This window comes from Canis lupus, unplaced genomic scaffold (genome assembly GCF_011100685.1).
Source record: "Canis lupus familiaris isolate Mischka breed German Shepherd unplaced genomic scaffold, alternate assembly UU_Cfam_GSD_1.0 chrUn_S2040H2239, whole genome shotgun sequence".
Lineage (NCBI taxonomy): Eukaryota > Metazoa > Chordata > Mammalia > Carnivora > Canidae > Canis > Canis lupus.
In genome coordinates, this window is record NW_023330917.1 from 1 (window position 1) to 56165 (window position 56165).

Here is a 56165-nt window from a genome sequence, read left to right on the forward strand (position 1 = left end):
ATGTGGAAAGCATCAAAGCTTAAAATCTGTAGAGGAAACTCCAGATTCAGAGCTGCAACATGTGAAATCTGTGAAATTGACCCCACGGGTAAAGAAGCAGGAAGTAAAATCTGGGAATGTGACCAGACGAGCAAAGTTTCAAGGAGTAAACTCTGTAGACTTAGCCCCAAGCCAACAGTTTCAAGGGATGGCACTCATGAATCTCACTTCTGGGCCAGAACAGGATGGCAAGATATCTGTAATCTCATCAAAGCAGCAATGGAAGAATTCAGAGCAACTGAAGAGAAGGCTTAAGGCAGAAGATGGGATGTCTCTGGAGTTAATTCCAGAACTAAAATTTAAAGGCAGAAAATTAGAAGACCTCAATTTTGAGTTAGGATTTGAAGATATAAAATCACTTGATTGGACTCCTGAATCAAATATTCAAGGTTTAAAACCTAAGGAATTCAACCTTGAACCACAGTTGCAAAGCCTAAAATCTCCTAAGTTGACCCCAGGGCCCCAGTTGCACCAAGTAAAACCCTCAGAGTCAGCTTCAGAGCCACAGCTTTGTGTAAAAACTCTTGAGTTACAACAAGAGCCGCTGCTTGAAAGTATGAGATGTATTCAGTGGATACCGGGACCTAAGTTCCAAGCCGTGAAATCTGTAGACTTAAATCTTGGGTCACATTCTCCAGGTGTTAAATCTGCAGGGTTGAAATCTTCGACACAGTTAAGAGATGTAAAGTCATCTGAATTGACTCTAGGGCCAAAACCTCAAAGTGCAACATATACAGAGTTCAACCTTGGGCCACAGCTGCAGAATGTGAAAACCCCTGAGGTGCTACCAGGACCACAGCTGCAAAAAGGGAAGGCTTTGGCATCCACCTCAGAGCCACAGCTTCAAGATGTAAAAACTACTGAGTTCAAAAAAGAGCCACAGCTTGAAACTGTGAGACGTATTCAGTGGATACCAGGACCTGATTTCCAAGCCGTGAAATCTGTAGACTTAAATCTCGGGTCACATTCTCCAGGTGTTAAATCTGCAGGGTTGAAATCCTCGATACAGTTAAGAGATGTGAAGTCATCTGAATTGACTCCAGGGCCAAAACCTCAAAGTGCAACATATACAGAGTTCAACTTTGGGCCACAGCTGCAGAATGTGAAAACCCCTGAGGTGCTACCAGGACCACAGCTGCAAAAAGGGAAGGCTTTGGCATCCACCTCGGAGCCACAGCTTCAAGATGTAAAAACTATTGGGTTCAAAGAGAGCCACAGCTTGAAACTGTGAGACGTATTCAGTGGATACCAGGACCTGATTTCCAAGCTGTGAAATCTGTAGAGTTAAATCTTGGGTTACAATCTCAAGGTGTCAAGTCTGCAGAGTTGAAAGCTTTGAAACAGTTAAGAGATAGAAGGTCATCTGCGTTGACTCCAAGGCCAAAGCTCCAAGATATACAATCTTCGTCATCACTCCAGGAACATCAGCCTCAAGGTTTCGATTTGAAACCTTGTCTACAGGTTAGAAGTGTGAAATCATGTGACCTGACTTCAAAGTCAAAGTTTTGTGATATAAAATCTATGACATTCAAATCTAGGCTTTGCTTGCATGATAGGAAATCTACTAAATTGACTGCAGGACCAAAGCTTCAAGAAGTGAAATCCTTACAGTCATCCCCAAGAGCACAGCTTCAAGGTGGGAGGTCTCTAGTGCTTGCGGAAGGGCCACAGCTTCCTGACACAAAATCTGGGGTATTAAGCCAAGTGTCACAATTACAAAGTGGTACAACTATAGAGCTGAACTCCCCACGACACTTGAAAAGGATGAAGTCATCTGAGTTGACTCTTCGGACAAAGCTTCAAGGTGTGAAATCTGAGAATTTCAACTCTGGGTCACAGTGGCAAGATCTAAAATCTTCTAAGTTATCACCTGAGATAAAGTCCCAAGATATGACATTTATTGAGTTAAATCCAAGTTCCCAGATGGAAGGCATAACCTTTTCTAAACCGACTGCAGGGACAAAGATTCAAGGTGCCAAATTTACAGATTTGTTTGGGTCATCGTTACAAGGTGTGAATGCTGCTGAGGGGACCTCACAGTCAAAGCTTCAAAGTGTAAAACATAAAGAAAGCGACCCCAGTCCCCAGACGCAAGTTGTGAAATCCTCGGACCTGAACCTTGGATCAGAGCTTCCAAATATGAAACTGGCGTCCAGCCCTGAGCCACAGTTTCAAGGAGAGAAATGTTCTAAGTTAATCTCAGAAACAGAGTGTCAAGATGTGGAATCTGTGAAGTTCAAACCTGGGCCACAGTTGAGGGGTATGAAATCTTCCGAACTGATATCAGGGACAAAGCTTCAAAAGGTGCAATCAGTGGATTTCAAGTCAGCCCCACAGTTACAAGATATGAAACCTTCTAGGTTGATCATGGGTATAAAGCTTCAAGACATTAAATCTACGAATTTCAAGTCTGGACCACACTTGCAGGATGTGAAGTCTTCTCAAGTGATCCCAAGGGAAAAGCTTCAAGGTATGAAATCTGTAGAACTGAAACCTAATCCAAAGTTACAAGGTGAGAAATCTTCTGATTTGACCCTGGGGAGGAAGTTTCCAGCTGTGAAATCAGGCCCACAGTTACAAGATGTGAAATGCTCTGAGTTGATCATGGGTATAAAGCTTCAAGATACAAAATCTACGGGGTTCAGTTCTAGATCACACTTTCAAGGTATGAAGTCTTCTAAAGTGATCCCAGGGTCAAAGCTTCAAGAAGTGAAATCCTCTGAGTTCAACCATGGTCCAAAGCTACAAGGTGGGAAATCTAATTTAACCCAGAAGAGGAAGTTTCAAGGTATGAAACCGGTGGAGTTCAACCCTGGACCACAGAGACAAGGTGAGAAATCTGATTGGATACCTGAGTGCAGGCTTCGAGATTTGAAATCAGTTGAGTTAAAACCTGTTCCACAGTTACAAGGTGTAACCTCTTCTGAGTTGGCACCAGAAACAAAGCTTCAAAGTGGAGAATCTGTGGAGTTCCTTGCCAGACCCATGAAGCAAGATATGAAATCTCTTGAATGGACTCTAGGTGCAAAGGTCAAAGATGTGAAATCTTTGGGGTTTGGGTCAGCACCACAGTTACCAAAACAGGAAACTGCATATGTGGACACCAGGGGCACACCTTCAAGGTGTGAAATCTATGAAATTCAACCCCGGGGCAAAAGTTGCAAGGTGCAAAATCTCCTGAGTCCATAAACCTTCGAATAATGAAAACGACAGAAGTCAAACAGGACCCAGAATTTCAGGTTGCAAACCCCTCTGAGTTAGCCTTGAAATCAAAGACTTGCAGTGTGATATCTTTCTGAGTTCAAAGCTGGGAAACAGTGGCAAGAAGAGAAATCTTTGTAAGTTGAACCCATGGCCAGAGCTTCAAAGTATGAAATTTATGGTATACAATCCTGGACCACATCCTGCAACATATAAAATCTTCAGAATTATGCAAAGAGACAAAGCTTCACGATGTGAAAAGCTATGGAATTCAATCCGAGCAGCAGTTGCAAGATGTGAAATCTCCCGAGTTATGCAAGGGAACAGGTATGCTTCAAGGTATGCAGTCTTTTGAGCCAATCCTGGGCCACAGCTACAGAGATAAAATCTGAGTTGTGCACAGATGTGAAGCTTCCATATGAGCAATTTCTGGAATTCAAGCATGAGCCTAAATTACAAGGTGGGAAATCCTCTGAATTGAATCCAGGGCCACAGCTTCAGTGTACAAATCTTGTGGCATTCAGCACTGGGCCACAATTGAAAGGTGTAAAATCTGAGTTGAATCCTCAGCCGGGGCTTCAAGGTATAAAATCTCAGGTGTTCTGCCTTGGGCCACATGTGCAAGGTGTGAATTCTTCTGCATTTATTTCAAACCCAAAACTGCAGTGCGTAAATTCTTTTGGATGCAACCCTGAGCCACCTTTGCAAGGTATAAACCCTTCTGAATTAACTTTAGTTTCAAAACTTCAAGGTATGAAGTCTTCTGAAGTGAGTTCAGGGACAGAGATTGCAAGTGAGATACCTATGGTGTTCAACCCTGACCGGCATTTGCAAGATATGAAATCTGAATTGATTCCAGGGTCGAAGTTTCTAGGTGTTGCACCTATGGAATGCAACCCTGGGCCACAGATGAAGTGTGTAAATTCTTCTGAGTTGAATGCAGAGCCAAAATTACAATGTGTAAATTCTATGGGGTGCAAACGTGGGCCACTTTTGGAAGGCGTACAGTCTTTTGGGTTGACTTCAGGGACAAAATGTCACAGGTATGGGATCTGAGGTGGAATCCAGGGACTAAGAAGCAAAGTGAGGACATCTGTGGTGTTCAACTTGGAATCACATTTGCAATGTTTGAAATCTGAATTGATTCCAGGGTCAAAGTTTCTAGGTGTAGCACCTATGGAATGCAACCCTGGGCCACAGGTGAAGTGTGTAAATTCTTCTGAGTTGAATCCAGAGTCAAAATTACCATGTGTAAATTCTACGGGGTGCATACTTGGGCCGCCTTTGCAAGGTATACAATCTTTTGAGTTGACTTCAGGGATTAAATGTCAAGGTATGGGACCTTTTGATTTGAATCTGGGAACGGAAGTTCTAGGTGTAAAATCTGTTATGTTCAACCCTATGCAACATTTACAAAATGTGAAATGTGAATTGACTCCAGGGACACAGTTTCAAGGTATAACATCACGGGAGTTCAACTGGGGCCCACAGCTGCAAAGCATGAATTCTTCTGATTTGAAACCAGGGTTAGAACTTCAATGCATAAATTCCATAAAGTTTAATCCAGGGCCACAGATGCACGGCACAAAGCCCTCTGAAACTAACCCTACATCAGAATATCAAGGTACAAAATCTATTCTGTTCAACGCTGGAGCATATTGGCAAGGTGTAAAATCTTCTGAGTTAATTCCAGGGACAAAGTTTCCAGAAATCCAGTTGTTGGAGAATCACTGTGGGTCACGCCACAAGTTGTACAGTCGGTGTTCACTTTAGGCTCTCCGTTAAATGGTATGAAATCTGTGTTATTTTTACCAGAGCCACTGCTTAACGATGTAAAGTCGGTGGAGATGAACAAGAGCCACTGCTTTGTGGTGCAAATTCTGTGAAACTGATTTCAGGCTCCGAGCTGCAAGACTTGAAATGTGAGACGTTTGCACTAGAGCCATGTTTTAAAAAAATGAAATATGTGGAGTTAAATCCAGGGCCACATCCTCAAGGTATGAATTCTGAGGAGTTGCCCTCACACCTTAGACGAACATAGTGTGAGATCTGTGGTGTTTGCACCAAAGCTGTGTTTTCAAGATGTGAAATCTCTGGAGTTGAAACCAGGACCGCAACCTCAAAATGTGAATTCTAAGGATTTGAATTCTTGCCTCCGGCAGAAATCTGTGGTGTTTGAATCAGAGCCACGTTCTCAAGATGTGAAATCTTTGAAATCAAACCTATTGCCACATTGTCAAAGTGCTAATTCTTTAGGGTTGTCAACATGCCTCAAGTCACCACATGCTAACTCTGAGGACCTTTGCACCAGAGCCATGTTTTCAAGATATGAACTCGGTAGAATTGACACCAGGGTTCCAACAGCAAGGTACGAATTGTCGAGAGCTGACTTCAGGATGGCAGGTATGAAATCGGTGGTGTTGGCACCAGAGGCAACTAAAAGTTTGCACCAGGACCATTGTTGACTAGCGTTAAATTTTCAGATTGGTCTCCGGAATCACAGCAACGAGATGAGAAATCTTTGGAGTTTACTCCAGATCCAAAGTTGCAAAGTATAAAACATGTGAAATTGTCCTCAGCCTCTCTACAGCAAGATACAAAATCTGTAGAGTTAGCACCGGGGGCACTGCTTCAAGGAACAAAAGCTGAGATGCTAAATCGGAAAAGAAGCTATCAAATCACAGACTCTGAGATAATCCCTAGGCCAGGGCATCAGTTTGTAAGAATGTGCAGAGATGATCCGACACCAAAGCATCAAGTCCCTAAATCTATGAATTTGATTTCAATACCAGTTTATCACATCACAGAAAGGTTGGCACATCAAGGCAACGAAACCACAGAAAAATCTGTGGAGTTGACCCCAAAGCCAACAAGTAAGCCATGGATTCTTCAAGAGTGCCTCTAAGGCTAGATCTTCAAGTACCAGAATCTGTTGATCGGACTCCAGTGCTAAGGAATCAAGGTTCTAATCCTCGAAATTAACCCTAAAGAAAGCTACCAAATCCCAGAAACTCTAGAGTTGCTCTCTGAGTCACGGCCTCAACTTAGAGATTTGAGAGAGTTACATACAAGGGCCACTGCAGCAAGCTGTAGGATTTGAAGAGATTACACTAGAGCCCAGGCATCACACTACAGAAACTGTGGGATTGACCTCCAAGGCAAGGCAAAAAGGGAAGGAATTCCTCGGAGTGACCCCAAAGCCAGTAAGCGAAACCACTGGATATTCAGAGAGATGTCCTAGGCCCTATCCTCAAGCACTAGAATTTGTGGAGGTGATCTCTGAGAAAAGACTGCAAAGAGGAGAATCTGACGCACTGATTACAAAGCCATTGCATCATGTTCCAGAATCTCCAGAAATGACATCAGGGCTAGGATATCAAGTTCCTGAATCTGTGGGTTTAACCTCTAGGCAATGGCTTCAAAGGAGACAATCTTTAGAGTTGCTCCAAAAGCAAACAGGTCAAGCTGTAGGACACACAGAGTCTGTAGAGCTCACATCTGAGACATGGCAGCCAGAGAATGGATCAGTGGGGCTACCACAGTCAGAGAATCAAAGTATAAAATATTCACAGAGAGCTCCAGGAGTACGGGCTCAAATTACAGAAGTTATGAGGATTAGTCCAAAGCCACTAGATCAAGTCCCAGGATCCACAAAGACACAGCTTCAAGCTGCGCTCTCAATAGGAATAACCCCGGAGCCCCCCAAAAAGTTACTGAGTATGTGAAAGTGACTCCTGGGCCACCACTTCAGGTTGTGAAGTCTGTAGCATTAACCCCAGGGCCAAGCCTTTCAAATGATAGACTATGTTCAGCTGACCCCAAAACTGCAAGATGTGAGACCCTCTGAGTTTACCTCAGAGCTGTGGTTGCAAAGTGTAAATCTAAAGAATTAACCACAGAGCCAACACACCAAATTTTGGACATAATGAAGTCGACAGGCTTTCAGATTGTAAAGACTGTGTTAATCCCATGGCCACCACTTCAAATTGTAAAATCTGAGGAGTTAGCACCAGGGCCAATTGCTCAGGTTGTAGAACCAATAGGAGTAGCATTAGGATCAGCGATAGAAGTAATAGATTGTTTCAATCTTCAAGAAATGGTAGAACCCGTGGAATTAACTCCAAGGCCAAATACCCATGTGAAATCTGCAGAATTACTCTCACAGCCAGCATGTCCCTTTGAGGAGCCTGCAGTGTTCACTCATGAACAAGGGCTTCAGGCTGTGAAAGCAATAGGGATAAAAAATAAGCCTCCTCAAATGATGGAATCTGAGGATTTGAATCTACGACAGGTATATCAGAATAGGGAATGTGAGGATTTTACATCAAGAGAGGAGTTACAAATAGAGAACTATCTCTCTAGATTTCTCCATAACTCTTCCAACTCCCTCATCACAAGTTCTGATGAAACAGAATTCGGAAAGCCTTTGTGATTTTGAGGTGCCAGAAGTATCAAGGGCCTTGGATATAAGAAACATTGGGACAGATATTTTTCAGCCTGAAGAGTCCTTTATAGACCCTACTATGATACAATCTTCAACTCTTCCCTTTTCCCTTCACAATCAACTCTCTGATAAGATAGCTAACATTGTAGAAACTCCACATTTTGAGAGCTCAGGAGTGGGTGTCCTATCTAAGACGACTGACAAGAAGCAGGTGGAAGAGCTAGGGAACTCACTCCAGGGCCTATCCCAACATCCACCACAAAGCTGGAGATCACCACCTAGGACATTCCACTCAGGCTCAAGAATTCAAAGAGGCCTTACCAGCTCTGTCCTGGGCAGACAACAGAACGTCTGGGAGAGTCACTCCTGGAGACAGCGACTACCTCGAAAATATCTCTCCAATATGCTAATGTTGGGGGATGTCTTGGGAACCACGATGGAAAGGAAGCTTTGTTCTCCAACATCTTTAATGGAAAGAGCCACTAGAGATATCCGTCAATCTATCCAGAATTTATTTGGGGTTCCAGCTGAACTGATGAAGCCTTCCCAGAGTCTGCTAGAGAAAGGTCGAGGTGTTATTCCTCAGCCTTCAGTGGCCAGAAACTACATTCAGAGGCACACTTCATGTCGTGGTCACGAGCAAAGAACAGCCTTAAGAATATGGACACGTAGCTCCATGTCCTCCATAATACAGCAATATTCTGGGACTAGAGTGAGATTAAAGAGAAGTTCAAAGCTCACTGATATATCCCAGGACATCTTTCAGCACATACCATTCAGCACATCAGAGGGCCAGCCTCCTGCCCCAGTACAGCTAGAGTCTTCCTTCAATATAGTTTTCACCAGGAAAGATTCTGTTCCAGTGGAAGAGAGTGAGAACTCTTTGAGTTTTGAGTCCCAACACAGTCTCAAGCCAAGTTATCTTCCCCACCAGGCCAAGACTGACTTCTCAGAACAGTTCCAGTTGCTACAAGATCTGCAGCTAAAAATAGCAGCAAAACTGTTAAGGAGTCAAATACCCCCAAATGTACCTCCACCTCTAACTTCAGGTCTGGTTTTAAAATACCCTATCTGCTTACAGTGTGGCCGATGTGCAGGATTTAATTGCTGTCATAAATTACAGGGCACTTTCGGACCTTACCTTCTTATCTATCCACAGCTCCACCTTGTACGCACTCCTGAGGGCCACGGAGAGATTAGGTTGCAACTTGGCTTTAGGTTGCAAACTGGGAAAAGACCCCAAGTCCCAAAGTACCACAGAAGAGACAGACCCATCACACCACGAAGTCCTATATCACCATCGCTAAGGACAGCGAAAGTCTATACTCGAGCTTCCAAGAGTCCTACTTCTACGATATATTTCCAGTCTGGATCTTCCCAGTCTCCTTCTCCTGTACGAGTCCACATCAGGCGAAGGCAGTATAGAGGCCCTGACCTAGTAGGAAAGACAGAAATTAGAAAGCCGGGGCTCTATGAATTTAGTCAGGTTCACTCTCTACCAGAGAGTGTCTCTGAAAGCAATCAGAATGTAAAATGGGCTAAAAGGAAAACCAAAAGACCCATAATCCAAATACCCATACCCAATGAAAAGAATCACCAAGGGAAGCAGAACACAAAACACAAAACTCTACACAAATGGTAGAAGCATAATACAGAGTCCTTCTAGGGAATTACCAGCCCAGGTAAGAAGCAAGAGGACTGGAACATCTCAAACTACCTCTGCGTCTTTAAGAAGACAATCTAAGAAATCCTCCCAACCCAAATTCATTCAACTGCTTTTGCAAGGCCTAAAGCAAGCATTGCAGACAGCACACAGAATTATGACTTCTGCCGGGCAGAAGCCCGTGGACAGGCCACGGCCAGACCATTCGTGGTCAAGCAAAAACCAGCATCTAAAACAAAAGAGCCAGAAATGATTACCTATCAAGAGATATCAAAAGAGACAGGATGTCAGTTGTTAAGGTAAAGCCAGTAGACATAACCACTAAGCAGAACATGTTATGGGAAGAAAGAGAGCAATTCAGATCAGCTCAACCACCAGAAAGAGATAGCTCTTTCCAACTCAGACGTACCCAACTGCCTAAGCCCATAGTTTTCCCAAGGAAGTGCCGCTTTCAAAACCAGTTCACTTGGACAGCCTATGGGTATTGTTCAAAATGACTCTAGCAGCAAAGGTAAGAAAAAGCTCTACAGAAGTGAAATCTCTAGCCAGGAGTCCAAGAACTCCAAAACAGGAACCGGAGTTCAAGTCGGGGGGAGAAATCTACATGGTTCACCTCACAGAACCTCACACAGCCACCTTAAAGAGAAACTCGCACCCAAGAAGCAAAACCACAGCTTCTTAAGGGAGAGAACCCCATATAATTCCTCTGTAAGGAGCCATCGCAGTCCCTCTGAGAGGAGATGTCGCAGTCCCTCTGAGAGGAGCCATCGAAGTACTTCTCAGAAGAGCCATCACATTCCCTCTGAGAGGAGCCATCACAGTCTGTCTGAAAAAAGCCATCACAGTCTCTCTGAGAGGAGCCATCAAAGTGCCTCTGAGAGGAGTCATCGCAGTCTTCCTCAAAAGAGTCATCACAGTCCCTGTGAGAGGAGCCATCACAGTCTTTCTGAAAAAGCCATCACAGTCCCTCTGATAGGAGCCTTCGTAGTCTCTCTGGAAGGAGCTATCACGGTGCCTCTGAGAGGAGCCATCGTGGTCCTTCTCAAAAGAGCCATCACAGTGCCTCTGAGAGGAGGCATCACGGTCCTTCTCAAAAGAGTCATCACAGTCCCTCTGAGAGGAGCCTTCGAAGTCCTCAAAAGAGTCATCACAGTCCCTCTGAGAGGAGCCATCACAGTCTTTCTGAAAAAAGCCATCACAGTCCCTCTGATAGGAGCCCTCGTAGTCTCTCTGGAAGGAGCTATCACGGTGCCTCTGAGAGGAGCCATCGTGGTCCTTCTCAAAGGGCCATCACAGTGCCTCTGAGAGGAGGCATCACGGTCCCTTCTCAAAAGAGTCATCACAGTCCCCCTGAGAGGAGCCATCGAAGTCCTCAAAAGAGTCATCACAGTCCCTCTAAGAGGAGCCTTCGGAGTCCTCAAAAGAGTCATCACAGTCCCTCTGAGAGGAGCCATCACAGTTTCTCTGAAAAAAGACATCACAGTCCTTCTGAGAGGAGCCCTCACAGTCCATCTCAGAAGAGCCATCACCGTCCCTCTCAGTGGAGCCATCGCAGTCCTTATCAGAAAGGCCATCACAGTCCCTCTGAGAGGAGCTATCGCAGTCTCTCTGTAAAGAGCCATCGGAGCCCTTCTGAGAGGAGATGTCGCAGTCCCTCTGAGAGGAGATGTCGCAGTCCCTCTGAGAGGAGCCATCGAAGTTTAGGATTAATCTGAGATTTTGTAAGCAATCAAGTACCCTCATTTGACAAGTATTGTAAAACAATCGTTATTGTTGAAATCTTTGAAAAATAAAAGAGACCTAGGGGGAGTGGTTTCTTAACCATGTTGATTAATTCCCAAGATGTTAATCATGCTGATCATATGAAGTATTGTTTTTTTTGGTTGTTGTTATTATTGTTTTTAATGTGCTTATGCTTATTCATGAGAAGGGATATGGGTATATTTGAGTCTTACACTGACAGTGATGAAATTCCTATGGTGACAGTTTACTAAGAGGAGTCAGAGGGGACTTGACTCTTATTGGCCTCCTGATACTAGCAAGTCTTCCAAGTAGAGATTTCTCCCATTGTTTTGGATGGTGGGTTTTGGTCCTAGAGTACTGCTAATTCCTGTTAAATTTTTTATACTTTTACTGAGGTACCATTGAAGTACAATAGAATGCATCTTTACAGTATACATACTTAAAGCATACAGTATGATCAGCTCTTTTTTTTTACATTTTTAAAATTTAAATCAAATTTTTCAATATAGATTATAACATCCAGTGCTCATCCTATCAAGTGCCCTCCTCATTGCCCGTCCCCCAGTTACCCTATCCCGCTCCCACCAACCTCCCCTTCCCAAATCCTTGGTTTATTTCCCAGTTAGGAGTCTCATGGTTTGTCTTCCTAATTTTTCTCACTCAATTCCCCTCCCCTTTCCCTTATAATCCTTTTCACTATTTCTTATATTCCATGTATGAGTGAAACCATACTGATTAGCTTTGACATGTGTAAATAACCATAACAGTGTCACTACAGTCACTATCCCTCCCCCAAGATTTTTTGGGTTCCTTTGTCATCCATTCTTTTCCCTACTCCTGTTCCCAGACAGCACTGCCCTTTCTTTCTGTCACCATACAGTGGTTTGCATGTTCTAGGATTTTATATAATGAAATCAGGTAGTATGTCCTATTTTTGCATGATTTTTTTCATTCAAAATAGTGGTTTTGAATGAGAACTAATTTTATTGCTGAATAGAATTTCATTATACAAATACCATAATTTGTTTAGCCATCTTCCTTGAGACATTTGGGTTCTTTGCCTTCTGGGAGTATTAAAATAAAGCTGTTCCGAACATCCATGTGCACTTCTTTGTGGGAATTTTTTTGTTTAAGATTTTATTTATTTATCACGAGAGACACAGAGAGATGCAGAGAGAGAGGCAGAGACACAAGCAGAGGGAGAAGCAGGCTCCAGGCAGGGAGCCCGATGTGGGTCTTGATCCCGGGTCTCCAGATCACGCCCTGGGCTGAAGGCGGCGCTAAACTGCTGAGCCACCCGGGCTGGCCTTTTTTTTCTTTTTCTCTTGATAAATACCTGAGATGGTATTGTTCTACCAAGATATGCCATCTTAGGTTGATTGGTCATATGTCTGGAGTGTGTTAAACTTTTTAAAAAATTTGCCTGTTTTCCAAATTGGTGGTATAATTTTATATTCCTATCAGCAGTGTATAGGAATAAGTCTTTAATTTTAGCCAATTTTAAGGGTGTATAGTGGTGTTTCATTGTCATTTAACATTTTCCTGATGAATAATGATATAGAACATCTGTCATGTGCTTATTAGCCATTCATATATCTTCTGGGAAGCACCTGTTCATATCTTTTGCCCAATTAAAGATTTTGTTTTTGGGGTTCCTGGGTGGCTCAGCAGTTGAGCGTCTACCTTTGGCTCAGGGTGTAATCCCTGAGTCCCAGGATCCTGGGATCAAGTCCTGCATTGGGCTTCCTGTTTGGAGCCTGCTTCTCCCTCTGCCTGTGTCTCTGCCTCTCTCTGTGTCTCTCATGAATACATAAATAAAATCTTTAAAAAATAAAGATTTTTAATGTATTTACTTGATAGAGTATGAGAGAAACAACGGACACAGGTAGGGAGAGGGGTAGAGGGAGAAGCAGACTCTTTGCCGAGCAGGAAGCCTGACTGGGGGCTCGACCCCAGGACCCTGGATCATGACCTGAACTGAAGTCAGAAGATTAACCAACTAAGACACCCAGGCACCCCTCTTTGGCCTATTTTTAAATGTTGAGTTGTCTGTCTTGCTATGGAATTGTAGCATTTTTTTAAAGATTTTATTTATTCATAGAAATGTAGAGAGAGGGGGCGGGGGAGAGAGAGAGAGAGAGGCAGAGACACAAGCAGAGGGAGAAGCAGGCTCCATGCAGGAAGCCCGATGACTGGATCACACCCCGGGCTGCAGGCGGCGCTAAACCGCTGCGCCACCGGGGCTGCCCTCCTTATTCTCTTTATTTTGGTGTTTGTTTCGAAACTACTAAACTAAATTAAAAAAAAAAAAAAAATTCTTGCTAAAGCCTTCTTAATAAGAGATTGATTTGACCAAGACAATGGATTTAAAACTCTCAAAGCTCTTCTGAATTATTTTAGAAGCTACTTGCATCCTTCCATGTTATTCCCATAGATTTCCTATTGTCTAGAGGTCTAAGAGAAAGATTTTTTTTTTAAGGTTTTATATATTTATTCAGGAGAGATACAGAAGGAGAGGCAGGGAGACATAGGCAGAGAGAGAGAAGCAGAATCCCTGAGAGGGAACCCGATGTGGGACTCAACCCGGGATCACTACCTGGGCCGAAGGCAGACATTCAACCACTGAGCCACCCAGGTGCCCCGAGAAAGAAATTTTAAACAAAGTGGGGGTTTCTCCTGGTGTTCTCTGAAGTAAACGTTCTTTTAAGGTGAAGACACATACATGTATTACGTTACATTAAAACCAAGGCAAGAAGGGTCCAGATAAGAGGTCTCCCACTCACCCCAGCCTCCCCCTGCGGCCCCTCCAGCTCCGAGCCACATGGTCCTCTGTAACCATGCAGTCAGGTGCAGCCATGCACTATTGATCCTCTCTCTTCCTATCCACTGGTCTTGCCAGCAGTACTACAAGGTCTTTGAAACCAAAGAACACTTCCACTGGGGTGCAAGGACACATGGCCACAGCTCTGCACCCAAGTCTCTCTTTCCCTGGATTTGGCGGTAAAAGGTGTTGCTCTCGGGAAGGTCAGGTGGCAGAGCGCGCTTACCCCTGTAGGTGGCGCCTGCTCGACCGCGGGAGCTGCCAGGGCCGTGTGCGGGGACCCCCACCCCCACCCGGGGCAGCACCTGCCCAGCCAGGCCGGTTCCCAGGGGGCCTGTCGCCCTTCTGAGTCACTGCTCTCACCTACTCTGGCTCCTTGGCCTTCTCAACAGCGCTAGTCTGAGCTACACCCTCTGAAAAGGAAACTGGAAAATAAATAAACGGTTATGAGTTTTCCTCATTCCTTGCGGCAGGTAACTTGATGAACTGTCATCTCACTTGAATTCTTTCCAAACATGCATCTTATTCCTCCTATGATTTTCAAAATAATGATTAAGTGGAAAACGAGACTTGTGCTTGAATAAAAAAAATAAGCTTGGGTGGCTCGGTTGGGCGTCTGCCTTTGGCTTGGGTCACGGTCCTGGGGTCCTGGGATGGAACCCTGTAGTCAGGCCCCCTGCTCAGCAGGCAGTCTGCTTCTCCCTCTGCCCCTCCCCCTGCTCATGTGCGTGCTCTCTCTCATAAATAAAATATCTTTAAAAAAAGTGAATAAATTTCCAGTCTTTCAGGTAAACAGAATTGAGAACATGTGAAGTCAACTCTATTTGAATTTACATGCATATATTTCAACATCTGACTGTCTTATCAGCGAGGCATCTGTTAGATAAACTCACTGCGATTCGTACAGCTGGAAACGATCCTCCTTCTCCAAGGTGTAAAGAGTTCTGAACTCAGAGACGTGGATTTTAGTCTTTGCTTCCCTGAACAACCGCCTCACCTGCCTACAGGGTGCCAAACCAGCCTGCCTGCCTTACAGAATTTCTTCAAGAATTCAGTGAGCCTGGGACACCTGGGTGACTCAGTGGTTGAACGTCTGTTTTCGGCTCAGGTTGTGATTCCAGGGTCCTGGGATCAAGTCCCGCACTGGACTCCCCACATGGAACCTGCTTCTCCGTATGCCTATGTCTCTGGCTCTCTGTGTGTCTCTCATGAGTAAATAAATACAATCTTTAAAATAAATACATAAATAAAAGTAAAAGAACTCAGTGAGCCAGTACATGTGGAAGTGTTTCATAAGTCCCGATGAAGTACCAACCCCGTGCCCGTCAGCACTGACACACCCATCCTGCACCAGCACCCAGACGCATTCTCAGGTGCTAGCTGAGCACCACATAGATTTAAACAAGGATCCACAAACCTTGAATCTGATGAACTTCTTCTTCCAGGAATGTAGTCCAGACAGATAGATTTGCTTAAGAGCTTCATGGCTCAGCCGCAGGTCGATACCGTCTGGGGTGACAGTGAACTGGAAGGCCACGGCTTGGTGAGCTTCCGCCATCTTCGGCAATCTCCTAGGAGAAGGGGACAGTGTGACACAACCAGCATTTTACCAGGTATTAGCCCCTTACCTGGACCTGGGATGTGTTCTGAATTTAGTCTTTCCCAGCCATCTAACAAACTTCATATTCCATTAATAGACCCAATTCCAGGGGCCACTGGCCCCTCCCCGACCTGTCCAGCACTACCCAGCCCACTGTCCCCTCTGCTCAGAGGCCCGGGGTGGCCGGTGGAGTCCAGGAGTGGAACCTCACCCCCACCCCTACCATCAGGCCTCCAGGCCACACCCAGCTGACCCAGGAAGTTGGCAGCCGTTTAGCCACCTGCCAATCTCACTGCCACCCACCAACCTCCTGGAGTCTGGCACAGAAGAAACCCAGAGAGTCCACAGATGAGTCCCTGATGGCCCTGAACCCCTTGTGTCCAGGCAGGAGCACTGGACTCTGGGGGATGCATGTGGCTGCTGTCTTGAGAGACCGGCTCAGGCGCCACTGAAGACTCCATGAAAAGGAGACACAGAGAATCCTCCGGAGTGGGTGTCTATGGGTGTCTCTGCTCAGGCTAGCTGCCCTGCCTCAACCAATAAAAGTGTGTTTCCTTTCAACGGCTTCAGAGCCAGGTCTATTCCGGCTCCCTTCCTCATGGTTCCTGTCTTCTTCCTTGGGGACTCAGGATGCACCTCACGGCTCCCTCCGGCACAGCCAGCCCCTCTGCTACCTCCTGGAGCCCCGGGACCATGCTCCTTCTTCCTAAGCTCTATACCGGATGCCCCACAATAAAAAGGAAGCTAACAGAAGGGGGAAAAGCTACCAAGAACTATAATGAAAACCCAAAATTGTATGTTTTCTTATCACAATTTCTCCTGTTTTTACCTTCTGAAGCCTACTGAGTGGGAGGAGGACCTACCAATATAAACAGGTGTCATGCTTTCAAAGATGCCCAGTTACAAAAGCCAAACTAGCTTATTAGTCTTCGGCTAATTGGAACAAATGGTTCCATTACAGGCCCAGAGAGGCATGCGGCCTGCATTTATTTGCTCCTTCGGCAAGCGTTTGTTGACTGCCTCCCACATGCCAGCCACGGGGAGGATGCAGACATTGGCAGTAAAGTCCTCCTCCTGCCCCTCTAGAGCTCACATAGGGAGGCCAAAAAGTAGAGAGGGTCCAAGAGGGGACCTCCTAGATGACATGGAAGCCCAGAAGGATCAGCTGGAGGGCAAGCCTTTCAGGCCCAAAGGTAAAACAGGACTCTGGGCAGAGGTCAAGGGCAGGTCAAGGACAGGGTGGCTGGTGTCAAGAGCAGGCAGCTATGGTCAGAGAGGATGACCCACAGGCAGCCAGGGGAGGCAGCTGGGTTTTATGCTAAGGGTGAAGGAAGAGCATCCAGGGGCTTTAAGTTACTGTTTCTGTCTCAAGAAGACCCCTCTGGGGGCGCCTGGGTGGCTCAGTTGAGGAAGCATCCAACTCTTGGTTTTGGCTCAGGTTATGGTATCAGGGTGGCAAGATGAGGCTCTATGTATGGCTCTGCACTCAGTGGGGAGTGTGCTTGAGATTCTCTCTCTCCCTCTCCCTCTCCCTCTGCATCTCCCGTTCATGCTCTCTCACATGCTCTCTCAAATGAGTAAGTCTTTAACAGACAGAAGACCACTCTGGCTGCAGTATGGATGGTGGGCAGGGCAGGGCGTGAGACCAGTAAGAAGTAAGGGCAGTCAGTCTTCCAGGAGACAGTGGCCCAAAGTGGCATGAGTGGGGGTGAGGAGGACAACCCGCTCCAGCCAGACAGGCTTCAGAGGCACCCTGGGGCTTCAGGCTTGATCACTGGCTCAGAAGAGCCACTGCCTGACACAGGAGAGTCTCTGCCTGGGGACGACAAGTCGGGGGTGGGAGCAGAGGAGTGGTGTGTGGACTTAACCACATGTGACGTGGCTAGGGGCAAAGGGAGAGGCTGGGACAGGCACACCTGGGCACACCTGGGAAGAGTCAGCACACAACCTGCTTTCATGATCATGGAGGCAAAGAGCAAGTCGGCAAAACTCAATCCACTGGGAATCACCTTAGCTTAACGCAACCTGCAAAGTGTTCATGGTTATCTACGTGTTATTCAGCAGGCATGGAGCCAAGCTCCCTAGCCTGGCCGATTCTGAAGAAACAGATCCCATGTCTGAAAGCAGCAAGATCTCCAAGCAAAGGGCTCCTGCAGATAATGCAGGATGTTGAAGAGGGCACCTCAACAGCTCTGAATCCTGTTCTCAAAAAGCTATCCAGGTGGCTCAAGGATTCTGCTAGCGCCTCAAGGCCACCTCTTAACCCCTCCCCACAAAGACTGCAGGCTACACATGTGGCAGGAGGCAGGTGTCACAGAGATCACTCTGCAGAGAGTGAAGCATGGCAAACAAACTTACGGACTGGCCACCCTCGGGATGATTTATAAGCTCTTTCCAGGGCTTTATACAGATGTGAGGGATTATTAATGGCAGGAGATGGAACCTAAACATAGCGTCTGCAGTCAATTCTATCTGAAGGTGTGGGTCCAGTGTTTGCTCAGGGGTCTGACCTCTGTCAGGGAGGCAGGCGAGACAGTATCTGCAGAACCAGGTTTGCAGTATCTGCAGACAAAGGTTTGAAGAACTCCCTGTGCAAATCTAGTAAGTGAAAATCCCACCCTCTGTCCTGGCATCCACAGACTCGTGTTTAAAAACATTTACAATCACAGGGGCGCCTGGGTGGCTCCGTCAACGGTTAGGCGTCCGCCTCGCTCTCAGCTCAGGTCTTGATCTCAGGGTCCTGAGTGCAAGCTCCATGCTGGGCACGGAGCCTGCGTTTAAAAAAAAGAAGAAGAAAGAAGGAAGAAGAAAAGGAAGAAGGAAGAAGGAAGAAGGAAGAAGGAAGAAGGAAGAAGAAGAAGAGGAAGAAGAAGAAGAAGAAGGGGCAGCCCAGGTGGCTCAGTGGTTTAGCGCCATCTTCAGCCCAGGGCATGATCCTGGAGACCCGGGATCAAGTCCCACGTTGGGCTCTCTGCATGGAGCCTGCTTCTGCCTCTGCCTGTGTCTCTGCCTCTCTCTGTGTCTCTCATAAATAAATAAATAAAATATTTTTAAAAAAAGAAAAAGAAAAACAATATATGCTTTCAATGCTACCTCCTATCACTGTCGGGGAAATGCCAATCAACACTGAGGCCAAATGCCACTGTACACCCACCAGGATGGCTAGAATCCAAAGGATGGAGGGTAACAAGTGCTGGCAAGGCGGTGGAGAATCCAGAACCCCCATGTGCTGCCGCTGGGGATGCACAACAGTGCAGCTGCTATGGACACCAGTCTGGTGGTTTCTCAAAACATGGTGTTAGTACACAGCCCCGCACTTCCACACCCCGGTGTCCATGCTAGAGAACCAAACACGTGTCCACCCAACATCCTGTACAAGAGGCCACCTCTTGCTGTGCACCTGCCAGACCAGTTTAGGGGTAAACCAGGAAGTGGCCACTTGAGGCACTTGAGATGTGAAGAAATTTACCCAAAGTGCTGAAGATAGAAAGAAAGCCCCCTGGGTCTATGTGGCTTGGCATGCTGTGGGGCTGTGGACCTGCTTATTTTTCCTGGCACTGCAGAAACCACCTCTGGCCGCCTCTGGTGGAGAGTGCCCACCTGGCAGCCCCAGCTGACGTGAGCTTGCATGAACCTCCCGGCCTGGAACACACCTGGGCGCTGCACCCCCAGGCTGAGCATGGGAACCATGTGACGTGCTACTTTAAAAATCATGAAGCCCACTACTGGAGAGAGAGTCTACAAGGTCTGCACCAGAGAACTTAAGCATCTTATGTTAATCTGCTCTCGGAAAGACACCAAGATCCGAGTTGAGAGCAACGACCTATTTATGGCAATTTTTATAAATTCACATCACTGGTCTATTATGCGGCTGTTCCTACAGCTTCCCAAGCCAGACCCCCACTTGGGCCTTGGCCGGGAGAGCCTGCTAACTCCAACTCACAGCTGGGATGCCTTTGCTCTCTCTCCATTCCCATCTTCTGGGTTCACACTTAGCTTCAAACTCCCCTTCTGCAGGCTGCCTTTGACCCCACATTCCCAGAGAACCGAGTTCCACCAGGTTTCAGCTGGTGATTCTCCCCACACAGGCTGGAAGGTGACTTTCATTTGTAAATCTTTCATTTAGGTGGCGTCTGGGTGACTCAGTTGGTTAAGCATCTGCCTTCCGCTCAGGTCACGATATCAGGGTCCTGGGATCGAATCCCTGAGTCAGGCTATGCTCAGCGGGGAGTCAGCCTCTCCATCTCACATGTGCACGCTCCCTCCCTCTCTCTCTGATAAATAAAAACCTTTTTAAAAACTTAAAAAAAATCTTTCATTTAATCTCCCAACGGAAGTGAGGAGCGTCTCCAGGACACAAATCCTTGTTCTACTCTGAATCCATTGAGGACGACAGACAGACAGCTCTCTAACACTTAATGCCAAGTGAATGCTGCCGGCGGGGGGTGGGGGCTGACGTAACACATACCTTAGTTTCAGTAAGACTACTTTAATTTTGATAACTGCCCAATGCCACTCACCACATCTTTGGACAAAAAAATTGTTCTGTAGTTCATTTTTCATATGTGCCTGCTTTGTCCTCCTCCTCCATCAACTCTTCCTCACCATAATTTGTTCACACAAGGTCAGCGGCCAGCAATCATAACATCAGCCATCCCTAAGCTAGTCCCCTTACCCTTCAGGAGGAGCTGGCCCAGTGCCACCCCCATCTGCCAGGATTCTGGGGCAGGCAGCTGGCTAAGGAAAGGAGGTAAAAGGTCAGCACAATGCAAAGTGCTTAGCTGGCTTCCAAAACAGCCCGGGGGGGAAATTCAGATATGGAAATCACCTCCGTAATAAACAAACAGTAAAACCTGCCCTGTGATATCCAAAATATGTAATTAGTTGCTGTCAGAGGTCTTTCAACCTAACCTTAAAAACAACAGATAAGGAGAGAGAAAGGTAGGTAGGCAGACAGACAAATGCAGCAGATTCTTTCCTGTGCTTTTAACAATGAAAACACAAAAATATTCCTTCTACCAAACTGTAGCTACTGGACAACATGACCCGCGTCTCACCCGCGTTACCCATCTGATTCCCAGGAGAACCCAGGGAAGGGGCACAGAATTTACCAAGGGGCAGATCAACGTGCAGGTGCCAAGACACCTGCCCAAGGTCACAGCCAGCAGACCCACGTCCAACTCCAAACACCACGTGCCTACCTCCCAAGTTAAGTGGTAGGTACTCCATTAAAAGTTCCACGTAAGATTCCTAAAGCTACACAAATATAAAATTAGGTCATCCTGTTGTAACCGAAACGATGTGATTGCAGTCAGCAATAAAACTACAGTAACTACAAACACGATTGGTGCCAACGCTAAAATTATTCACAGGAACCAGCCTCTCCACTAAATTGCACAATTCACGCGCGCACAGGAGTGGGCTCAGCCTGCTATTAAAATCCAGCAAAGGGCGGCCCATCTCATCTAGCGGGTCAACAGCTGTGTTGGGAATCCTTTGAGGAAAGGTTACCCACAGGAAGCAACGGCTTAGCAGCCACGTGGAACACCAGGCAGGGTCTCCAACAGCACAGGCCGTACTCCTCACCAGGGAGGATGCTCGGGCCTCCAACCCTGGAAAAACTCTCCAGAGGAGACACTGTGGGCAGAGCCTGCAGCACGGTCTTTCACGGGGCACCATTCACGTTTATGGGGTAAGGATGCTGAGTCAAGGCAGATTATAGAGGGAATTCTCAATCATTATAGTTTGTTTTATGGCTCCGGAAAAACCCAACTTCTGCCCACGGAGCTAGCATAAAAATAAAGCAAATTCAAATGTACACCTGCTATCGTGCCCACTCTAGTAAATAATGGCCAATCAGAAAAATACAAAGAAATATGATCCACGCAAGAGAAAAGAATTCGGGAAAGGTCACCGAGAGTCATGTTTTTATGAAGAAAATACAAAATGCCTCACCAGGCCCCAATCATCTGTGCTCCGCTCAAGTATTTTTCTCCAGATGCAGATCCATAAGCACCTGTGTCACCAGCCATGCCGATGGCGGCCCCTCTGCTGGAAGAAGCATGCCTCCACCCAAAAGAGATCCCTGAACCTCTGCTCAGAGCAAGATATCGTTCCCACAAATGTTCCTGACACCAAGGGCAAGGTGGCTTTCCCTCGCACGCTCCTCACTCTGGCACCCAGAGATGCCGCTGACCTTGCCAAGCCCCAGTTCCAGCTCAGGGCCTGGAGAGGATGGTCCTATCCATAAAACATGCCTGAGGCTATGGTATTATTTGCTAAAACTCATGCCTACTTCATACCCTTGAAACTATTTTCACATCTGGCCTCTTACTGGATCCTCCCCACTCATGAGACAAATCAACAGGTGTCAGAGGCACCATTTTACAGATGAGGAACTGGAAATCCAGAAACACATATAAGGCTGATTCAGTGTCATATCCAGGGGGGTGGGGTGGGGGCAATGCTAACACCCAACACTGCCTGCACAGGGGTCTGGGAAGCAGCCTGGGACAGGGAGACAGACGGGCCACAAGGTTTGGAGAACACAGATCTGGATTCGAACTCCAGCTCTGCCACTTAGCCGTGTGTGTGTGTGTGTGTGTGTGTGTGTGTGCACGCGCGCGTGCGTGTAGGAGACAGGGAGACAAGGAGACAGAGAGGGAGGCCTTGAACAAATGTCACTGCCTTATCCTAACATCGTTTCCTGGCACATCAAGTATGCAGAATATGCCCCCCTCACATCAAGTAATAGGCCTGACACCACAGTATGTAGGAACACACTGTACCTTCCGAACTATGGTCCCATGCTCCAGGAACGTGGGTTTCCACGTGTATCTGCCCTCTACTTCTTTCCTAGACCCCTCTCCCCCCTCTCCCCGTTCCCTGCACGCCCTGCCAGCATCAGATACCTCCCAGACCGACCTCCTCACTCTGGTATTCAGCTTGCAGGAGCGCTGCTGATCCATTTCTAGTACACCTTATCGTACCCTAACCTTAACCCCCCATTGTACAACAGAGTGTTTTTGAAAAAATAGAAAGAAACCAAAACTCTTCACGTTAAATCTTTTTAAGGGCAGTAGAGGAGTTGACATTTAGGAAAATTAGTGACAGATGCGTTATCTCATAAATGAGGAAGACTTTCATAAAATGTAAAGTCAGAGTTACAGCCTAAGAAAACTTCTTAAAGGCAAGGTTATTTTGTGTTTGCTTTTAACCTAAACACGTATTACCTTTTACTGGGGCAGTGGGAGGAGGTGCCAGGGCTTCTAAAGAGAAGGAATTAACCCTCAGAACTTGACTCCTCAGAAACTGGACGAGTCCCATCTGCATGGAGCCGTATTTCTCACCAGGGCACGGAAACAAAGAGGTGACCAGACAGGGGTGCGCTGGGGATCAACAGCCTCCTCGGGACTCAGGAGGAAGCCAGTAGACTGGTAGGAAGAGGAGGTCACTGGTCCCTCCCTTGATGTGGGAAGTATGGAGCTTGCAGGTCTCCCATCCAGACATCCCTGAGCACAGTCACAAGGCAAAACAAGGGCACCGGGCAGGTGGAAGAACGTAACAGCTTCCTCTGTCTGCTGCTTGCTTCCCTGGCACAGACTTTCACAGCCCCTAAGGACCCCACCGCATCAGAAAAGTGCAGCAATCTAGGGGAGAACGGATCCCAAATGTTCTTCACTGGATTAATATCTGAAAGGCCACTTTGGCTCACAGGAATCAGCAGGAAGGCAAGTTTAAGAGTCCCGTGGGAAGCAAAGGTAGCAGGTGGCACTCAGGGACGGTCAGAAAGAATCTAGAACACTCAGGTTCCGCGGGGACAGGTGGGTGGTGAACCCACAGCATTGGTGGTATGGAGTCCTTTCTTTTTTTACCTGAGTTACCTGGTGTCCAACAACTAGTTGATAATCTTGTGCAATCTCGCAGCCTTCCACGGTGGCAAATATACTGTACACTGAGAGAGGCAAGCCTAAAGCAGCAGCAAAATTTCAATTGTTGACTTCCAAAAACAGGCAGAAAAACAACCCACATTACAGGAAAGTAAAGGTGGACATTCCAGAGAACTGAGGCTCAGGATCACCTTACCCCAAAAAGGTCAGTTGGCTTCCACCCAGGGCCTGCTGGGAACCCAAGGTCCACCCATATTTGCGCTGGGTAAAAGGTGAAGTTCACAAAAAGCGGCATAAACGTCAGAAATCAACAAAAAGAACATATTCTTTACTTGTGTTAATTACCAGATCTTTTTTCCTTCCTTTCTTTCTTTTTTTTTTAAGCACGCCCTGTGCAGCCTAGACTCTTTCTACAGGCACCCAAGGCACTGTGAGAGGGTGGTCCCCGGAGCGGGGACCTGGGCGCGGAGGCCAACTCTGCGCATCCTTGGGTCCCCTAAGCACCGCCTTCATGTTGGACCCTGTGCTTGTCCTTACTTATCTGTCAAACAGAACAGTGCTGGCAAGAGCTGCTCAGGAGTGGCTCAAGCATCTGGGGAGAAAGAGAAGAGGCCCCATCAAAGCCAGCAGAGAATCTGTGACACGCACTCTGAACATGCCAATTTTATTTTAGCCTTAACAGCACCAATTCTTCCGGAAGCGAAGTTGAGGCTTCCAGGAGCACCAGCAGCAGCAGCAGCGGCGGCAGCGGCAGCAGCACTCTGGCCTGCCGGTAAGAACCACGCAGAATGACTAAACCTTTTCTCCAACAAAGGAAAAACTGCACCGGATCAAAGTGCAGCAGCAGCCCCGGGCCGCAGCGGGCGCGCTTTCCGCCTCCCACCTCCCCACCGCCCTCCGAGCTCCGCCTGCGTCTTTAATTGCTCGCCTGGAACGCGTCCTCGAGGGCGCCGCGGGCAGCTGCGGCCGCCGCGCCCCGCCCCGCCCCCCCGCCCCCCCCGCGGGCGTCACGTGACGGCTGCGAAAAGTAGGGGAAAGGTTAACCCGAGCCCCGCCCCCGGCCCGGCGCGTCCCCGGCGCTCAGATCCTGTTCCACCCGCCCGGCTCCGAGAGACCTTCCGGAGCGAGCTGGCGCGCATCGCCGGCGCAGCCCGTCCTCCTCCCCCGGCGACACGCAGCGCCTGTCCGTGGGAAGGCCCGGCCCCGCGTGGCCAACCCCGAGGGCACCGAAGGGCTGCGGGCGCCGGCTGCCGCCCCACGGCCGGCCCGCAGCCCCGCGCCCCAGGCGCCCAAAGCGCGCCCGGAAGGGACTCCCGCCCCAGGAAAAATGAAGTGTTTCTATGAATGGGCGCGAAGGGCCGGGTTGCATCAGCGCGGCCCTGGCCCCAGGACTCCCCGGAGGCCCAGGCTTGACCGCTGGGTTACCGCGCGTCCAGGGTCGGGCCAAGGGCGGCAGCAGCGGGGACGCCAGGTTTACTCCCTGGGCCTCCGGGTTAGGCCACTTGTTTTCGGGACCAACTCGAAAGCTTATTTTGGCCTGCGCAGGAAGCCAGTTTCTGCCACCCTGACACAAAGTATGTGCGCCCCCAAAGGTGGCCCTTTTCTGTTGGACTCCAACAGATGGGAGTTCAGGGTGCGAGGCCGGGTCTAGCAATGCTTCACAGGAAGGAAACGGGTCGTTTCGAGGCGAAGAGGAGCCCCCAGGCTCACAGAGGCTCAACCACCAGACCCCTCGGTCTGAGGCTGCATTCAGTTCCGAGGGACGCGATGGCCCCATAGGCCTTCCCACCAGACCCTGCTTCCCCTCAAAGACCAGCTCATCTATCTGCATTAAGGTCGTCCTCCGTGCACACTCACCGCGAGTCACCTTAAATACTTCGGAGAAAGGGGGGCTGGGAGGGGTGCTGTTCGCTGGCACAAAATAAAAAAAAAAAAAAAACCAGGGAGTCCAGCCACGTTCTAATCCCTTAGTTTGAGGTTCGGGAGGAAATCAACACGCCTGAATATCTGGAATGGCCAGAAACCCGACGCCGGTGCAAGAGGATGGTGTAACAAACTACACGTTTCAAAAGGTTAAACGGATTTCTATTTTATTCGGCAACTTACAAAGTTACCAGTTCCCCCACAACAATCTCCCTTTAAATAATTCAACCCAGGGAGCACCGAGGAACCGAAAGCCTTGTCCTGAGCGGGGACTGCTTAAGCGTGTTCTGCACCGAACCTGGTTAATTATACGGGATGGTTAACTCTCGGTGTTCAAGTCGGCCCTCACCTTGGTTCCCTCCAGCTTTCACGAAAGCCAACAAACACGCTGACCCACGGCCTTTCCGAGCAAAACGAAAGGAAAGGAAATGGTCGTGGCCTCGTTGAGGGAGCGGAGGTCAGGGCTGCACCCGTCGGGGCTCCGGACGGCGCCTGCCGGGGCTTGCGGGCCCAGGGAGCCCGGACCCGGTCACGTGACGCCCCTCCCCCACCCCCGCGCGGCGGGGGGCGCGACCTTGGGCGGACGCTCGGCGCCCACCTGCCCCGCACCCAGGGCCTCACCGGGGGGTGGGGGGCGTCCGCCAGCGGAGACCCCGGCCGGGCGCCCCTGTGGTCCCCGGCGGACGCTCGGGGCCGCGCCTGGAGCCCCGCGTCAAGGGCGTGTCCCGACGGCTGCAATGCGGGGGCAGCCGGGGAGGGGGGCGGACGGCGCGCCGGGGAGTCCTGAGGCCCCAGCGTCCCTCTAGCTCCCGCCTGGAACCCCAGGACGGCCCCCCAGACCCAGTCTACCCCGATGGGGGGAGGGATGCGGCGGGATCGAGAGCGGGTGGACGGCGCCCAGCCAAGTCCAGAAGGCCGAGCATCCGTCCTGCAGCCTCGCCGCCCCTCGGACGGACCCCCACGCCCAAACCATTCCTAAGAGAAGGGTGGGATGAGCGGATGTGGGAGCCGGCGCCCCTCGTGGCCCCGGGCCGGGGGCATCCAGCCAAATCCGGAGACCCGCGCATCCCTCCAGCTCCGGCACCGCACCCGCCGGCGGGCCGACCCTCGGGCGTACCCTCACACCCAATCCACTCCCGGGAGAGGAGGGGGAGAGGAGCGAGCAAAGAAGCCAGTGGCCCTGCTAGTCCCGGGCTTGGCGCATCCTGCCAAGTCCGGGGGCCGAGCATCCCTCTCGCGGCCGCACCGGACCCGCACCGGGGACTCGCGCGCACACCGGCCCCCGGCGGACGCCCCCCGCCCCCCGCGATCCGATCCGGGGCGGGAGGTGAGGAGTCCCTGCCGCGCTCGCGTTTCGGGCTCCGGGCGAAACCCGCCGTCCGGGTGGAGGGATGCTGGGGGTTCCCCCCGCCCCCGCCTGGGTCGGGACCCGGGCAGTCCCCGCGCGCCCCCCCCGAGCCCGCCGCAGCCCGCAGGCCCGCGCGCCGTCCGCGGGCGCAGCCTCGGCCCAGCCTTACCGAGTCAGCGAACGGAGGCGCGGCGGCGGCGGCGGAGGCGGAGGCGGCGGAGGCGGCGGCGCACTGAGCGCTCAGCGAGCGAGAGCCGGGGGCTGGAGGGCCGCGGGCGAGGCCGAGTGCACCCGACGCCGCCGCCGCCGATTGGCTGGAGCGTGCGGGGCTGCGGTGCGGGCGGGGCTGAGACTCCCCGCGCGGGGCGGGCGGAGGGGGGGGGCCGCGGGGGGGGCGGGACCGGGACGGGGCGGGGCCTCCGCGGCTCCCCGGGGAGCGTGTCGGGTGAGGAAACTGAGGCTGCTGGGGGCACGCGGCCAACGCCTCTGCCAGCCTGGGGCCCGGGGCGAGATTCCTCAGCCCGGAGACTCGGTTTTCTCATCTGAAAAATGGGCCAACTCCTGTGGGCCAAGCCCGTAAAAGTGCTTAGCAGGGTGCGGGGTTCACGCGAGCCCTCCACAGCCATTGCCGCCTCTAATCCGCAAAGCGCCCCCATAAATAGCCGATCCCGGCCGGGGCTGCAGAAAGGATCACTAACTCGCGCATGACCATATGGCTGAGAAAATGGACCCGACGCTGGAGCCAAGTCTAACTCCAGAGCCGTCGCCCCAAATCCCCAAATCGGACATTGTCCCCGGAGTGACAGCTCAGGCGAGCCGGAGGCCGCGTGGCTCGCGGAGCCAACCCGCTGCTGCGAGTTCCCGCGACCCTTCTGAGCCTCTTCCTCCTCATCTAACCGGGAGAAAAACACCTCCCTCGGGGGCTTTGGTAAGATTTGGCAAATTAATCATTCAGGCGCCTAAAGCAGTGTAGGTGCCAGGAAAGACCTGGCTGGTAGTGGGGACAGAGTGACCCAGAGACCCTTGCGTGGGCGGACCCCCGGGGCCTGGGCCGGCAGCTGCCGCAGGGCGCTCAGGTCAGGGGCGCAGCGGTTCCCCCCACCCCGCCCCGCCCCGCCCCGCCCCGCGCCTTCCCTTCCCTCTAGCTGGTGGCCCTGCAGGTAACAGGTGCTCCGTAAAGGCCCCAGGTTTATGAACAGAGACCCGGCTCTCCTAGAGCTCAGTGACTTCTTTGGGCAATGAAAAGGCCATGCTTGCCTCCATCTTTCTGCCTGTATCCTTTGGTGGTTACCACTGGAAGGTTTAGAAGAGAAAATGAAAGTTCTCTCTTGTTCCCGCCCCCGTCACTGCTGCTACTACAGTTAACTGTTGGTGTGCGCTCTCCAGGCTGTTTGAAGTGAAGTCACAGGATCTGTGCTGTTTGTGACACTCTTGTTTTCACTTGGCTCCCCCCTTGGACGACGGTTCCCTGTGGAGATACAGAGATGACCTCCTCTGTCTCGGTGATGAACGCGCCCCACGGCCCTTAGAGCCCCTTTTCACCATTGCGGGTATAAATAAAGCTGCACTGGCTGTGAGTGGGCCTCTCTGAGCTCTGATTTCTCTCTGTAGATCCCTAGTAGTGAAGCAACTGAGTCAAAGGGCAGGCACCTGTGACATTTTGGTGACATTGGTGTCACTTGCAGAGCCGCCCCAAAAAAGCTTACTGGCATCTATCTATTCCTACCCAGGCATGGGAGTGGAGTCCTGTCTCTAGGGACCATCAGTGCTGTCTGTCTCTATCCGCTCTCTTCATGTTTCTCAGTCCTAAAGGAGAGCGTGTAGATAATGCTATTTATTTTAATTTGCATTTCTCTGAAGTTAGAAGTTAGAGATTTCCCGCCACTGCCGGCTCCCATCTTGCCCACCAGGGATCCCAGGCTGCGACACCCCCCACCCCTCCCCTCCAGATTTCGCAGCCTGGCAAAGCAGGTGGGCTGGGCCAGGGCACACCTGCAGAGACCTGCATCCTCTACTCCACAATCATGGCAAGTAGGCTTTCCAGGCTTGTCTCAAATGCTCTTCCCTCTCCTTTCCCTGGAACACAACAGCTGGCGGTCTGCAGGTCCCAGCCCAAGGTCACTTTCTTCCTCACTTAAGTCCCATGGTGCTCCCCTCTGGGATCAGCCCTGCGCTGTGTATGTTCCCAGGGCTCTGTGGCCTTGACCTTACACACCTCCCTGCGCACGTCCCCGTGTCACCTTGCAGGCCGGGTGAGGCAGGGGCAAAGGCAGGACTGCTGTCCATGGGGCCACCAGGTCGCTACAGTCACCTGTGCCCCAGTGACTGGGCTCTTGGGCCACGGTAAGGAAGCCCACGCCCGCCAGCAGTTCCAGCCAGAGCGTAGAGGCCTCATTCTCCTCCTGTGCTCTGCTCCCCGAGACTGCAGCTCCCCAGGGCCGCTTAGCAGCCACTATTAATAAAAAGCCCAGGAACTAGGCCTCTGGGGAGCTCCGGGCCTGTCGAATCCTGTGTTCTCTTTGGGCCAAAAATATCCCAGAGTCGGCCTCAGAAACTAGAGTAATCTTTCTCAAGGTCCGTTTCTGTTTTTGTTCTTTTTTCAATTCTTCCCCAGTTTGAAAGGAACATACTATCGCAGCTGCCTATTGTGGCTATACAGAAACCTCTTTTTAAAAAAAATGCATGTACTGTCTTTATTATCACTAAGAAACCCCCCCTTTTTTTTACTCTGAAAATATCTTTTTTTTTTTTTTTCAGATTTTCTTTATTTATTCATTAGAGACACAGAGAGAGATAGAGAGACAGAAACACAGGCAGAGGGAGAAGCAGGCTCCATGCAGGGAGCCCGACGTGGGACTCGATCCCGGGTCTCAGGATCACACCCTGGGCTGCAGGCGGCACTAAACGGCTGAGCCACCCGGGCTGCCTGAAAATATCTTTTTATGAAAAAATTCAAGCATATAAAAGTTAATGAAATCAATAAAGTCCTGGATAACCAAGCAAAACAGTTTCAACAATTATCAAGTGAGGGCCAAGCTTGTTTTTGTCTACCCCTGCCACTGCCTCTGGATTTCTTTAAAGCAAATCCAGAAATCCTACTGTTCTGTCTACCTGTTCTTGAGTACAGATTTCTGAAAGACAAAAGTTTTTTTGTAAAAACATATTCCCCTGTGGGACACCTGGATGGCTCAGTGGTTGGGCGCCACCCTTCGGTTCAGGTCGTGATCCCATGATCCAGGATCCAGTCCCACATCGGGCTCCCTGCAGGGAGCCTGCTTCTCCCTCTGCCTGTGTCTCTGCCTCTATGTCTCTCATGAATAAATAAATAAATTTAAAAAAATAATAATAATAAATAAAAACACATCCCCCTAACACACACACACACACACACACACACACAAAACATACCAAGAATACCATTGGCCAACCTAAAATAGCACAACAATTGTAATACAAAACTTGTAAGGCCTGGAGCAGCCTGGGTGGCTCAGTGGTTTAGCGCTGCCTTCAGCCCAGGGCCTGATCCTGGAGACCTGGGATCAAGTCCCATGTCAGGCTCCCTGCATGGAGCCTGCTTCTCTCTCTGCCTCTCTCTGTGTGTCTCTCATGAATAAATAAATAAAATCTTTAAAAAAAAAAAGCTTGTAGGCCCTCTTGGGCTGCCAAGAGCACGGCTGAGTCCCACTCTCCTGCCAGCCATATTCATTGCTGGCAGCTCCCAGCCGGTTCTGATCCCAAAACATGTGGGATTTTCTAGAATTTAGCTCTCACTTCCCATAGGAAACAATTTTGTAATCCCGGAGTTCTGTGCTTCTCTCTCCTCTCCAGTGCTTTGAAACCCTCTGAACTTGAACCTTGAGCTGCTGTCAGTAGTGGGCAAATAACAGCAGTCCCACGTCAGGTGGCAATAATATTTGCTCAGCCAGCATCGCTGGAGTTTGGTAAGGACAAAATGAGGTAAAGCATGCAGGTGCAAGCAAACTGTTTCAGACACAGCTCGACCATGTGCTAGTGACAGGAACTCCTAGTAACAACCAAAGGGTATTCTTATTTGAATAGGCTTGCCCTATGACCCAGTCAGTAATCCTGCTCCTGAGTATCACTGAAGAGAAATAAGAGCACATGTCTGCGCAAAGACGTCTGGTACAAGAATGTTTGCAGAAGTTTCACTCAAGGGGTGCCTGGATGGCTCAAGCGGTTGGGCATCTGTCTTCAGCTCAGGTCATGATCTCGGGGCCCTGGGATCAAGTCCCACCCTTGGGACTTGGTGACTCTCTGCTCAGTGGGGCGTCAGCTTCTCCCTCTCCCTCTGTGCTCGTTCTCTCTCTCTCTCTCTCTCAAGTAAATAAATAAATCTTAAAAAAAAAAAAAAGAAGTTTCACTCAAATGGACAAAAATCCAGAAACAACCCATGGGGCCATCGACATAGAATGGATAAATATATTGTGATTTCTCCATATAGTAGAGCAATAAGGAGCAACAAAAAAAGAATAAAGGGACACCTGAATGGTTCAGTGGCTGAGCATCTGCCTTCAGCTCAGGGCATCTGGGATCCGGGATCAAATCCCACATTGGGCTCCCTACAGGGAACCTGCTTCTCCCTCTGCCTGTGTCTCTGCCTCTCTCTGTGTCTCTCATAAATAAATAAAATCTTAAAAAAAAAAAAAGAATAGAGTGCTAACACACAAGTGGATGGATCCTACAGATCTTATATCATATAAAAGAAAACCAAACAAACACACAAAATATTTATATGTTATATGATTTACTTGTTTAATTTATTTATTTGGTAGAAAGAGAGAGCACAAGTATGGGGACGGTGGAGGGAGAAGCAGGCTCCACTAAGCAGGGAGTCCGGCATGGGACTCAATCCCAGGACCCTGAGATCATTACCTGAGCTGAAGGCAGACACCCAACTGACTGAGCCACCCAGCTGCCCTTGCTGTATGATTTCTATAACAAATGTGCATAATAATTGCAGTGATGGGTGACTGAGAAACAGAGTAAGGAGGCCACAGGCGGGCTCAGTGGAGTAATATGAAAATGCAGGGCTCTATATCCCTCAGATTATGCGCTTACTGTTCTTGCTACCTGCATGGTAGGCCTCAATTTCAAAAATTAAAAATTAAGGGGCACCAGGGTGGCTCTGTCAGTGAAGCGTCTGCCTTGGGCTCAGGTCATGATCTCCGGGGTCCTGGGATCAAGCCCCTCATCAGCCTCCCTCCTCCTACTAGGAGCCTGCTTCTACCTCTCCATCTGCCTGCTGCTCCCCCTGCTTGTGCTCTCTCTCTGTGTCAAATAAATAAATAAAATCTTTAAAAAAAATAATAAAAGCTTTTGTTTATAAACAATAAAATGTAGTCAATGAATAACTTATTTCCTGGTTTAGTAATCAGAAATGCAGATATGATTGTCAGCCAGAGCTTGCGATCAGCATGAGGCACATCCACTCTTTCAACAGATGTTTATTCCAAAGTCCAGACTGCCAAGACCCGATGCATTACTTGCCAGCCATGGATAAAAAAGTTGGGCTTCTTGAACTGTAGAGTTTTATTTTAAATAAATCTGGGAACTCTTTATGGAAAATGTCAGAAGAGTTCAAGGGCCACCATTCGGACTTCAGATCCCGGTCATGTCCGAGGTCTGCGCAAACTAGCCCAGCCTGCCTGGAGAGTGTGCACTGGGGCCTGGACCTGAGCTTGTAGTGGGACCAGAGCAGCGTGCTGGTCACAAAGCTGGTGACAGCTCAGTGGGTACTCCTGGAAGTTGACAGCTTGACTGTCCCTAGCTGGAACTGCACCAGCCTGGACACTGGGACCTCAAATATAGGGAAGAGGTGACTGACCCCCCTGCCCCACAGCGCCTGCAAGTAGGTGCCTAGAAATCCAAGTGAGAGCATTAGCAGAAGACTTCTGTGTCAAGAAGGAAATTCCCCCGCTTTGGAGGGAGAAGAAGATGGGCAGCTAGCGCCTTGGGTCAGTGGCTTTTATGCTGGGAGGGTCACTAGTGAGAATCTACTGGCAGCTACAACCTTTTCCCCAGAAAAAAATGCACGCATGTAAACCATGGTAAATAATTTAATTCTTGAACCTCTCAAAGCCATTTACAAACTCCTGACTCACACAGGTTAAGAAAAATAATCTGAAATGTGGCAACAAGGCAAAAGGGTATTTGAATATTATTTCATGGGCTTGTTGTCTAACTGGCCCATCCAAGGATTTGCTTCTTCTCTGGGGAAACGTATCTCGACCAGGCCCCAGACTCTATGAAGATTCTATGTGTTAACCAGTAGATTTTTGTCCAACAGAAATCCTTTGCATTAGATGCAAGGAAAAAAAAAAGTAGAAAAAAAAAAAGTATTCCAGGGCACCTGGGTGGCTCAGTCGGTGAAGTGTCAGCCTTCGACTCAGGTCATGATCTTGGGGTCCTGAGACAGAGCTCCGTGTCGGGCTCCCTGCTCGCTGGGAAGCCTGCTTCTCCCTCTCCCTCTGCTGCTCCCCCTGCTTGTGCCTGCCCTGTCAGATAAACAAAATTTTAGAAAAAGGAAGTAAGGAAGAGAGGGAGGGAGGGAAGGGAAGGGAAGGGAAGGGAAGGGAAGGGAAGGGAAGGGAAGGGAAGGGAAGGGAAGGGAAGGGAAGGGAAGGGAAGGGAAGAAGAAAAGAAAAGAAAAGAAAAGAAAAGAAAAGAAAAGAAAAGAAAAGAAAAGAAAAGAGACTCAAAGGTATGATTTCATTGCCCTGTAGGATGTTAAGGAGTTTTGTACCTACTTAGGATAAACTTCAGATTTTTTTCCACCTTCCTGTGTAGGGAAAACGCAGCTCTTCCTGCCCTGTGTCTGTTTGCTCTGTGACTCATCTACTCACCATCATAGCACTTCACTTCTGATACTTCTAGTCACCAAACACGGGGAGGTTTTTCCCACAGCAATAGGCAATTCTCAGACACCTGCAGGGTGTCTAGGAATTCAACTCCATTCTGACATGGTCTACCCAGATAGCGTCAGATCCCACAGGCTAAGGGCTTGATCCTCACCAAAGGCTCCCCTGTGCCCACCACTTCAGATAGCAGGTTGTTATGTGTGCTCTGGCCAACCCTCTACAGGGGTTCCAAAGACCCCTCCTGGAGTCCAAGGAATTTGCTGGAGTGGCTCACAGAACTCAGGGACACACTTACTTAGACTTGCTGGTTTATTAGAGGATATGACAAAGATGCTGATGAACAGCCCAGTGGAGGCACATAGGGCAAGTCTGGAGCTTCTGTCTCCATGGCTTTGGCATGCATCACTCTCCAAGCGTGGGTACATTCACCAGCCTGTGCTATTGGGGTGTCTTGGAGGCTCCCTCATGTAGGCATGAGGGATTGCTAACTCCATTTCCAGCCCCTCTCTGTTTTCTGAAGAATGGGGCTAGGGGGCAGCCAAGAATTTCAAGCTTCTCATACTGACTTGGTCTTTTTGCTGACCAGCCCCCAGCCCGGGGTCCCCCCAGAGTCGCCTGGACAGATGGTGCCAGCGCTCTTATTGCTTAGGAGTTTGCAAGGATTTCAGGAGCTCTGCGGGGCAGGGGCGGGAGGGGGTGGGGGGGTGGGCAGAGCCCCTATGCATACTTTCTGTTAACTCACAGAGTCGAAATAGTTCCCTAGCCATCATGTTCCAGCTTTCTCCTCTGTCAGAACTTCTGGACTCAGCCTCTAGAATCCTCCTCCTCCCACCATCCTGTTGGGTCCTTCACTGATAAATTTATTTATTTATTTTTTTCTTTCCTTCACTGATAAATTTAAATCTTTGACATTTGCTCACTTTGTATTTGAGAGTCCTGTTTTTGACTTACTGAAAATCCTATCCGACACACATTACTGTGCATGAGAGCCGGATGCCTTTCCGAGAGCTGACACTTGGTACAAAGCGTCTCAGAGAATGAAGGATGAGAGAGGAGGGCCTTCAAACATTCCTAGGACTCTGGGGTCTCTTGTTATAAATGGGCTCACTTCTCAGGCCACCCAGGGTCAAACTTCTTAGAGGCAGAGACATTGAGATAGCAGCTTGGACCTCTTTTTTTGCCCATAGCATCCTCCTGCGTTTCTGCAGCAATGCAACACTAGGGGAGACCTTGCTGGGAAAGAGTTGGGGGCACCCACACCCACGAGCCCCCTGGAGCAGCACAGGGCAGCTGGTAAACCGTGGGACCATTTGTACAGGACCTCCAGCTTGTACTGCACCTTCCTACTCATACATGGTGTTATCCTCACATTTCCAATGTATTCCATATTTTCTTTTCCTTTAAAAAAGACCTAGGATGACTGCAAATATCAAGGCCTGAGAAAAGCACTGGCTCTGCCGAGTCCAATGACACGTTCCTTTGGTCCTTATCCCAAGCAGGAAACACTTGAAGATTCTAGGTTTAAGCCAGAGCAAGCATATCTGCTTTCCATGCTCCACAAACCGTCTGGGCCTCAGGTCACTGCCCTGCCCCAATTTCTGCCCCAGGCCTGTCCCCTCCTGTCCCTAGCAGGCCCTCTTCATTTATAAAAGGAGGGTCGGGCAGCCTGGGTGGCTCAGTGGTTTAGCGCAGCCTTCGGCCCAGGGCCTGATCCTGGAATCTCGGGATCAAGTCCCACATCGGGCTCCCTGCATGGAGCCTGCTTCTCCCTCTGCCTGTGTCTCTGCCTCTCTCTCTCTCTCTTTGTGTGTGTGTGTCTCCTGAATAAATAAATAAAATCTTTAAAAAATAAAAAAATAAAAGGAGGGTCAAATACACCAACTCATCTCGGAGGGGTGGGAGAACTTTTAAGAATCTATTGAGCACCTGCTGTATGCCAGGCAACAAGCTAACCGGGGAGTGACTGCAGAATGTGAGATCCTCAGGGGCCCCTTCATCCTGCATCTTGTCCTTCACCTCCAGCACGAGTCCTCCCGAAGCTCATTAGTGACTGTGGTGACCCACAAGCTCCCTGGACCAGCAGAGGCCACTTGGCAAACCACAGTTGCCTCCTTCTCTAGATCCCATCCTGTTGGAAGCCTGTGCTACATTTCACTATTGCCTCATCTTCCTCTCCCGGGAGCCTTCTCCTCCTGTAACCTGTGAGTCACTCTGGTCCCAGGTTTTCCTCCTCCGCTGGGACCTGTTCTCAGATGCCTTCTCTGGCTCACCTCCATCTGCCTTTCAACCTAGATATGGCTCCAAGCCTCTTGCTTTGGCCCTGCCTCCGTCACCAGCTTTGCTCCCCTGTGAGCCCCCACCCGGCCACACTACACCCCATTCTGATCCTCCCAAATCCTCACCAGAGGGGCCCTCCCCAGGTGAAATGATAGGGCTGAGCTACCCACCAGGAAGAAAAGGCAAGTTTCAGGGGCCAGTGGAGCAGGGACACAGAGAAAATAGGTGTGTGTGTGTGTGTGTGTGTGTGTGTGTGTGTGTGTTATATTTCTTATGTCCAAGAAAGCAGCAAATAACCACCAAGGGGAAAGTTAAAACTCTGAAGGATTTTCTTATACTCATTTTAGTATGTATCTTTTAAATTACATATGAGGAAGTCACCCTAATCCTTTTAGCAAGGAGGGCTTTCAAAAGATCTGAATCTAGGGGCTCCTGGGTAGCTCAATTGGTTAAGTGGGCAACTCTTGATTTTAGCCCAGGTAATGATCTCAGGGTCCTGGGATCAGGTTCCACATCAGGCTCTGTGCTGGGGGTGGAGTCTGCTTAAGATTTTCTCTCTCTCTCTCCCTCTGGCTCTCACTCCTCTTCTGCTTGTGCATGTGGTCTCTCTCTCTCTCTCACTCTCTCTCTCTCTCAAAAAAAAATCTGAATCCAGCCCTGATCTGAACCATATTCATTCATTTCTTCATTCATTCATTCATTCATTCATTCATTCATTCATCAGACAAATATGTACTGAGCACCTCCAATGTGCCAGGATTGTTCTAGATACTGGAACTCTGCAGTAATAGAGCCTTTAAACCAAGCCCTGTCCTCAGGAGCCCTCATTCTGGTGGGAGAAGCAGACAAGCAGCAAATTCACTCTTTTGTGTGAAAAGAAAGGGCAAAGGAGAAAAAACAAGGAGGGGGACCCAGGGTGCATGACCTAGCATGGGGTAGGTAAGGCTAGCTTATATTTTCAATGGAGCATAAGTTCCTAAAGGTAGAAACCTTTGTAACCCCACCTAACTCATCTTGGGTCTCAGAAATGTTAGCTGAATGATTGATAGGTGAGTAGATGGGTGGATGGATGGGTAAATGGGTGGATAGATGGGTGGGTAGATGGGTATGAGCTCCCGCATGCCCTTCCCAGTGGGCCCTTCTTTTCCATGTCCTCAACCCATCACAAATTCTTCCTCAAGAATCTTTAAACTTCATTCCTGTCTGTCCTTCTTCGTGGTGTGCCTAAGGTCACCTTCTGAGTCACAACAACTTTGATGCACCCTGTGGCCTCAGGCAGACCTAGATGCATAATTTGTCAGGTCCAAGGCAAAATGAACATGCAGAGATTCTTGTTTGAAAATGATTAAGCATTTGAGGACGGGGATCCCTGGGTGGCGCAGCGGTTTGGCGCCTGCCTTTGGCCCAGGGCGCGATCCTGGAGACCCGGGATCGAATCCCACGTCGGGCTCCCGGTGCATGGAGCCTGCTTCTCCCTCTGCCTGTGTCTCTGTGCCTCTCTCTCTCTCTGTGACTATCATAAATAAATAAAAATTTAAAAAAAAAGAAAAAAAAAAAAAAGCATTTGAGGACGGTGACAGCTGAGCATTAAACCAACCACAGGGCCACTCTGATTGCTGGCTCTTGTAACAGCATGGGTGGCACACCCATGAAACTGGGCCTGCTTTGAAGGCCTTCCTAAATCTGTACTTAAGGAGCCACCCAGGCTGTGCTTACAAGCCTCAATGAAGGGGCGCCTGGGAGGCTCAGGCAGCTGTCTGCCTTCAGCTCAGATCATGATCCCGGGGTCCTGGGCTGGTCCTGCAATCAAGACCTGCACCAGGCTCCTTGCTCAGTGGTGAACCTGTGTCTCCCTCTCTGTCTGCCTGTCGCCCCCGCTGCTGGTGCTCTCTCTTGGGCTCTAAATAAATAAATAAATAAAATCTTTATTATTTTTTAAAAAGATTTTATTTATTTATTCATGAGAGACGGGGGGCGGGGTGCAGAAATACAGGCAGAGGGAGAAGCAGGCTCCATGCAGGGAGCCTGATGTGGGACCCGATCCCGGGACTCCAGCCAGGATCATGCCCTGGGCCAAAGGCAGGCACTAAACTGCTGAGCCACCCAGGGATCCCTAAATAAAATATTTAAAAAACAAAAAAACAGGGGATCCCTCGGTGGCTCAGTGGTTTGGCGCCTGCCTTCGACCCAGGGCGTGATCCTGGAGTCGTGGGATCGAGTCCCACGTTGGGCTCCTTGCATGGAGCCTGCTTCTCCCTCTGCCTGTGTCTCCGCCTCTCTCTCTGTGTGTCTATCATGAATAAATAAATAAATCTTTAAAAAAAGCAAAAACAAAAAAACAAGCCTCGATGAATTCTGTGCTCCTTCCCTCAAGACTTCACTCCACTTCCAGCCTCTGGGCATCTGTTCCTACTGTTCCCTGCTCAGGGTGCCTTCCCCACTCACCGCTTGTCTTTGTGCACAGCCATGAGCTAGACGTTAGGAAGGGAGATGCGGTAAATCAAACCTAGTCCTGACTCCAGAGAAAATGCTCACAGGGCACCTGAGTTCTGGCTTAGCTGCAGCCCTGCCCACTGCGTGGCCCAGAGCTGGTACACTTTCCTCTGTTGCAAAACGGGCAGCAGCCAGGCCAATGCTGCATCCACCTGGGGTTCTGCTCATAACCCTCCCCCATTTAAAAAAATCTACGCTATAAGGCCACCTGGGTGGCTCAGATGGTTAAGCATCCGACTCTTGATTTTGGCTCAGGGTGTGATCTCAGGGTGCTGAGATCGAGCCCCACATCAGGCTCCATGTAGAGTGCGGAGGAGACTGCTTAGGACTCTCTCTCTCTTTCCCTCTGCCCGTCCCTGCCCCCTGCGAGTGCTCCCCCCCAAAAGAAACCTAAGATATGACTCACGTGCTATAACATTCATCCTTTTAAAGTATACAATTCAGTGGTTTTTAATATATACAAGAGGTTGCGCAACCACCACCATGATGCAATTCCAGAACATTTCCCACAAATCCCCTCCTAAAAGAAACCCCATTCCCAGTAGCAGTGCTCCTCTCATACCTGCTGCCTCCCTGGCAAGCACTACTTTACTTTCTACCTCTACAGCTTTGCCTACTCTGGATGTTTCATATGAATGAAATCCAGCACTATGTGATCTTGGTGTCAGGCTCCTTTCGTGTTTTCATGGTTCATCTTTGTCTTTGCAGGTATCAGGACTTCTTTCCCTTTTGTGGCTGGATATTCCATTGTGTGTCAAAGGGACATTTTGGCGGATGCCTAGAGCACCCACACATCAGCTTCCAATGCCTGGAGGTTGCAGGAGCCCAGCTCCCACTCTGAACTTGACCCTGAAATACAGCCCGGTCTTCTTTTCCTTTATGGAAAAATTTCACTTCTCCTTCAAAGTCAGATACCACCTGCTCCAAGATTTCCCTCCCCAGATTTCTCCCAGAGACTGATGAATCCCTTCTTCCGGGTCTTCCAATAGGTCTGGGATGCAGGACACTCCACCTTCCCTAAGGTCCGCGACCCTGATCCGGAACAGCCCCCGGGTCCCCTGCCGGGCGGGCCAACCCGCCAAGACTGGTGTGGAATGGGAAAGAGGGAAATTGCCTGGACGCTCATTGGCTGCCAGACGAGCGATTTCCTTGCGATCACTCGCTTTGGACGGCAGGGGAGGGGGAAGTTCGGCGGGGGGCGGGGACGCGGAAACGACGGCGCGGAGGGGGACCCACCGACGCAGCAGCCCGCCTGGGTGCCGGGGGTCCTGGGGGCAGGGGAGGGCGCCCACGCCCCCCACCCATCCCCCCGGGGCCCACCCACAGCTCCATTTGCGTCCCAGGGTCGCGCTGGGCAGCTGGTTAGCGCTTCGAGTGTGTGGGTGGGGGGAGGGGGGGAGGGGAGGGGAGGGGGAGGGGCGGCGGCGCGGCCCGGGGAGCGAGGGCCCGAGCTCGGGGTCCCCGCCCGGGGGCGGCGCGGCTGGCGGCGCAGGGTCGGGGTGGGCGCCGCGCAGCTCGCTGCTCTGGTCCGTCCTCATCACGTTTTCGAATCACACAGTAAAGTGCGTTCGTCGTGGAAGCGCAGGAAACACTGAACCGTCAAATGAAAATAAAAAGCTTTACAAGGTTGCCTGGAATCTCAGGGCCTAACGCTGGGGGGTATTTCCTTTCTGGTGGGTCTTTTCTTCCTCCCTCTCTTCCTTCCTTCCTACCTTCCTTCGTTTCTCTCTTTCTTTCTTTTTTAAGAACTTATTAGTTATTTTAGCGAGAGGGAGTATGGGTGGGGGGAGTGCAGAGAGGGCACCTCCAGGCGGCTCACAGGGAGCCCCGAGGGGAAGCAGGGCTCCTCCCAGGACAGCGAGGAACTGAGGGGAAGCCTAGAGTCTGATGCTTAACCTGCTTAAGGGAATGAGCCACCCAGGCGCCCCTCCTTTCTGTCCTTTGTGCTGCTTTCTATAGATCTTAAGACCCTCCTTTCCTGCTTTTCACAAAATGAAAGTCGTAGAGTAGGGCCTATGAAGTGCTCATCTTCTCTCTTTTTTTTTTTTCTTTATTTTTTTCTTTATTTATTATTTATGATAGTCACAGAGAGAGAGAGAGGCAGAGACATAGGCAGAGCAAGAAGCAGGCTCCATGCACCGGGAGCCCAACGTGGGATTCGATCCCGGGTCTCCAGGATCGCGCCCTGGGCCAAAGGCAGGCGCTAAACCCGCTGCGCCACCCAGGGTTCCCTCATCTTCTCTTTTTAATTTAACATTATTCATTTTCCCCAACGGATGGATTCTCTTGGGGATAAATGGAAGCTGCCTGGAAGCCCCTTCGTCCCCTCCCTTCCCACCTCCATCCAACTCCCCTCTCTAGAAGTAACCAACATCCTTAGTGTTGGAAGATCTTCTTCCAGACTTTTTGCACTTCTTACATCACACCTTATGTATATCTAGAAATACACAGTTTTATTTTAGAGCTCTCTTTTAGTGACACCAAACTAAGTTGTGTATACGGTTCTGGAACTTGCTTCCTACCCTCCCCCTTCACAGTACATTTTGGAAATCAGTTGGTCTGGACCTACGTCCTTCACTGCTTTATGATATTATACAATTTGAATGCACCTTTATCTATTTCAAGCATTCTCTGTTGTTTCTTGTGTATTTTTTTTAAGATTTTATTTATTTATTCATGAGAGACACAGAGAGAGAGAGAGAGGAAGAGACATAAGCAGAGGGAGAAGCAGGCTCCTTGTGGGAACTCCGATGCAGGACTCGGTCCCAGAACCCCAGGATCACGCACTGAGTCAAAAACAGACAATCAACTGCTGAGCCACTCAGGCGTCCCTGTTGTTTCTCGCTTTTAGTTGGTTTCCAATCTCACTCTCTTCAACCATTCATCCCAAATGCGTTTCTTAAGCACCTGCTGTGTGCCTCACCTTTCTCAGGCTGGGGACATACAACAGATGAACAAAATAGAACAAAATAATGCCACCCTCTTGGGGCTCACTGTCTAGAAGCACTGCATGTGGGTGAGGAGGGGATATTTTATTTTATTTTATTATTTTTTTAAAATTTTTTTTAAATTTATTTATTTACGATAGTCACACTCAGACAGAGAGAGAGAGAGAGAGGCAGAGACACAGGCAGAGAGAGAAGCAGGCTCCATGCACCGGGAGCCTGACGTGGGATTCGATCCCGGATCTCCAGGATCGCGGCCTGAGCCAAAGGCAGGCGCCAAACCGCTGCGCCACCCAGGGATCCCGATATTTTATTTTTTGAGTGGGAAATATGCTCTGATCACTAATGTGGTTTGAATATCAAATCAATATTTTTAAAAAGATCTAGGGAAAGTGGTATCTGCCCCATCTGACACACAGGTAATCAGTCTTAGGTTTCTTGTATTATCCTTCCAATATTTCCTTATAAAAATACAAGGGGGAAAAAAACAAGCAAAATGAGTCATGTATGCTACTTATCATCAGGGAAATGCGAATCAAAACTACAATGAGGGGGGATCCCTGGGTGGCGCAGCGGTTTGGCGCCTGCCTTTGGCCCAAGGCGCGATCCTGGAGACCCGGGATCGAATCCCACGTCGGGCTCCCTGTGCATGGAGCCTGCTTCTCCCTCGGCCTCTGTCTCTGCCTCTCTCTCTCTCTCTGCCTCTCTCTCTCTCTCTCTGTATGACTATCATAAATAAATAAAAAAATTAAAAAAAAAAACAAAAAAAAAAAAACAAAACTACAATGAGATATTGCCTCACACCTGTCAGAATGGCTAAAATCAACAACACAAGAAACAACAGGTGTTGGCAAGGATACAGATACAAGGATACAGTGTTGTACACTGTTGGTGGGAGTGCAAACTGGTACAGCCACTCTGGAAAACAGAATGGAGTTTCCTCAAAAAGTTAAAAATAAAACTATAATTTAGCAATGGCAGTACTGGGTATTTACCCAAAGGGTACAAAAATACAGAATTCAAAGGGGTACATGCACCCCAGTATTTATAACAGCATTGTCTATAATAGCCAAATTATGGCAACAGCCCAAGTGCCCCTTGACTGATGAATGGATAAAGAAGATATGGTGAATATAGACAATAAAGTATTATCAGCCATCAAAAAAGAATGAGATCTTGCCATTTGCAATGATGTGGCTAGAACTAGAGGGTGTTATGCTAAGCAAAATCAGTCAGAGGGTGACAAATACTATATGATTTCATTCCTATGTGGAATTTGAGAAACAAAACAAATGAGCAAAGGGGAAAGAAAAGAGAGACAGAGAGGCAAACCAAGAAACAGACTCTGAACTGTAGAGAACACACTGATTACACTGGTTACAGAGGGGAGGTAGGTGGTGGTGGGGGTGGGGAAATAGGTGATGGGGATGAAGGAGGGTACTTCTGATGAGCACCAGGTGATGTATGGATGTGGTGAATCACTATACTGTATACATGAAATTAATATTACAATGTATGTTTACTCCCTAGAGTTTAAATTAAAACTTTAAAAAATCATGAACAGCAACCAAAAAATGAGAGTGTATATATATATATTTCCCTTCTTTCTCGTGTAAAAGGAAACTTGCTATGGTTTACTATAGCCCTCTCCTTTTAAAAGATGTGTTGGGGCAGCCCCGGGTGGCTCAGTGGTTTAGTGCTGCCTTCAGCCCAGGGTGTGATCCTGGAGACCAGGGATCCAGTCCCGCATAGGGCTCCCTGCATGGAGACTGGTTCTCCCTCTGTCTGTGTCTCTGCCTCTGTGTGTGTGTGTGTGTGTCTCATGAATAAATAAATAAAATCTTAAAAAAAAATCTTTTAAAAGATTTTTAAAAAAGATTGTCTTGGTGTTATTTTCCTGTAATTGCATAGAGAGGGAGTATGGTGGGGGGGGTCATTTAACTTTATATATTGTTTGAAGGTACGCAGTGTTCCATCGTATAGTTTATTTTACCATGATTTATTTGTGTCCTGTGACATTTTGCATTTCCTGTCTTTTGCTTTATAAACTGCAATGAAGTTGCTGCAATGGTTAACTGCACAAAAGTCAGTTCTTCCACCGGCAAGTTTTACTGTAGGTTAATTTACTTAATCCACTGAATCAAATGTTAATCTCCTCTAGAAGCAGACTCATATGCACACCCAGAATCATGTGGGACCAGATATCGGCTCCCCCCCGACCTTGGCCTAGTCAAGTTGACAAATAAAATTAATCCTTACACCCTCCTTGGAGTTGTCTTGGTTTGCCCTCCCCCCTGCTTGGGATGAGTTCTCCAGTCCCAGAAGTGAAAAATACTGTCTTAGTGCATTTAAATTTGTATTTTTTTTTTTCATTATGAGTAAGGCTGAGAATCTTTTTTGCAAACTTGGGGAATATTTGTATTTCTTCTCAGTGTACTGCTCATACATTTTGCCTATTTTTCTACTAGGTTGTTGGCCTTTTCATAGATTGTGCTGAAAAAATAACTTTTTAACCGGTATGTCTTTTTATAATGAGCATTATCAAAATAAAGTTCTATATGATACAACTCGTTCATTTAAAGTATATATTTCAAGGGGTGCCTGGATTGTTCTGTTGGTTAAGCATCTGACTCTTGGTTTTGGCTCTGGTCATGATCTCAGGGTCATTAGATTGAACCCTACATCGGGCTCTGCACAGGGTGTGAAGCCTGCTTAAGATTCTCTCTCTCGGATCCCTGGGTGGCGCAGCGGTTTAGCACCTGCCTTTGGCCCAGGGCACGATCCTGGAGGCCGGGGATCGAATCCCACGTCGGGCTCCCTGCGTGGAGCCTGCTTCTCCCTCTGCCTATGTCTCTGCCCTCTCTCTCTCTCTCTGTGACTATCATGAATAAATAAATAAAATCTTTAAAAAAAAAAAAGATTCTCTCTCCCTCCCTCCTCCCCCCAAAACAAAAAGTTCATCCATGTTGTAATATGTCAGTTCTAATTTCCTTTTTTATGACTGAATAATGTCCCATTGTATGGATAGATCATGTTTTGTTTATCCACTCATCTATGAGAAACATTTGGCTTCGTTCCTCTTTTTGGCTAAGCATCATTTTACATTCCCAACAGTGGTGCGCGAGGGTTCCCCTTTCTCCACATCCTCACAAACACTTGTTATTACCGATAGCTTTGATTATAGCCATTGTTAAAAAAAAACACAACAGGCCCCATGGTACCCCCAGATGGCAGTCAGTTGAGTGTCTAACTCTTGGTTTTAGCTCAGATCATGTTCTGAGGGTCATGAGATTGAGCCCTGCTTTGGGCTCCAAGCTCAGTGAGGAGTCTGCTAAAGTTTCTCTCTCCTCCCTCTACCCTCCTCTCTCTCTCTCTCAAATGAATAAATACATTAAAAAAAAACAAAAAAAACCAAAGCTGTGACAGGCCCCCAAATGGAGTCATCTGTGCTGAACCCCACATCAGTAAACAAAGACTTAACTCCTAACTGCAGTTTCGGCCTCTCCCAGAAATGGAAATTTATTTTTTTTTTAAAGACTGTATTTATTTATTTACAAGAGACACACACAGAGAGAGGCAGAGACATAGGCAGAGGTCTCCCTGCATATGCAGCAGGCTCCATGCAGGGAGCCCAATGTGGGACTTGAACCTGGAAATCCAGGATCATACCCTGAGCCAAAGGCAGGCGGTGAATCGCTGAGCCACACAGGCATCCCTAAAAATGGAATTTTAAACAGTCTAGAATTTCCTAATCAATACTAGGGAGGTCGTCTGCTTGATAGGCCCCTGCCTTCCACCAAGGGAAGGTAACCTTGCCTGAAGAATCCACTCTTTGCTAGAAACTTTTTTCTGCCCCTTTCTGGCCGTAAAAGCCTTCGATTTGTACAACTTCTTGGAGCTCCTTTCTATTTACTAGGTGGGATGCTGCCCAATTCATGAATCATTAAAACCAATTAGATCTTCAAATTTACTCAGTTGAATTTTGCTTTTTAACACCTTATTAGTGGGGATGAAGGAGTATCTCACTATGGCTTTGATTTGCATATCTCTGATGGCTAATCAGTTTATCTTTCAACTCTGATTTTTTTTAATGAAGATTTGTTTTCTATAGTTAAATCAATTTCCATTGATTTCTGACTATTGACTCATGGAGAAATTTATCCCCACTCTAGGATTTCTTAAAAAATATTTTACTTGTTTATTCATGAGACACACACAGAGAGAGGAAGAGACGTAGGCAGGGGGAGAAGCAGGCTCCTCGCAGGGAGCTACCCATGCGTCCTCCCACTCTAGGATTATTCGAAGAAATTTTCCTATATTCTCTTCCAGCACTTGTATGCTTTCAGATTTTACATTTAAAACTTGGATCCAGGGGATCCCTGAATGGCTCAGTGGTTTAGTGCCTGCCTTTGGCCCACGGTGTGATCCTGGAGTCCTGGAATCAAGTCCCACATTGGGCTCCTGGCATGGAGCCTGCTTCTCCCTCTGCTTGTGTCTCTGCCTCTCTCTCTCTCTCTCTCTGTGTGTGTGTGTGTGTGTCTATCATGAATAAATAAATAAAATCTTTAAAAAAAATTAAAAAGGGCAGCCCGGGTGGCTCAGTGGTTTAGTGCCACCTTCAGCCCAGGGCATGATCCTGGACACCCAGGATCGAGTCCCACGTCTGGTGCTCCCTGCATGGAGCCTGCTTCTCCCTCTGCCTGTGTCTCTGCCTCTCTCTCTCTCTCTCTCTGTGTTCTCATGAATAAATAAATAAAATCTTTTAAAAAATTATTAAAAAAAAACAAACTTGGATCCATTTGGACCTTATTCTGGTAAATGATGTGAAATACACATCAGCTTCTTTCCTTTTCCAGAAGCATGCTGTGTCCCAGCACCGCTGTGGGGAGGGACTTGCAGCAGCAAGCCCAGTGTGAGGAGAGGACATTTGCACAGGAACCTGAACATATGGAGAAAGGACCCACACTCCAGCCTCGCAGGTGAAGAGCAGCAGACAGAGCGCTCTGAAGCGTGGCAGGCTCTAAGAACAGCAAGACCAGAGTGGCTGCAGGTGGTAGGCTGCCAGGTCACAGAGGGCCTTGCAAGCAACTGTGAAGTGGGATTTTTCTTTTGGGTATAATGGCACTGGACTGCTGTGTGTAAGATCATTCCAGCTGTGTCCTTGGTAAGATAACACCAAGAAGGGAAATTTTCTAGGTTAAGACACTTTCACATTTTTCAGCAAACCACCAAATTGTTCTCCCAAAAGTCTGAGCTAAATTATTCCCCTCCACCTTCATTTTATTTTGATAACATGTGCCATTTAATTGAATATTTTTGAAACATTGTTTGGTTGAATGCTCGGTTCTTTTTTATGGTTCTTTTATTTTTTAATTTTTATGTTTTTAAAAAAGATTTTATTTTATTTATTTATTTGACACAGAGAGGAGAGAGAACAACCAGGGGGAGCGGCAGGCAGAGGGAGAAGTAGGCTCTCTGTGAAATAGGGAGCCTGACGAGGGGTTTGATTCCAGGACCCAGGATTGTGACCTGAGCTGAAGGCAGATGCTTCACCGACTGAGCCACCCAGGTGCCCCTTTCAGGGTTCTTTTAAAAAACATCTTATAAATAAAATAAATAAAGAAAGAAAGAAAAAAGAAATAAACAAACATCTTTGTTGGGGCATAACTGATGTACAATAAGCCACACAACTTAGAGTGTACAATTCAGTAAGTCTTGACATACATGTACCCCTGGGAAACTGTGACCACAATCGACAGTGAACATATCCATCACCTCCAAAAGTACCTCTTATTCTTGGTGGTCCCCACCCCAGAGACAGAGCAGGAGCTGGACATGGGTCCCCTTACCCTGACCGCAAAATCTTCGGCTGCCTCCGTAAGGAGAAGAAAAAGCTAAGGCTCTATGCTTCTTGTATAGCTTATCTTGCAGGAATTCAGAGGGAAGGAGGATGCAAGCTGAGAGGGAGATGCTCACAACAAAGACTGGCAAAGAGTGGACCAAACTAGTCTGCACCAAGATGGACCCCAGTGGTGACCCTTCCCCAACTTTTCCTGTCATAATACTAAAAATCAGGGATCCCTGGGTGGCGCAGCGGTTTGGCGCCTGCCTTTGGCCCAGGGCGCGATCCTGGAGACCCGGGATCGAATCCCACGTCGGGCTCCCATGCATGGAGCCTGCTTCTCCCTCTGCCTGTGTCTCTGCCTGTGTCTCTGCCTCTCTCTCTCTCTCTGTATGACTATCATAAAAAAAAAAAATAAAATAAATAAAATAAAAATCACATGCTGGGGGTAGAGATTGAACATGCTAGTTAGACATGCCACATGAGAGAAGCATCATCTTTGAGTGCACAGGTGCTGATAAGTCCACAGCCCTGCATCCTTCGGTAGGACCCTTTCCTCTCCTGGGTTTCTTTAAAACACCCTCCGTGGGGAGTCAGCCTGAGGATTCTTTCCTTTGTGAGCCTCCCCTGTGCTGGAGCTTAAACCCCAATAAAGCCTTGCCTGAAACCTGTTTAGCCTCTTGTCAGTTTCTATTTCTAGGAGATCCCAAGAGCCAGGTTGGATAGCATCTCGCCCATCCCCAGGAAAAGATCGATCTGGTCTTTGATAACTGCACAGTGCCCACCACATGGCTGTAATTATTTGAGCATCCCTGTATTGTTGGGCGTCCGCATTTATCCCATTTTGCTATTTATTAATCCAGCTATGATGCACGTCCTTGTACATACACACTTGGGCACATATCTGATTATCTTCTTAGGACAAATTTCTTTAGGACAAATTTCTAGAATTGATAGAAACAGTCTGTGAATGCTAATACTTTTGAAACAATTTGCCAAATCCTCCTTTTTTTAAAGATTTTATTTATTCATGAGACACAGAGAGAGAGAGAGAGAGAGAGAGAGAGACAGAGACACAGGCCAAGGCAGAAGCAGGCTCCATGCAGGAAGCCCAACGTGGGAATTGATCCAGGGACTCCAGGATCACACCCTGAGCCAAGGCAGCTCAACCACTGAGCCACCCGGGAGTCCCAACCAAATCCTCTTTATAAGGCTTGCAATGGATAACATTCACATTCACTCTGATTTGATTTTCCTTCCAAAACATTGAATCTCTTTAACACACACACACACACACACACACACACACACACACACACACACAGAGTTAGCACTCCAAATGTGGCTCAGCTGTTTCTGCCTGGAGAGAGGGCTGGCTGTTTTTGGAGAAGTACTTTTGTGGCTGCGACAGCAACAAACATTAACATCTGATGGGATTGCCTTTTCCCTGGGCCCCTAAGGCACCCTGTGCCTTGGTGGGGTCCAGCCTAGAGTGGGCTGCAGGAGCGCCAACCACGTGCCACCCTACAGAATTCTGAACACTAACTACATCAAGAATGGCAAGATCGGTACCTTGGGTCAACCTCTGTAGGCACAGGGTCCTCAGATGGGGGTCCTGGGAGCAGTTCCCAGGCAACCGGAGGGGAGAAGAAGGGTTGGGGCGCCAGCATATGCCACCCCAAAATAGGCCTCTTTGGCCTTTGGGGTTTTTTTGAGCAAAATAGCCATTGAAAACCAGCAGATTCAGGAAAACCTCTAAAAACAGGGCACAAGGGTTTTTTTGTAAAGGAAATTTACATTTATAAAGGTAATTTCCATTTGTAAAGAGTCTACCTCTCTCACACAGGAAGTGGAGGGCTCTCCACGCAAATCAGGGGAAGGCTGGGACTCCCATCTGCTTAACATTCTTTTCCCATTCTTTTCCTTGTCACGTTCCAACACTGGTCCTCTGACCAGCAGCCCAAATCCCCTTTGCCTTGGTTTTAACTTAGGTGATTCTTACGGTTATTATAAGATGGTCTATTTAAGCTTAAATTCTAACCACCACACTGGTTGCTCTGCCCAGTGTGCTCCAGTGTGTCTCCATGCAATGCCCATGTTAATAAACTTCTGTTTCATTTTCTCTCCTTCGTCTGTCTTTGCCAGTCTCACTCACAGAGTCCCAACCACACAACCTACGATGGATAGGGGAAAATATATTTTCTTTCTGAGCCTGAATGGCTCAGTCTGGTAAGCCTCCTACTCTTCATTTCGGCTCAAGTCATGATCTCAGGGTAATGAGATCAAGCCCTGCATCAAGCTGGGCTTGAAGGCTGCTTGAGATTCTTTCTTGCCTTCTGCCCCCCATCTGCCCCTGCTCATGCCCTTTCTCACTCTCTCCAATAAAATTAAACAAATACAAACTTTAAAAAAATGCATGCAGAAAAAATAATTAAAAATACATGCTATGTTATATAACGCTTAATAGAGATAAATGGGTTGCAATAAGCTTGGAAGATTTTGCCATCAACTGTTACATTTTTTTAATTAATTAATTAATTTGACAGAGGTACAAGCAGGAAGAGCACGGGCAAGGGAGAGGGAGATGCAGACTCCCCGCAGAGCAGGACCCTGGGATCATGACCTGAGCTGAAGGCAGACATCCAACCGACTGAGCCACCCAGGTGCCTCCATCAACTGTTAACTCTTGAGGAGGATGTGCACTTGAGTAATGAGCATAAGATGGATTTTTTCTTTAAAAAGGTGTGTGTGGGGGTGCCTGGGTGGCTTAGTGGGTTAAGCATATCACTTTAGTTCAGGTCATGATCTCGGGGTCCTGGGATTGAACCCCACATTGGGCTCCCTGCTCAGTGGGGAGCCTGCTTCTCCCTCTCCCTCTGCCCCTCTCCCCATTTGTGCTCTCCTGCTCACTCTTTTAAATAAATAAATAAAATCTTATTAAAAAAAAAAAAAGCAAAGAAACAACAGGCCTGCAGTGGAGTCACTTTCACTCACTGTCACTACGCCCAGCCAAGACTTCATACCTCATCGAATGGCATTTTCAGCCTCTCAAGGCCTGGGACCTCACTTGTGATGTCATCCCCCCTCCCCCCACCCCCAAAAGGAGGTGACTTTGCCCAAAACAGTCCATCTTTTCTTTGCTAATAACCTCCTTGTCAAGTCCCCATTTCTGACCATTAAATTAATCCTTCCATTTTGTACAGATCCTCCGCGTCCCCTCTACCCACTGTGTGGGCTGCTGCCCCATTCATGAATCATTGAATAAAGCCCATCAGGTCATTACATTTGCTCCATTGCATTTTTGCCACCTCCCCAGGTAGGGCCTCCAGGTGCCTCCCCCTCTGGGCATGGCATCTCTAAACTTCAGGCTTGTCACCTGTGAGGCAGGGATCCTGAAACTTGCCTTGCAGGATTATTGTGAAAAATTCATGGGTGTGATGGTTGATTTTACATTGACCTTATGGGGCTGAGGGACGTAGCGACAGCTGGGAAACATAATTTCTGGGTGTGTCTGTGAGGGCATTACCAGAAGAAGTTAACTTTTGATGGGTGGGGCTAAGGGAGAAGCATCGCCTGGTCCCCTGGGGGTGCGGGTGGGCACTGGGTGGGCACTGTCCCACCCTTGGGGGTCTGGATGAAGCAAACTGGCAGAAGAGGGTGGAATCATGGGGTGCCTGGGAGGCTCAGTGGTTGAGCATCTTCCTTCTGCTCAGACCATGATCCTGGGGTCCTGGGATCGAGTCCCTCATCGGGCTCCCTGCTCAGTGGGGAGCCTATCTTCCCTCTCCTTGTCCCCCACCTCCTCCCCACTTCTGCTCTCTTGCTCTCTCTTTCAAATAAATAAATAAAATCCTAAAAAAAGAAAAAAGGAGGTGGAATCACACTTTCCTGGGTCTTCAGCTTGTACGTGTCAGAGCATGGGACATCTCCCCTTTGGTAACTGTGACAGCCAATCTCCAACACTAAATCGTGTATCTCCGGATATCCTATTGGTGCTGTTTCTCTGGAGAACCCTGACTCCTATGGTGTGATCATTTGGGGACGAGGAGTGACAACTTACGGAGGTGCAGCGCCTGCAGGAAGCTCTGGATGCAAGGTGGTGGTTGTTTGCTCTTGATTCTTCCCTGCACAGAACCTCCTGCGCCTCTGCACAAAGATCCTGTGAATTCCAAGCAAGAAGTCGGAGTTTTATGATGGCTGTTCTGAATGAGTTTAATGCATTCTTTTGCACAGATAGTACTTGCCTATGGCAAAAATTCCAAAGGCGCAAAAGGGCATGTAAGAAAAGCATGCCCTTCCTGTCCTCTGGTTTCCCAGCTCCCCACTCTGAAGAGAGAAACTTATGTCAGTTTGGGTGCCAACTTCGAGGGATATTCCATGTTTTCACAAACATATACTTTTTCCTGTGATTTCCCCCCCCCAAGTGAAATAGTATCTGAAGAGAAGAGCTAGCTCATTGTGAACAAATATTTATTGATAACTAGACGGGACATGGACCAGACTGGAGTGCGAGCCCCTAAAGGAACAAGTGTTCTGCTGAGATTTGAAGCCCTTAACCCTGAATGAAGCTGCGGACACCAGCAGCTTCCCCTACAGAATCGATAACTGGACATCTCAGCCCATCGTAAATGTGTTCTTTGGTGATGAGAGATCAAGACAGATCCTCTCCTCAAGCTGGCTTCGGTTCCCAAATACCCCACATCTGTCTGTGGCAATAAAAACAACCAGCACAAGGGGCCCCTGGGGGCTGAGTCGGTTAAGTGACTGACTCTTGATTTCATCTCAGGTCATGATCTCAGCGCAGCATCTGCTTGGGATTGTCTCTCCCTCACCGTCTGCCCCTCCCCAACCCTCTTTCCACCCGTGCTTTCTCTGTCTCTCTAAAATAAAGAAATAAAATCTTATTTCTTTAAGATTGCAGGAATCACAATCAGCACAATCACTTACATGTGCCAGGCTTTGTTCTCCGAAGGTATCCCAGCCCTGCCTCTCTGTGTCACCACTATTATGTGGTAAGGACCCTACACAGGAATTTGGTTGCCAGGTGCTGGCCTGGCTACTGGAAGAAACCCAGGGTGATTTCTGAAGGAACTCCTGACATCCTTGCGTGGACATCCCCTGGCACTGGCCACAGGTCCCTACATTTGAAAGGTGACCCTTTATTACCAAAGAATGTACTACAATGGATTCAAGCACATACTTGCTGGGTTCCATTCGGGACACCCCTGGGCTCTGTGGCTGTATTTGAGTTAAGGAATCAGCAGGGATGGGAGTCAGAAGTAAAAAAAAAAAAAAAAAAAAAAGTGGTTGGGACCAGAGTCTTTGCTTACCCCCACCTGTCTTCTGGGTCTCACACTCAGGACCTCATCAGCCCAGGGCAGGTCCCAGACAGCCAGGGACGGCCTGTGTCCCACATCCTCTGAAATTATCCAGACTGGCCAAGCCTCAGCCTGTTCATTCCGCCCCGCCTGCTCCTTCCCTCAGAAACCACAGTGAAGGCTCCTGCCCACAGTTCCCGTCTCCTTCTGCCTCCTGAGCGGCCCTAGTGCTTTCCTGTGTGGCCCCCTCCTCTTCCTCTCGGGATCTGTGTGTAATAAACCATCTTTCCAACAGCAGCCGAGTCCTGATCTGTTGGACTCACTGCTCACTGTCCTAATGAGAATAAAACCTGTATTTTGGGGTGTCTGGGTGGCTCAGAGGGTGAAGCGCCTGCCTTTGGCTCAGGTCATGATCTCGGGGCCCTGTGATTGGGCCCCACATCTGGCTCCCTGCTCAGCGGGGCATCTACTTCTCCCTCTCTCTCTGTCCCTGCCCCTGTTCTTTCTCCCTCGCTCACTCTCTCTCTCAAATAAATACAGTTTTTCTTAAAACAAACAACCAACAAACCCCCACAAACCTGTATTTTGAAACAGAGGAATGCAGAAGAGGGAGGGGTGGGTGGCCGAGAGGGGACCCTAAGCTTGTCTTGTCCCATGAACACAAATACCTAGCTATCAAATCATCTTAAATATCCCGGAAATTGACCCGAAGCCCGACAGAGCAAATTCCACACGACTAGAGACAGAAGTGGGCACATGGCGGAAGAATGCTTTTTTGTGCCATTGAACTCCACCTTGCGTATTTCATTACACAGAAAGTGTGATGTATGATTTAACAGAGTCTGTTATCAAAGATTTTTATTTTTATTTTTATTTTTTTATTTTTTTTTTTTGTTATCAAAGATTTTTAAACCATATGCCGAAAAAATAAAAATAAAATTAAATAGAGGGATGCAGCTCCCTGCTGGCCAGGAGAAGGAGAAAGGAGAGGTTCGCACAGGCGCCCCCCTGGCACGTGCGCCGAGGTCCTGGCAAGGTGTGCGGAGCGGCCAGGGAAGGGGTCGTCGTGCCCTCTGGGTACTAAGGCCGATGGCTCCTGCCAAGTGCCTCACTGAGGCAAATAGCACTAAGGCCCCACGCAGCTGAGGAGGAGGCGGAGGCTCAGGCGGTGAGGTTGTTGCCCATCAGAGCTGGGGCTCTGAACCCGGTCAAGGCTTGAGGTGGTGGAGGAATCCTGCCAAGAGAACCCCCCTCCCCCAGGCCCTGTGTAGTGGCACAGCAAACTCCCCAATGCTGTGTGTCATTCCCACAGAAACATTAAAGCTGGAAAATTGGTGAAGAACAGGTGTGCCCTGGGGGAGGCAAAGGTGCTGTGGGGGAGTAATTTCTGGGGTGATGGAGGGCTCTGAGCCCAGGCCTCAAATCCTGCCCCTTGAAATGGCCCCACTTCAAGAATCTTCTGTGAGAGTCCTAGGTTTAAAAATTAAAAAAAATTTTTTTCAAGTAAGCTCCACAGCCCAGTGCGGAGCCCAGTGTGGAGCTCGAACTCATGACCCTGAGATCACGACCTGAGCTGAGATAAAGAGTCCAACGCTTAACCAACTGAGTCACCTAAGTTTTCTTTTTTTTTTTTTATTTATTATTCATAGAGACACACACACAGAGAGGCAGAGACACAGGCAGAGGGAGAGAAGCAGAGAGCCTGATGCAAGGGACTGGATCCCAGGACTCCAGGATCAGGCCCTGGGCTGCAGGGGGCGCTAAACCGCTGAGCCACCGGGGCTACCCCTGCCTAGGATTTTCTTTATCCCAGTCCAAACATTCTGGGAGAGAGAACTCTACAAGCCTTAGCTGAGCTCCAGAAAGTTCTGGGCAGCAAATGGAGGGGGATTTGCGGTGTGTGCGGAAGGGGGACCATCAGAAGACACACTTCCATGTTTGGCCTCAGGCTGTTCAGGGAAACATGTTCTTTTCAGTGTTTTCAGAGATGTAGATGGTTTTCTTTTCTTTTTTGAAAAAATATTTTATTCAGGAGAGACACAGAGAGGGAGGCAGAGACACAGGCAGAGGGAGAAGCAGGCTCCCTGCAGGGAGCCTCATCTGGGGACTCCAGGATCAGGCCTTGACCTGAAGGCAGGCGCCAAACCGCTGAGCCACCCAGGTCAGGCGTCCCTCTTTTCTTTCTTTTTTTTTTAAAGATTTTATTTATTAGAGAGAGAGAGAGAGAGAGAGAGGAGCAGGGGGAGGGGGGGAAGCAGGCTCCCTGCTGAGCTCCATCCCAGGGCCCTGGGGTCATGACCGGAGCAGAAGGCAGCTGCTTCCCCAACTGAGCCACCCAGGTGCCCCTACAAGGTTTTCTTAAGGAAAACATTCCTGGACAGTGGAAGTAACAGTTTCATTTCAAAGGACGGGCTCGACAATCCAGTAGAGTCTTCCCTTGAAGGGGCAGGCAGGTCACGAGTTCCCACCTGCGTGCGCTGCGTCTTCCCGGGAGAACTTTTCTGGAAGGTGGGAAACGGCACAGCAAAACGTCACGTGTCAGCAATTAGCGAGTGTGATGACAACGTCGATGTTTACCCCCACACAGCGGCCAGCTGGGGCCAGGCGGGGAACCACGTGTGCTCCCCCCACCCCTTCCCCACCCCCGTCACAGCCGGGACACCGGGGGGCTCAGCCCTGTGGATGTTCAGTCCCGCCAGCCCGCAGACCCCCTGCTTTGAATGATTCAGTAACTCCCCTCAGGGGCGCCGGGGTGGCTCAGTGGGTCAAGCATCAGCCTTTGGCTCAGGTCACGATCTCGGGGGCCTGGGATCGAGTCCTGCATCCGGCTGCCTGCTCAGGGGGGAGCCCGCTTCTCCCTCCCCCTCTGTGATCTCACTCTTGCTCTCTCTCTCAAAAAAAATAAAAGGAAAGAGGGGACCCCCCTCCGTTTGAGTGCCCCCAGGTCTTCCAGCCCTGAGCTCCCGCACCCAGGACCCGGGGCGCCTCGCCCGCCTTCCCTGCGGCCCCCACGCAGGCACCTCACTTTATTTTTATTTTATTTTTTTTTAATTTTTATTTATTTATGATAGTCACAGAGAGAGAGAGAGAGAGAGGCAGAGACACAGGCAGAGGGAGAAGCAGGCTCCATGCACCGGGCGCCCGACGTGGGATTCGATCCCGGGTCTCCAGGATCGCGCCCTGCGCCACCCAGGGATCCCGGTACCTCACTTTAAAATGACCCTTGGTGACGTGCTCTGTCCCTCAGAGGTCATTCCCGGAGACCATCTGATAGACTGTGCCGGCCCCGAAGTTCGGTTAGGAGCCGGGGGGTCGGGGAGGTCGGGGGGCCCAGGGCAACCCCCCCTTTGCCAGTGTGTCCCGCACACGGAGCCTAGAACCTTGGCCGGGCGGAGAGGGGGCGCTGCGCAGGAGCAGAGGGAGAAACCTGAGGACGTCTCTGCGGGGGGACAAGGGGCGTCCTGGTAGGTGCGCCCGGGTCCCTGCGCGCGGCCCACAGGAGTAGGGCAAAGTGCACCCAGCCTTGAGGTGCGGCGCTTATGTCCCGGCCACGGGGGTTGCGCCCCACCTTGACGCAAGTGGCTGGGCCCGCAGAGGGAGGCCGGGGTGCAGGGGGAAGGTCAGCAGGTCACGGGAGCCCGTCCTCCGTGCCAACGCATGCAGCCGCCTCCGCGAGGGCACCCGCACCGAGGCTCAGGGGCGCCTTCAGCGCTTCTAGAGCAGGGCTCCGGGGTTCCGGGA

General features: G+C 49.0%; 2 protein-coding genes and 1 long non-coding RNA gene across 5 annotated transcripts; 2 read left to right on the plus strand and 1 right to left on the minus strand.

Annotated features, from left to right (window-relative positions):
* The first annotated feature begins 7661 nt into the window (after positions 1 to 7661).
* Positions 7662 to 9326, plus strand: LOC119878894 (uncharacterized protein C2orf16-like). Its single transcript, XM_038589433.1, has one exon. It carries the CDS (start codon positions 7764 to 7766, stop codon positions 9324 to 9326), a length of 1563 nt encoding a protein of 520 aa, XP_038445361.1. The 5' UTR covers positions 7662 to 7763.
* Positions 9327 to 10675: 1349 nt separating this feature from the next.
* On the minus strand, positions 10676 to 28021 carry LOC119878895 (surface protein-like). Of its 3 annotated transcripts, none has more exons than XM_038589435.1 (3): positions 27929 to 28021; positions 15329 to 15482; positions 10676 to 11027 (listed from the first exon to the last, which is right to left on the minus strand). In XM_038589435.1, exons 2-3 carry the CDS (start codon positions 15467 to 15469, stop codon positions 10743 to 10745), a joined length of 426 nt encoding a protein of 141 aa, XP_038445363.1. In that variant the 5' UTR covers positions 15470 to 15482; positions 27929 to 28021; the 3' UTR covers positions 10676 to 10742. The 3 variants fall into 3 exon arrangements, with proteins under 3 accessions (XP_038445363.1, XP_038445362.1, XP_038445364.1); XM_038589434.1 differs by lacking the exon at positions 27929 to 28021 and adding an exon at positions 26841 to 26893; XM_038589436.1 differs by lacking the exon at positions 27929 to 28021 and adding an exon at positions 23386 to 24283.
* Positions 27081 to 28248, plus strand: LOC119868862. Its single transcript, XR_005387219.1, has 2 exons — positions 27081 to 27599; positions 28058 to 28248. It is a non-coding gene; the product is annotated as an uncharacterized LOC119868862 (long non-coding RNA).
* Positions 28249 to 56165: the final 27917 nt, after the last annotated feature.

Coding starts and splice junctions, on each gene's coding strand:
- LOC119878895 (XM_038589435.1), bottom strand. CDS start 15,469: ATGGCGGAAGCTCACCAAGCCGTGGCCTTCCAGTTCACTGTCACCCCA. Junction 11,028..15,328: donor AGAAGTTCATCAGATTCAAG/GTTTGTGGATCC, acceptor GGCTCCTCTCAG/AGGGACTGCGACATCTCCTC.
- LOC119878894 (XM_038589433.1), top strand. CDS start 7,764: ATGATACAATCTTCAACTCTTCCCTTTTCCCTTCACAATCAACTCTCT.